General features: G+C 43.1%; 1 protein-coding gene across 1 annotated transcript; it reads right to left on the bottom strand.

Annotated features, from left to right (window-relative positions):
• Positions 1 to 35,325: 35,325 nt before the first annotated feature.
• Positions 35,326 to 35,910, bottom strand: LOC124556081 (prisilkin-39-like). Its single transcript, XM_047130108.1, has one exon. It carries the CDS (start codon positions 35,908 to 35,910, stop codon positions 35,326 to 35,328), a length of 585 nt encoding a protein of 194 aa, XP_046986064.1.
• Between the last annotated feature and the right edge of the window lie 36,179 nt (positions 35,911 to 72,089).

Raw genomic sequence — 72,089 nt, 5'->3', positions numbered from 1 at the left:
ATCAGTTCGCACGTCTACTCCATCCGAGTGTCAAATCCTAGATACCGAGGGCCCATTACAACAGCTGTTTACCATTAGAGAGTATACAATTGCTGGACAACACTTTTTCCAACCAAATCAGCGCATAAATTCAGTCCTAGGAGGGCGTAATCACTTACTGACAAGGGAAGAACAGTGTCTTCGTACTCCCAATAGTGTCGATCTTCGTTTCACTTCTCTTTGTAGGCAACGAAATAAAACCACAATCACGCAACGCATGTAGATTTGTAATTGTTCAGTTTCTCTCGGCGTATTTGTAGATCGAACAGTCCACGGGTGTACTGCCGGTACATAATATCCAACGGGCAGAATATTTCGGTGATCAGACAAGTCGCGATCGTCAGGTGCGTTGATCTGCGTTTAGGGCGTGCGGCCGACTAATATCCTCTGCCCCGCGAGCTGCTCCATCCGCGGTCAGCGACCGCGGCCGCGCGTCTGCTGTCGCAGAGACGCAAGCATCTGCGGTAGCGTTGAAATACACTTCGTGATCAAAAGAATCCGGACACTTGGCTGAAAATGACTTATAAGTTCGTGGCGCGCTCTATCGGTAATTCTGGAATTCAATATGGTGTTATTCCACCCTTAGCCTTGATGACAGCTTCCACTCTCGCAGGCATACGTTCAGTCAGCTGCTGGAAGGTTTCTTGGGGAATGAAAGCTCATTCTTCACGGAGTGCTACACTGAGTAGAGGTGTCGATGTCGGTCAGTGAGGCCTGGCACGAAGTCTGCGATCCAAAAATTCCCAAAGGTGTTCTGTAGGATTCAGGTCAGGACTGTGCAGGCCAGTCCACTACAGGGATATACTGTCGTGTAACCATTACGCAGCACGCCGCGCAGTATGAACAGGTGCTCTATCGTGTAGAAAGATGCAGTAGCCATCCCCGAGTTGCTCTAAAAAAAAAAGGTTCAAATGGCTCTGAGCACTATGCGACTTAACACCTATGGTCATCAGTCCCCTAGAACTTAGAACTACTTAAACCTAACAAACCTAAGGACATCACACAACACCCAGTCATCACGAGGCCGAGAAAATCAGTTGCTCTACAACAGTGGGAAGCAAGAAGGTGCTTAAAACATCAATGTAGGCCTGTGCTGTGATAACGCCACGTAAAACAACAAGGGTTGCAAACCTCCTCCATGAAAAACACGACCACACCGTAACATCACCGCTTCCGAATTTTACTGTTGGCACTACACATGCTGGCAGATGACGTTCACCGGGCATTCGCCATATCCACACCCTGCCATCGGATCACTGCAGAATGTACCGTGATTCGTCACTCCACACAACGTTTTTCCACTATTCAACTGTGCAATGTTCGCGCTCCTTACACTAAGTGAGGCGTCGTTTGGCATTTACCGGCGTGATGTGTGGCTTATGAGCAGCCGCTCGACTATGAAATCCAAATTTTCTCACCTCCCACCTAACTGTCATAGTACTTGCAGTGGATCCTGATGCAGTCTGGAATTACTGTGTGATGGTCTGAATATACGTCTGCCTATTACACTTTACGACCCTCTTCAACTGTCGGCGGTCTCTGTCAGTCAACAGGTGAGGTCAGCCAGTACGCTTTTGTGCTGTACGTGTCCCTACACGTTTCCACTTCACTATCACATCGGAAACAGTGGACATAGGGATGTTTAGGAGTGCGGAAATCTCGTGTACAGACGTATGACACAAGTGACACCAAATCACCTCACCACATTCGAAGTCCGTGAGTTCCGCGGAGTTCCCCCTTTCTGCTCTCTCACGATGTCTAATGACTACTGAGGTCGCTGATATGGAGTACGTGGCAGTAGGTGGCAGCACAATGCACCTAATATAAAAAAGTATGTTTCTGGGGGTGTCCGGCTACTTTTGATCACATAGTGTAAATTCTCTGCCCGCCCTGGTCGCCAGATGGCAGATGGCAGAATGGCAGATTAGTCGCGCTCTCCGCCCCACCACATCATTACAACCTGTGGAGACCTAGGAAGTCATGGAGGAAGAGGCAGCCACTGCCATTATACTGTAACTGGTGCACTACCAGGAAAAATCGGACGCATGTTGAAGAAGTACTGAGTGAGGACTGTTTTCTGTCCCCCCAATAAAACACGAGCATTATTCGGAAACGTCAAGGATGATCTCGATTTGCAGAAGGCTGGCGTATACCAGATTGCATGTCAATGTCTGAGGACAGTGCGCACCGTCTAAGATCGTTGCTGAGAACACCAGAGGCACACTCGACTGATGTATCCGAACCAGTCAGTGGTCGCAGAGCACTATTGATCCGAGATTCACGAGATGGAATGCGAACGTACGAGGATGTTGGCACAGACTTCTAAATACTGGGACCGCGTCGTTAGAGACGACATAGAAATTCGCATCAGGAACGATCTGATCAACAGAGATATCGGCTATAATACTGGCAGGTCTTCGGGAATAGCAGCGAGTTTAATTATGAAGACTCAACAAACAAAAAAATATGGCGACCAGTACGGGCGGAGAATTTACTTCCATGCAATCGCAAATGGTGATGCTAGCGTCTCCGTGCCCGTGACACGCGGCTCGCGGAGCGGGGGATATTAGTCGGCCGCGCGTCCTCGGGAGCTCAGTTCGTCAACGCACCTGTCGATGGCGACATGTCTGATCACCGAATTATTGAACCCGTCGGACACTATGAACCGACAATATCTCTTACAACATGAAGTTTTTTACTATCAGGTATTCTTCTATGCGCCTAAATTGATTTGTCTGTTAGTCCAAATTGTTTTGGAGCCATATAATATCCCATTTACGCTCAATTGTTTATCAACAATTCGCATTGATCTAATATATACCATGTTGTCACTTCTTTCAATAACTTGCTTAATTTTAATCCACAAAATAACGAAATATAGACCAGAAGTCGTTTGAATGCACCATTTTCGATCGGTAAACCGAATCAGTCATAATCGTCAAATACATATGCAAGCCTTTTTAGAGAGGTTTAAGACCAAATAGTAGCACAACTCCATCTTTGAGCAAGTTAGATGCCAATGTGAGATCTGTTTGCTGCTCATAACTGTTTCGTTTATCACTTGATACTGAACAGACTTGTTACTACAACTGGGGCTCAAATCAGGAGAACAATGCCTTACTTCCTAACTTTCACTACGACTCGAAGGCCAAATACTGAAAGAATACAGAACAGTACAGTGGCAAATAAATAATTATGAAAGATTAAATCAGAACTGAAAGTAATTTCGTAAATTGTTACGAGTCGAAAAACAGTTTCGTTTACTAGATGCCATTATCTGTTCCCACCTGAAATTGCTGATCTGGACAAAATACAACACCATGTTGTTGGAATCAACTAGACCAAAATTAGCTGCAATTTATAGTATTATACAAGGCGAAATGTTGAAGCTGGTAAATCTTGAGGATCTGTTGTGTATGACGACACAGGTTATGGATTTGGGCCTGCCCTTTATGAGTTGGTAAGCATGCTCAGTTTGTTTCCTAATAGCCTAACGAGAAATTGTTATACTGGGTGAGACACGTATGACGCAACACTTCTTTCATTTCGTGAACGGTTAAAAATATCGAAACGCTGTTTTCGGCAAATGGTAGAGCGTCGAGGGGCACATTGTTTTTGTTTGGGTAATGTTTTTAGCGCTGGTAACAACTGTTATATCGAAAAACTGCATTCGGTAACTCTTGAGAAGAGAATTATAGTGATATAGCGTTTGCTAATGTTGACTTGAAACCTTTGGTAATAAAGTTCGAGAAATGTCTAGAATGTGAGAGTACGGTAGCCAGAAACGACATTTGCGGTGCAAACACTGCCAAGGTGTCTCAGACCAGGCTGCGTAGTTGTATACCGTAAGATAGGCATGTGCTATGAAAATATAACTTTGTTTCCCCTTGAACCAACTTACGACCTAGATGCAGGTTCACCTATGAACGCTATATATGGAAATACAACATACGCTATAACGAAGGGCTTAGGAAAAGTATTTCACATTTATGTATCCCCCCCAGATTTATGTGAGCTGAAACAGAGGAATCAGCTGTTCATTCTTCCAAAATAATGAGGTCTTATACGCTGCAGAAAACTACTGCTATTTTAAATATGCATTATGTGCATATTAGGTGCATTGTGCTGCCACCTGCTGCCAGGTACTCCGTATCAGCGAATTTAGTAGTCATTAGACATCATGAAAGAGCAGAAAGGGGCGCTCCGCCGAACTCACGGACTCCAAACGTGGTCAGTGATTGGGTGCCACTTGTGTCACACGTCTGTACGCTAGATTTCCACATTCCTAAACATCCCTAGGTCCACTGTTTCCGATGTGATAGTGAAGTAGAAACGTGAAGGGACTCGTACAGCACAAAAGCGTACAGGCCGACCTTGTCTGTTGACTGACGGATACGGTAAAAGCCAAACGACGCCTCGCTTTGTCTAAGGAGCGTGAATATTGGACGATTGAGCAGTGGGAAAACGTTGTGTGGAGTGACCAATCACAATACACAATGTGGCGATCCGATGGCAGCGTGTGGGTATGGTGAATGCCCGCTGAACGTCATCTGCCAGTGTGTGTAGTGCCAACACTAAAATCGGAGGCGGTCATGTTATGGCGTGGCCATGGTTGTCATGGAGGATGCTTGTACCCCTTATTATTTTGTGTGGCACTATCACAGTACAGGCCTACATTAATGTTTTAAGGACCTTCTTGCATCCCACTGTTGAAGAGCAATTCGGGGATGACGGTTGCATCTTTTAACAACATCGATCACCTGTTCATAATTCACGGCTTGTAGCGGAGTGGTTACACGACAATAACGTCCCTGTAATGGACTGGCCTGCACAAAGTCCTGACCAGAATTCTATATAAAGCCCTTGGGAAGTTTTGGAACGCCGACTTCGTGCCAGGTGTCACCAACCGTCATCGATAGCTTTCATCAGTGCAGCACTCCGTGAATAATGGCCTGCCATTCCGCGACAAACCCTCCAGCACTTGATTGAACGTGTGCGTTCGAGAGTGCAAGCTGTCATCAAGGCTAAGGTTGGACCAACACCATAGTGATTTCTAGCATTTCCGATGGAGGTTGCCATGAACTTTTAAGTCATTTTCAGCCACGTGTCCGAATACTTTTGATCAAATAGTCTATAAATGTTAGAAGGAAGATTTGACCAATGTTTTCCTGTACGTGGCTGTGTGCTTCTTAGAGGTAAAATGTATACTGTCTGACAATTGTTTCTACCTACACTGCTCTAGATTATACCATACGGGATACATTCGTTGAACTAAACATATTAAAAATGGATCGGTGACAACCTGTTCAGCGCAAAATATATATTCTTCTTAGCGAAACGTCGTTTCATGCAGAACGTTAACGCATAATGACAGTTTTGCCAGCTACAGGGGATAGGCAAAATAATGTTAACAGTGGTACAAATGGGATGACTGTGTTTGACAGTCAACAATGCAGGTAAGGCACGTGTCGCGCAGGACTGTGCGTGTCCAGTACGGAGTACGCATCTGTGCAGGTTGTTTACGAGTAATGAACACTTTGTATTTGCATTCAGAGGCTGAGGTCGACGTGCAATGAAAGACCTAACAGAGCTGCAAAGAGGGCAGATTGTGGGGCTTGATTAGCTAGAGCATCAGCAACCAAGACAGCCAACTTATTGAATGTTTCAAGAACAACTGTTGCGACAGCCTACACAAAACGTGGGGAGACATCATCGTGTAAACGTAGTGGGCGCAATTCAAAACTAAATGAGAGAGATCGTCGTACGCTAACACGAATTGTGTCAAAACAACACAAAACTACAGCGGCTGAAGTGACCGCAGAGTTCAGTAGCCGTCTTCGAGACCCCGTATGTATCGACACTGTCCGCCGGGAACTCCATAAAGCGAACATTCATGGACGATCTCCTATACCGAAACCATTAGTGGCGGCAAACCGTCGCGCGGCGTGGCCACGCGGTTTCAGGAACCATGTCACGGATTGGGCGGCCATTCCCGCCGAAGGTTCGAGTCCTCGGAAATGGGTGTGTGTGTTCTTCTTAGCGTAAGTTAGTTTAAGTAGTGTTTAATTCTAGGGACCGATAACCTCAGCAGTTTGGTCCCTTAGGAATTCACACACATTTTAACATTTTTGACGGCAACCAACGCAAAGAAGTGTAAAATATTGTGTCAGGAGCATAAATCCGGGACGGTTGATCGGTGGAAACACGTCATATGGTCCGACGAGTCAACGTTTTCGTTATTTCCAATATCGGGCAGGGTTTACGTCTGGAGAACGCCTAAAGCTTGCTGATTGCATGATTCCAGCGGTTAAGCATGGAGTTGGAAGTGTGATGGTGTGGCAGCCATATCATGGTTCTCTGCTGGTACCATCATTACTCTCGAAAGCCCTGTTACAGCCGACGACTGTGTGAACATTTTAGGCGATCAGGTGCGCCCCATGATTAAAATGTTTTTCCCCAACAATGATGCCACATTTCAGGACGATAATGGATCCATTCACACAGCCAGAACAGCACAATCGTGGTATGAGGAGCACGCAACTGATCTACAGCATCTTCCCTGGCCAGCACAGTCTCCAGACTTGCACATTGTCGAACCCGTGTGGGCGGTATTAGAGCACAGACTCGGGAGCAGGTTTCCACCTCCATCGTCAGTTCAGGAGTTAGAAGAGGTTCTGATCGAAGAGTGGCATAGCATTCCACTGGAGACTATACAATCACTATATGCCAGTATTCCACTAATAATTGCAACTGTATTACGGGCAAATGGGGGTCTCACCCCTTATTAATAGACTATTCCCAAGTAAGTATCTGTGTTCACATTATTTTGCCTATCTCATGTACGTCCAATACATGCTGTCGACTCATTTGACATTGCAATGCAATTTCGTACACATGTAAATGAAATAAACAATTTACTTTATCCTCTATTTAAGCATGTGTTCAAACTGTTGACCATAAACTGAGAGGCACATTTGCAATCACTGTTCGAATGAGCGATGAACAGATGTAATTACAGTGGATGATATCGTAGAGATTGCACTGGCGATTTGACGACATGTGTCGTCTTTCGTAGTTGGGGCTTGATCATAGACTGTATCTGAGTGCTCCCCAAAGAAGGATCGCTAGAAGTCAAATCGTGGGATCTCGCAAGACATTTGACAACAGAATTTCATCCTATCCTGCGTCCAGGAAAGTTTTCATTCAGTATCTGCGTTGCAATACGGGACGAGTGAGCTGGACAACCGTCGTGTTGCAGCCACATACTCTGTCAAAGATAGAGTGGTACATCTTCTAGAAGCAACGGCAGGATGTTCGTCAGAAAGTATGGGTAAGACTGTCCATTTTGAACGCTTGAGATGAAGTAAGGTCCTAGAATGTAATTTCCTTTGATGGCGCACCATACGTTTGCGCTCCACGGCCGTTGATGTTGCACCTGAAGAAGCCAGTGAGGATTTTTCGGCTGCCCAGTAGTGCATGTTATGCCAATTTTCATTAGCGCGGTTCGTAAACATTGCTTCATCGGTAAAGAGCAAACGTCACGTTTGAAAAACGCAGTGCCGTCTCTCAGTTGCTGAAGGGAAAACCGGCAAAATTCTGTACGACGTTCGACATCACGATCTTCGAGTGCCTGATGTAGAGGCAGATGAAAGGGATGGAAATTCTGTGGATGTTGGATGCGAATGACACTTGTCCGGGGTCGACCGAAGTGGCCGAGCGGTTCTAGGCGCTACAGTCTGGAACTGCATGACCGCTACGGTCGCAGATTCGAATCCTGCCTCGGGCATGGATGTGTGTGATGTCCTTAGGTTAGTTAGGTTTAAATAGTTCTACGTTCTCGGGGACTGATGACCTCAGAAGGTAAGTCCCATAGTGCTCAGAGCCATTTGAACTCGTCAAGGTCATTCTTCATTCCTTGGCAAATATGTCTCGCACCATTGTGAGGGTTCATTAGCGTCGTAACCAGAAGAGTTCCTTAGTGTCTGTGTCAGTAGCAGTCTTCTTTTCTGTCCTCTTTTTGACTTTCAAGCAGCCTATGCGCACTAGCGTCGTAATAATTCGCGCAATTGCCGGGCGCGTCGGACATTGCTTGTCCCGATAGATAGCCCCCATACCGCCGAACTGTTTATACGGCACTTCTTTTACATTAATCATATGAAAGTAGTACATCCAACTTCTCCTCATTGGTGTACATGTCTGCACGCAGCAAACGTTGAGGCAGAAATGAGTGGCCTGCATTACAGGCAAGTAAACAGGCAAATGTACTGACATTTCTACACGGCGTTGCACGAGAGCTCTGCTTGGCTGTGTTAGCATCGTTAATGCCGATTACGGCCACCGTGCTTTCCAATTATACGATATTTCTTGAATTTTTTACGACAGGTTTCAGCGTCAACATCAACAAACTTTATATTACTGTAACTATCTTCTTAAGAGTTATGTAATGCAGTTATAAAAAGTACCAAAGAAATGTACGTGCCTCTCGAAGCTCAAATATTTGCCGAAAACAGCTTTTCGGTATGTGTAACCCTCCGCGTAATAAAAGGGGTGTTACTTTTAACGTGACTGACCCCGCAGGTTTTTCGAATTGTAACTAACTTGATAATGTCGTTCTTGTGAATAGCTTCATTGCTAAATTATTATTGTACCGAGCGAGGTGGCGCCGTGGTTAGCACACTGCACTCGCATTCGGGAGGACGAAGGTTCAATCCCGTCTCCAGCCATCCTGATTTAGATTTTCCGTGATTTCCCTAAATCGTTTCAGGCAAATGCCGGGATGGTTCCTTTGAAAGAGCACGGCCGATTTCCTTCCCCATCCTTCCCTAACCCGAGCTTGTGCTCCATCTCTAATGACCTGGTTGTCGACGGGACGTTAAAAAAAACACTAACACACACTAAATTATTATTGTGTTTAGTAATTTAAAATGAAACCTGTCATTGACAACTTAATGAATACTGTCTAAGAACTACATAAACGGTACTGTTTCGTAACGTGGGAGTGCTACAGACTCGTTAAACGGTCTAGTATATTATATGAAAGACGTGAAATGCTGTGCTGGTTCATAAAATTGCAAGAAAATACTTTGCTTCACTAACATAACATATACCAAAACTCGTGTCTTTCGATAGAAATCAGTCGATTTCAAGACTGGGGACAAGATATACCGGCTGGTCCCGGCGGAGGTTCGAGTCCTCCCTCGGGCATGGGTGTATGTGTTTGTCTTTAGGATAATTTAGGTTAAGTAGTGTGTAAGCTTAGGGACTGATGACCTTGGCAGTTAAGTCCCATAAGTTAAAAAAAAACAAAAAAGATAAAAAAAGAAAAAGACAAAAAACACACATCAAGAAATCATTAGAGACTAAGCATTTCCTTACTGTAATGTACCTTTTCCAAGGCGGTAGGGATGCGTTGTCGAATGAGTAATGATTCGACCCGTACTTCAGTCCGAATAAAAATTGTACGTGCATTAATTAAGTAAGTTTTGGAAAATATCATGAAACAAAGGAGACCTGGAACACAACCTTTGTTTACACCCCTAAGGGAAGGAAGCATTTTCCGCAGACCTGATAGAGCATGTCTCTTTGGAAGAATTTCAGTACATGCTGAGTACAGTTCATCGCTAGACGAGCTCTTACTTTTTCCCGAGGAGTCACGAGAACTTCGCTGGTCATTAATTGGCGAAATTAGATTATGGTAGAAACTACTAGGTGGCATCACCGAATTGATGGTTTTTGTTAGTTGTACAGATTTGTGAACCAAAGAGAATGCCTGTGGCTAAAAAACAGGCGCATCGTTCTGACTCGTTAAAGGGCACCAAACATTCAACAAGTTTCACCAAGTGCTGTGACTTCACAGAAATTACCGCGTCGACCGAGGAGTTACGACGTTCCGGCAGGAACAGCACGCGACGGTAGAAACCACGGGCATTAGAGTAGTCGTCAGACAATGTGTCGGATACAATAAAGGGAAAATGAACATTTTCTCATTTTCATGCCGTACAATGGACATCCTCAGTGGCTAGATAGTGTTACAAACCATATGATTCCACTCCAGTGATCAGTTAATTCAGTTTTTCTGGTTTCATGCGGACTGCTACATGGCGGTAATCATTGACAGTAAAGTTTCAGTTATTATTACTTGTCACGTGGAACGAAGAGAGGCTGATCAAAATCAATTTTTCTAATGTGGCACACACAGGTTCGTTCTGGCCCGCTGATTAACAGTTGCTTCACCGACTTGTTCAATATTGTGCGTGGTAACACTGCGAAGTCGCTTATCGAGTAAACCACGCCACGGATATTTCTTTGCGACATCGTGCAGTTACAAAAGAGATAGCAATGCTTGTTTCGCTTTCAGGAATGCCAGACGTTAGAGAAAATACATCGATGAGCCACAAAGCTATCACCAATTGCTTTCTAGTGTGTCGATCCACCTATCAAAGGCAATGTAGGAGCGGTTCTGCGCGGCATGGGTTCGATAAGTGCTTCGTAGTTTTCTAGAGCTATGTGATACCTGATATCTACGCACAGGTTACAGAATTCGCGTAAATTATAGGCCAGTGGGTTTTGAGCGCTGAGCTGGCACACGATAGCATCACGGATGTGTTCCATCGTGTTTACATCAGGCAACATTTAGTTGCCCAAACAAAAAAGTGAGATCTCTGTCACGCTCCGAAAACCACTGTAGTATGAATCTGGTCTTGTGACAGACAGTTACCCTGATGGGAGACGTCCATAGTCCTGGAGAAAGACAGTAAGTATAAAGGGACTCCTGTGGTGCGCAATGAAGTTCACTTGGTCAGTTGCTATCATAGTGCCTTTGATTACACGTGGGGCGGTGCACGTTTCGAGCAGCCGTTCGCTTAGACTAGAGTGAATCCGAACAAGACCGTGCGAAGCGATTTCATTCATCCACAGTTCAATCTCGATGGACCTGTGCCCGCTGCTTTCCTAATGGACGATGCCGGTAAGTAACATGGAGCACATACGAGTCGTCTCTGCAGAGCCCCATGTGCAACAAAGTTCACTGAAAAGTGAGTTCCAGAACATTTTTTTCTGCTCCAAAATTGTACTCTATCGTCAAATCTGACACAGATCTACATCTACATCTACATGACTGTTCAGCATTCAAACGTACGTGTATGGCAGAGGTTTTTTTAACCACCTTCAGACTATTTCTGTACCGTTCTGTTTTCTAACAACACGTGGGAAAAATGAACATTTAAATCTTTCTATAGGAACTCTGAATTCTCTTATTTTACTGCGATGATTATTTCTACCTGTGTTTGGGGACAGTAAAACATTTTCAAATTCAGAGAAGAAAGTAGGTGATTGAAATTTCATGAAAATATCTCGGCGCAACGAAAAATGCTTTTATTTTAAAGCTTATCATCCGCGTGACACTGTTTCCGCGATTTTGCGATAATACAAAACGAGCTGCCCCCCCTTTCGAGTTTTTCGATGTCCTCCGTCAGTCGTACCCTTAAGGATCCCACGCCACTCAGCAATTCTCTAGCAGAGGTCGAACTAGCCTAGTGTAGGCAATCTATTTAGTAAACCTGTTGCATCCTCTTAGTGTAGTCTCTGCTTTGTCTTACGTATCATATATTTGATCGGTACAATTTCAATTGTTTGTAACTGTAATGCTTAGGTATTTAGTTGAATTCGCAGTCTTTAATTTTGTGGGATTTTTCGTGTAAACGAAATTTAACAGATTCGTTTTCGTACTCATGTGAAGGACCTCACACTATTCCTTATTGAAAGACAACTGCCACTTTTCGCGCCAGACAGATTTGATGTATAAGTAAGGTTCCCGCCCATTCAGTGTTATATAGGGGGTGATACTCCTTCCTCTGCGTCCCACAATGAGGCGTGTACGTTCAAAACTTTGTCGCCTACTGGTGGCGCCATCGTCTTTCAACAACTTTTCACGGATGCTCACGGCGGTAGCAGGCGAACAGCTGACTAGCTTCGCTGCTTCCGATGAGCTCGTTTCGAGGTGCCACGCCATAACAATCTATGCGTTGATGAAGTCGTTTATGTCAATGCATCTCACCATTTTCGGCAGATATCGTCTCTAGTATGAGTCACCATTCGTCTCTGGTCCGTTCCGTACTTCCCTTATCGTATCACGTACATGAAACGCTACCGGCGACATTCTGCTCGCGGTGGACACTGGTCTGAGTGTTTTGGCTCGTCAATTTATTAGGTAACTGTAAACACTTACGTTAGTCTATATTATTGTTCATTACTGAAGATCTAACAAGCCCTTCTGATAGGATTTCAAAGTAAGCGTTATGTGTCACATGGCCGTCGCTTTATATTGTTAGACATTTATGAAGGACAGGTGCGTGCACCCTCCCTGTCATGAAACTGTTGGTATTGCGTCCGCTGAACCAGATTCGTCGTAATCTCCATCAGCAACTTAAAAGTTTATTAGTGTGTGCACAGCATTACTTGAAACAAAGAGAAGAGTAAGTTAACTACTTTGAACGAGGGAAGTTTATTAACAGTCTGCTAAGTAACCTTCTCAGTGTGAATTAAAGACAGAGGTTTTCCACTGAAGCTGCACCATTAAACTTTGTATGTTCAGAAAAAGCAAGAGTGGGTCACAAGTACTATGCAATGGTAATGAAAATACACTACGGGCACCCTTAGTTAACTTGCTACTTTCTGCACCCCTTTTTTTTGAATTTGGAGTAAGCTTATGCTACTGTCGACTATGTCCTTAGTTAATTTACTGATTTTTGTGAAAACGTTAGTGTATGACATCATTAGTCCCTGATTTTCTTCCTAGATACGTATCACCGTGATGACAATTTGTGAGGAACAGAGATAAAACCCCCAACCAGCATTCCTTATCTAAGTATTTCATCGTTTCCGTAAATTAATTTTGACGAATAACAAATGCCAGGGTGCATGACTGATCCTTACCACCACATTCCGTAACTCTGAAAATAATTAAGTAGGGCTTGACGAATTTATGAGTCCGATTCGTTCTTAATCTCAGTTAGTATCTTCTATATAACGACTCTCGCGTAAGACCTGAGATAGGAACTGGTTCGGTACTGTTTAGTGCAATCCAGTACACGGCAACTGAAAATATAAATGGATTTAACGTGTGTATAAGGTTAAGTTCATAAATGACAAAATAGGTTTCTTCCGTGAACTGATGTCAAATTCGTCCGTAAAATGTACTGTACGCGGTTTCCTCACATGCTCTGCTATCTCCCTGTTCGTATTCTATACAGATCAAGCTACCGTTAATGTGTGGTTCGCCATGTGGACTGATGGGTTAATTTATGTCATATCTCTTGCGGCATATTGCATAGACATATTATGCATGTGCTTGACAGTGACTTCAGTGTCGAAATGGGCCAATACGAGCAAATGTCTCCCTTTTCGTCCTAACAAACCTGCAATTTGTTTTGCCAGTCGGTACGTGGGCGAGATGTTAGCACTAAGTAGGCTGATGTGGCCGAGCGCCGGCACGGTAGCTCAGCGTGTTCGCTCAGAGGGTTAGCTGCCCTCTGAAAAAAAAAAAAAAAACTGAGTTAACCGATCAACGACAAACTTAAACGGGTGTCTTACGACATCCGCCCAGAGTAGATGCAACGAAAGAAAGCGAACAAAATAGGACAAAAAAAGCGGTTCTAGGCGCTTCAGTTTGGAACCACGACACCGCTCCGATCGTAGGTTCGAATCCTGCCTCGATCATGGATGTGTGTGATGTCCTTAGGTTACTTAGGTTTAAGTTGTTCTAAGTTCTAGGGGACTGATGACCTTAGATGTTAAGTCCCATAGTGCTTAGAGCTGTTTGAACCATTATGTTAGACAAATTTTTGTCAGCTTCAAAACTACTCTTTCTGCTCGTATCATGACTCTGAGAAATAACTTCCTGTCCATGATGAATGAATATGTTAATTTAACGTAACTTGATGATTAAAGAATTCAATTGACGGCACACAAGTGTAAGTACGTTGTCATTTGCGAAAAGGAAGCAATGTACGGTGGAAAACGCATGAGCACAAAAGCGCCTTTTTTGGTCGTGCAGGCTTAGAAAGTCCCTCACACATTTTATAACGCTACGTAAATTTGGAGGAGATTATCGCATTGGTAATATCCGTTTACAGTAACTAAAACAATATGAAAATACGTTATAAGCATCAAAATTCTCACATCAACATCCTTTCACGTCAGCAGAAACCGAAAACTCTTATGATGAAATGACCAACACAGTAGCAACATCATCTGTCATTCAGTGTCCTGTTTGGGCAGTGATACTGAGATTCACAGCCAAAGGTTTTCGTGCGCTGCAACAGAGGTCCTCAGTGGGCAGTGATATTGAACTATCACGGCCACAGTGTTTCCTGTGCTACGACAGAGGTACACAGACGTCCTGACTGGACGCCAGTGAATGAATTCAAGCGGATGGTGTTTTATGAGTGTGGAAATTGGACGGGAGTTTTGAAGTCCCGACGGGCAGGAAAGGGTTGACGGAGCGCAATTGGACGGGTGTGGAGGTACTGCCGCGCAGCTCTTGTCGCCACAGCCACGACCCAGCCTGTTACCTCTACTGCATTACGTTCTGCGTCCGATTGTAAATCTCTCTATTTATTAAAAGACAGTTCCATTTTCCACATTCGCTGTAATATGGTCACAGTATTTATTTGATGTAATCAGCAGATTTCGCTAATGTGCGGTTCTCAAGAGCTTAATCACATTGTCATAATTTTACACAATTGCTCTGTATGCTTTTTACGAAAGAATAAGTTGAACGTGGCATTACTCGGTGTACAATATTGCTTCCGAGTAGTGAAAGTGCGTATGGATCCCACCGCCCTCACAATTCGGCGGACCGATATCTGCTTTCTAATGACCTATCATAACTATTCCCATCCCATACACTCACCCCTTTCGCCTTTCGTGCAACAGATACTCTCCACATTCTGTTGTAGCAAACTCAGGACATTAGCAGGGATTATTCAAAACACCAAGGTCGCCACTGGATCCCAACCTAGAAATAAATAAATCACATTCAAGATTTTTATTACAGTAATTATACACGACTTATAATTGCTTTCATGAAGCACTAGATAACCCTATGCCAATAATTTACTTTAAAATAGTTGTACCACTGAAAGCTGTCATGACACGCAAGTTGCATTCTGTACCACTCATTTACATTAAAGCAAGTATGCCACGAACTGGTCCTTGATGAGGGGGGGGGGGGGAGAGGAGGGAGAGGAGAGAGAGAGAGAGAGAGAGAGAGAGAGAGAGAGAGAGAGAGAGAGAGAGAGAGAGAGCGCCAGTAGAGTCAGGTAACGGATATGGTAAATCTTACTAATGTCTCTGCATGTCCGCCACTTACGAGGACCCAGTAGCAAATGTCGCTGGTTCTTCTCTTCTCTAAAAATGCTCACACAATCTGTGTTTGTGCCAACCAATCGGGATCCGGTATAGTCCAGTAGCGGCGTCACAAAGAAGGCCCTTCGCATGCCAAAAGTGAGGTACAATTTTTTTATCTTGTGTACGTAGTTTAGAGTGTGTAGAATCCACGTTTTCGACCTCCAAAACCCTCGGGACAACTTCTTGTCGCCAAAAACCCACAATTTAGGCACTTTTTTCAGGTTTCGCCTATTATTTGGAAACTGTGCATTCTAATGAAAATTTTATTGGTGCCAAAATAAAAGAGCATTGAGTTTTACGTCGAATGATCTAGTTAGATATCAAAATCGGTGCAGACATTTGTCCACAATCAGTCGTCGAAGTTCGGTCATTATTACCAACTTGGCTGAAAAGTCGGATTCAACGCCTGTAACTCAAAAACGGCTACTCCAAATGAAAAATTTCAAGTTATCAAACCTGTAGAGTATGAAATTTCATGTCAGAAAAGCATCAAGTTTTTCAATTTTAGGCACTACTAAGCGTTCATACACTTGAAAGCCAAAGTAATTACAATTAGTTATTGATGATAATTAGGAGAAACTCAGCAGCTTATCTATGCAAACGGAAATATTGTTCCTAAAGTAATGAAACTTGAATTAAGAGAGACTGTTATTGAGGTAGCTGAAAGACGAGATGATGACTCGGTCCACGAAGTATTGAAACGTATCCCTGATGAGGATCTTTGTGTTAAAGATTCTCAGTATCATAGGTTTGGTGAGAGAAATGTTTACTGGCCAATCAGTGGTGGAGGAAAACAAGGAAGTCATGGATCTACACAAACAGATGAAGCAATGCAAATGGTTTCTTCTTACATCCAACAACCAGAGGTGTGTTAGTTTACCTTGCAGGAGGTAAAGGACCAAATCGTGAATGGCTGAGAGGCACATGTAAGTACCACAAAAACCCGAATCTTCCGGAAGTATGGCGAAGAAATAATGATTGTTGACAGACATAAAATGAGCATAGAAGTATGTTTCAACAGTAAAGGCTCTAAGATACTTTCTGACAGTTCCAGTCTCAACAAACTATCAGATCCACGAGTAGAGCGTATGACAGTTGCATGGGCTGATGTAGATATACTTAGTGAGGACAACCGTACACAGGTGTATGATACATTGCAGTACTCCCCACCCGATTCTTTCTTGTCAGATGTCTAATCAGTGGTCCCTGAATCATTGCTGCATTTCTTTGAGTCGCTGATTTTGAAAAACAAAGAAAGAAATCTAGAAAAAATGGAAAAAAGTGTGCTGCACTGCCACATGCAGTAATTTCTGCAGTAAGGCCACGCTCATTTCTATCTTCACTATTTATTGGCCTCACTACATTCATTTACAAAAGATTCAGATCAAGACTTATTATCGATGATGTTAATGCAATTGGATTCGCAGCTTCATATATGAACCTCACTTATTTGAGAAGATCTCGACTGCTCGACCTGAGCATAACACCTGAAGGATTCATTCAGTTCATCTTTTATAACGTCCATTTTAACCTGTGCACTGTTGACGGGTTGAAAACATTCCGTTCCATGGGAGGAATCATGATAGTCACTGCCCGCTCAACTATGGAGTCTGACAGGAACAACGATTGGGAAACAAGAAGTTCAGCCTCTGAATTTCAGTCTACAGTTAGTGTACCTCAGCTGATCACCTATCAAAAAGCAAATGATTTTGGCTTAAACAGTATTATTATAAGGGATGTCAATTTCGACGAGCCTGAGTGCTTAAAGGTATCGCCATCTGGATATGAGATTCTGTGGCTAGATGGAAAGTGGAAGTAATTCACTGACGCACCAGAGTGGATTGGATTCATGGAAGAAGCCACAAATCACCGACAACGGTTCGTTCGAAAATAATCTGTCTCCCGTTCTTAAATTATCCCCCAATTCTGTACGACACAATATATACATCTCTTATAACAGCCTTGAAAAAATGCGTAGAACATGGTGTTTTGTCACTTTCGATCAGTCATTTTATCTGAAGGCGATGGATATTGTAAGAAGCGAAGGCAGTGATTTAGAACATGTCTTTATACGATTAGGTGGGTTTCACACTCTAATTTCACCTTCTAATGTCTTCCTTCGGGTACATCGGTATAATAATGGCAGAAAGAGCCTTTAGAGACTTACTGTCCACAAGATTTGCTGAACACAATTTGGATAAAGCTCTGAGTGGTCACGTGCATGCTCGAGCATTAAGAGCTCATACACTGATTCACATGATATTGTCATATTGCATCTTTCTCATATTTAAGTTCTGTTTTGTAATATTGTCATGCCTGTTCATTTGTACAACTTTTTCTATTACTTGTACTTAAATACATATTGGCCATTACTATCTACTTGGTTTACATTTTAGCAACCCACTTGTAACATTTAAGACATCGATAAAAATGAGTAAAAATACAATTGAGTGAAGAAAATTAAAAGATTATACCGAAGAAACATACATTCGTTCATTAGAGAGCCGTTTTCCCACTGGAAATTTCATTTCATTGAACAACTTTGACTTAAAAAAATGGACTTACTTTGGCTTTCAAGTGTATGAGCACTTAACAGTGCCTAAAACTGAAAAACTATATGCTTTTCTAACATGAAATTTCAGGCTCCACGACTCTGATAACGTGACATTTTCATTTGGAGTAGCTGTTTTGGAGTTACGCGCACTGGAGCCAACTTTTTGGCTAAGTTGGTAAAAATAAACAAACTGTGACAACTGATGGCGGCCAAACGGCTGCACAGATTCTGACATTGAAGTAGGTCACTCGACGCAAAATTTAATGCTCTTCCATATTAGTAATAATTTAAACATACACTCAGCTAAATGCACAAGATAAAAAAAACAATCTTCTACATCGTTTTTTGCAAGCAAAAAGTAGCCCCTAACTGGACTAGTATCTTCCTCCACATGACTCTAACCTTTGACATTTTTTTGTCGTAACTGCGGAATTGAGAAGAGTAATACATCTTCCCAGATGATTTGATGTAAGGTAGACCCTCATTGCCCATATGTATTGAATATTTAATTTATTCTTTATAGCAACAGAACATATACAATTCAAATGCCGGCCTGTGATTCGACAATGTTGTATCTCAGCAGTCACCAGCGTTTCGGGCTAGAAGGAAGGACGGTCCATTTGACGGTCGATTTTCTCAGCACTGGAGGGCGTCTCTGGCCTTCCCCGGCACCAGCAAGACGCCAGCTTTTCGCCGTTTCACAAAGAACTATTGTGTTCTCTCATCCCCGCCCAGTGCCGTGGCCGTTTCTGACCGCCTACGACAGCACGCATGTTTAATGATTTCGCAGCACCTAGCCTTAAACTATGTGTCTCTTAATTCAGTTGCTTCGATACACTGGAGAGTCTGCGATGTACGTGTGTCATTTAAATACATAACTGCACTTGCAAAAGGCACATCACTGAAATCTGCTCATCGTGTGAAATAACTGATTTTGATTATAATACGGACAAGGTAGAATATGGAATTGTCTTTTGATCAATTAGTGCCGTGGTACCCGACATGAAAAGCCTAACCTCTATTTGTCATACTTTATTGTTCTTTAGATTAACTATGCAGGGACATGTTGACTGCTATTACGATGAATATGTGACAATGAGCTTGTGTGCTGCATATTAGTGTCCGCTCATAGTTTTTTCTTCCGGTTGTTTGTAGTATTTGCAAAGGTATTTCTTCCACGATTAGAGGAGTGTATATGACAGAAATAACAACTGCAGAACATCTTTAGTCTGGATATATTCTTAACTTCTGAATAGTGCAAATCAAGCATACGTTGACGGAATTAGAAGCTGTGTATTCGTTTAGGATATAATTACGGATAATGACAATGTAAGAATTCAATGAAACACAGTAGGAATAACGTAGTAGACGTTGTCTCTAGCACGAAGGGTTGCACTCAGAATTCCAAGCTAGAAGTCATATACAGTTTTATAATCATAATTATCTTTTGACCGAGATAGGTGGTTCAGTGGTTAGTACACTGGATTCCTACTCTGGAGGACAACGGTCCAAACCAGCGTCTGGCCATTCTGATTTAGGTTTTCCGTGATCTTCCTAAATCGCTTCAGGCAAACACCATGATGATTCTTTGAAAGGGCAGGGCTAATTTCCTTCCCCATTCTTCCCAATCCAACGGAAGCGTGACCTCGCTGTTTGGTCCTCTCCCCTCAAATCAACCAGCCATTAATTATTTTTGAATTCCCTTTATCATCATGCATTTCATTAATACACATCGTTCTGGTGTTGCAATTTTGGCAAACGTTGGTGTAAATACGAACAATATTAATGTCATGGTACCGAAGAATACTGTTGTGATGGTTATAGATGTGATGGATTAAAACGGAAGCAGCAACGGCATTTAGAACTACAGTTTTCTCGATAGTGTGTTGGTCAAATTACTTTCTAGCCGGCTCATTAGCATTTTGAACAAAAATAGTGTTGCTGGATAAATAAGATCCTGCATGTCTCGTCGGACACAGTTTTACGTTCACCATCCAACAATGAAGTCATCGTAAACATACACAGCCATACCGCTAACTATGAGTAGTGAGATTGAATCAGTGGTACTGATTGGTAGCTTATGTCCATTTCAGCGATTGAACCACTGTCTATAGAAAGTGGAGGTTCATCCTTGATGATGTACATCGATTCCTCTCTCTAGCTCTAATCAGTTTCAGCCGGAGGGGAGGTCGTGGTTGCGGTTGGGAAATGTTAGTAAACTATTAAAATTTGGCTCAACCACATAAAATTCGCAGTAAGATTACAAGTCACAAGTAGTGTTTCGAGAGCAGGCTACAGTCTTATGCACAATGTATATGTGAATGTTTAAAAAGAGATTAATGCATGAAAAAGGTAAAAGCAGTAAAGAAATGTGAATGTTGTTGGTTGAGAAATCATACGGGGTGGGTAAGGCCACTGTTCGGAAATAATGTTCTTCTTCCGCACACATCGGCCTCTTTATTAACGTTGTAATGTGTATCCACAAGACATGTGGCCTGTAACTGAGAAAGTGTCATTATTATCCCTCCATTGGCAAAAGGTTCCGAACTACGCCCTCATTCGAGTCTCCAGAAGGGGGCTGCCAAATGGAAGGTGACCATGAGAGAAAGACTGAATAACCAACGGAAGGATAGCGTTCTACGAGTCGGGGCGTGGAATGTCCGAAGTTCCAACGTGTCAGGGAAGCTACAATATCTGAAACGGGAAATGCTAAGGATCAATCTAGATACTGTTGGGGGCAATGAAGAAATGGAAAGAAGACACGTATTTATGGTCAGATGTGTATAGAAAAATGTCAACAGCAGCAGAAAATTGTGCAAGACGAGTAAGATTCTTTATGCGTAGGTAAATAGGCCAGTGAGTGAGTTACTGTAAACAATTCATTGATAGGGTTGTTTTCATCAGAATCGACAACAAATCAACACCGACAACAGTAATTCAGGTATACATGCCGACATCGCAAGGAGATGATGAAGATGGAGAGAAAGTGTATAAGGATATTGAACGGGTAATTCATTACGCAAAGGGAGATGAAAATCTAATAGTCATGCAGTATCGGAATGCGGTTGTAGGGGAAGGAGTATAAGAATCTGTTACGGGCGAATATGGGCTTGGTAGCAGGAATGAGAGTGGAGAAAGACTAATTGTCTTCTACTGTGAATACTCTGTTCAAAAATCACAAGAAAAAGCGGTGTACTTGGAAAAGGCCGGGAGACAGGGAAGATTTCAGTTAGATTACATCATGGTCAGGCAGAGATTTCTAAATCCGATATTTTTTTGTGCGGCTTACACAGGAGCAGATATGACCTCAGTTCACAATTAATTTAGTAATGATGAAGAGTAAATTGAAGTTTAAGAGATTGGTCAGGAAGAATCAATGCGCAAAGAAGTGGGATAAATAAATAATAGTAAATGAAGAGATGCACTTGAAATTTTCTGCGGCTGTAGATGTGCGATAATCAGTAGCTCATTAGGAATTTCAGATGAAGAGGAATGGACATCTCTAAAACAGGCATTCACAGAAAGTGGAAAGAGTAACACAGGTACAAGGAAGGTGACGGCAAAAAAAAAAAAAAAAAAAAAACAGAAGAAATACTTCAGTTAGTCGCCCAAAGAAGAAACTATAAAACTCTGTGGAGAAATTCAGGACCACACGAGTCACTTACGAATGTAATAAATGGAATTGCAGGGAAGCTAAGGCGAAACGGTTGCATGAAAAATGTGAAGAAATGGAAAACGAATTATTGTAAAGAGGACAACCTTCGGTGAAATTACAAAAAAGTGCGTTTAGAGAAAGAGTGCAATGGGAATTCCTCTGTTAAATGCAACGGAGGAAGCGGATGGGTGGAAGGAGTATATTGAAGACCTCTAGGAGGGAGAGGACTTGTCTGATAATGTGTTAGAAGAAACAGGAGGTGATGAGGAAGAGACAAGCCGTCAGGTATTAAAATGAGAATTTAGAAGAGCTTTGGGCGACATAAGACCGAAGAAGCCAGAAGGAATAGAGAACATTCCATCGGAATCTCTATTATCATTGGGTGAAGTGGCAACAAAAAGATTCACGTTGGTGCGTCGAATATATGAGACTGCCGATATGTCTCCAGACTTTCGGAAAAAACACCTTCCACAGATATGAGAAAACTGATTGAGCCGAAAAGTGCGCGAATTTTCGAAAAATCAGCTCAATATCTCATGCAACCATGTTGCAGACAATCGTAATATACAGCAGAAATAAAAAGAGAACTGAGAATTTGTTGGATGACGATCAGTTTGACTTTAGAAAAGGTAAAGGCACCAGAGAGACAGCTCTGACGTTGCGGCTGATTATGGAAGCAATACTGAAGAAAAATCAATACGCGTTCATAAGATTTGTCGACCTTGAAAAAGCGTTCGATAGCGTAAAACCCAGCAAGATGTTCCAAATGCTGAGAAAAATAGGGGTTAAGCTATATGGGAAAACGGATAATGTACAATCTGTATACGAACCCAGAGGGAACATTAAGACTGGAACACCAAGAACGAAATGGTCGGATTAAAAAGGGTAGTAGCAGAAGTAGACTTCCGCTCCTACTTTTCAGTTTATACATCGAAGATGCAATGACGGAAATAAAAGAAAGGTACAAGAGTGGAATTAAAATTCAAGGTGAAAGGATACCTACGATAATATTCGCGCATAACATTGCTATTCTCAGTGAAAGTAAAGAAGATATATAGGATCTGCTGAATGGAATGAACAGTATAATTAGTACAGAATATGGACTGAGTGTAAATGGACGCAAGACAAAGTAACGAAGAGTAGCAGAAATGAGAACATCGACAAACTTAGCATCAGGATTGGTGATCATGAAGTAGATCAAGTTAAGGAATTCTGCTTCATAGGCCGCAAAATAACCCACGACGGATGGAGCAAGGTAGACATAAAAAGCAGACTAGCACAGCAGAAAGGGCGTTCCTGCCTAAGAGAAGGCGACTTCTATAAAACATAGGGCTCAATTTGAGAAAGAAATTTCTGAAAATTTCATTTGGAGCCCTCCGTTGGGTGGTAGTGAAATATAGTCTGTGGGAAAATGGGAGCAGAATAGAACCGAAACATTTGAGATGTGGTGCTGCGGAGGGGTGTTGAAAATGAGGTCGACTGATAAGGCAAGGAATGAGGAAGCCCTTCGCAGAATTGAAGAGTAAAGGAAGATGTGGTAAAGAGTGAGAAGAAAAGATAGAATACAGGACATCTGTTAAATCATCTTAGAATAACTTCCACTGTACTAGAGGGAGCTGTAGAGGGTAAAAACAGTAGAGAAAGACAAAGACTGCAATTCATTCAGGAAATAACTGTGGACGGAAGTTGTCTTTGCTATTCTGAGATGAAAAGGTTGGGACGGGAGAGGAATTCGTGGCGGGCCGTGTCAAACAATGAAGGAGACTGATGACTTAAAAAGAAATAATCATGATCACGATGATGACTACGACAGAAGGGAGAGGATGAAATACTGGGACTGCAAATATCCTCCGCTAGCAGAACTCTAAGCGGCGTATCGGCTTACCCGATGCGTTATCGACCTCAGATAGGGAGACAGGTACATGAAAAACGAATAAAACAATCCGACTGAACATGCTCCGTCTTACTATATACTACTAAATTATTAACGTTACATTCAAGGATTCTTGCATATTTTATTTGAAGGTAGAGCCTGCTTTCGAAACACGTCTTGTGACTTCTGACCTTGTCACGAATTTCATGTAGGTGAATCAAATTTTAATATTTTTTCAGTTTCTAGTCAACAGAAGTCCAACGTTTACAAATATTTGTTTTGATATAGTACGTCACAGTCTTCGAGTAACAGCCAGGACAAATGGTCAGATTTACGATCTGTTAAGGAGCTGGGGAGTCTACCGCAGTCAACGGATACCCCAAGGACGAGCATTTTGCTGCCAAGAGCTGTGTTCCAGCCATTGTCCTGTTCGCGGCGCCGTGAGGCGCTACGATACAGTCGGTGGCTCTAACACTACACAATTTCCTTGTTGTTCGTTACGTGTTCTAATCTGGTACAAAGAAGGCAGGTCACAGCCATGAACCACGTAGCATGTGGAAACCAAAATCGATGCTAACGATGTAGCCGAAACGACAGTATAAAGCGAACGGTACGACTGCAAATACGATGATCCCAAATTAGCAACACCCAAAAAAAGCCAGAATCGTCAAACAGTAACACACAGTCACACACAGTCACACAGAGTACCAGCTGAAAGTCCAGGTCTTGAAAGCGAGGTAACAGTTGTATTCGAGAATCGGAGTACAAGGCCTTACTTAATAGCGAGATACGAACTGCCGAACAGCCCACTGGGCAGGATTCATTTCCTGTTGACGGTTAACGTCCATGCCAATTTGAGAGAAGGTCTGTATAGGGGAAGTATGCCCTTGCATTTCGCCTGTGCTTGTGTCACTTGCACTTGGGGTCATATTGGGTCCTCCTGTTGCATGTGTAGCAGTATAGGACGTGTTACATATTTACAGAAGTTTGTAGTGGAATAATGCCACAGTGCTGTGCTTTAAGCTGTATTTTGGAGGCCATTTAATCGTATAGCTATTAATAACGTTTTGATGGACGGAAAAGGAGCAGCAGCAAAATTTTGTATGGATTAATACATATCATTTTAAATCTTAAGATTAGGCCCCCAGTGTATCATTTAACAGCTGTAGTATTTTAATTTTCACAGATTTGTAATCAAAGGCTGTGCTTAGTAACGACGTGAGATACATTTTTGAGTTGGAATGCTTGTTTTTGTCTGCATATGGTTGAAAAATAAGATTTCATAACTGAGCCGTCACATTACTGCTGCTTCATTTCGTTTCTAAATTTACTCTTTCCTCATTCGTTTACTTTCATTTAACATATTGTTAGAGAAAAAATATATAAAACAAAAAATAAAAGATGAGAAAAACGTTATAGACACGCTGATTTAATCGCAACGTACAAAAGATTTATTTAATCCTCGGCAATTTTTAGCCGTTCCTATAAAAAATTAAGCACTTTCGAACGGAAATACGAGGTACAACATGTATATCAGGCAATGTTTGTTGTATATTTTTCAAAATTTGACAAAGTAAATACATACATCTGCCCAAGCTTACCTAACAATTAAACTGTACTGCAGATACACCGATCAGCCAAAACATTATGGCCACTTGTTTAACAGCGTGTTAATCCAATTTCCAAATACAGTATAACTGAGAACTTGCCTGGCATGGATTCTACAAATCCTTGACAGTATTCCAGCAATCCCCGCCAATTGCGGGATGGTGGTAAACGGGCACGCAGCTGGCGCCCGATATATCTTCCAGTGGGTACAGGTCAGACACATTTGTTGGCCAAAACATCGATAGAAGTTCACTATAATGCCCCTCAAACCACTGTAGCACGATTCTGACCTTGTAACACGGACAGTTATCCTTCATGAATATGTCATCATCCCAAGGGGAAACTTCAAGCATGAGGCGATGGAGGTGGTCTGTAATAACGTTCATGTAGTTCACTGCTGTCATGAGGCCTTCGATTAACATCACAGATCGACGAAAGCCAAACTCAATGTACCTCACTGCATGATTCTGCCTTGACCGGAATGCATATGTGGCGTAGTTCGTGTTTCGTTCAGTCATTCGTCTGGATGACAGTGTGTAAGGACCCAACCAACGACTTTGTGTAACAGGAACTGCGATTCATTCGACAGGCAACACGTTTATATTGATCCACGGTGAAAACTCAGTGATGCTATGTCCACTAGAATCGTAACTGATGATGTCATTGGGTCAACACAGGAACTCTTAGGGGTCGTGTGATGTGGAGCGCCACGTTCAACAGTGGCCTTTCAAGGGTGTGCTCTTAAATACCTGTCTGCACAAGCCTTGTATTTTGTCGTCAGATCTACCACAGGTCGCTGCCTATCCTGGATTACTCAGTGGGGAGCCTACATTTTGTGATGAGAAATGGTCATCTAATATCGTACTGCCTGCTTATTATGTCACCATTCATCAACCACTTTCCATCAGTACTCACGACAGTAGTACTCGAACAGGCGACCAGCTTCGCTGTTTCAGATATTCCCGTTTCCAGCCTCTACGTCACAACAATGTGCCCTCTGTCGAAACGACTTATGTCAGTGGATTTCCGCGTTGCGGCCTGTATCTTCGCTATAAAGGCAGCCCATTCGTCTCTCTTCCGCTTACATTCTTTCCTATTGCGTCACGTGCCCGCAACACTACCAGCATGCGTTCAGCCTCGCGATGTGCAGTGGTCTTAATGTTTTGGCTCATCAGTGCGTGAGTTGGCTGTTGGCCATCAAACGAAGATACTGTGAATGACTCACACTTGTGCAATACTTCTGAACATGGGACACTTTCAATTGCATGCCCATTATCCCCAAGGCATTTATATTTGGTACAATTCCTTGCTTTAGTAAACATTCCTTGAGTAAAATACAACATAACTACACAGAATCCATCTATCTATCTATACGTGTATGAATTGAAGTCCCTTGCTATGGTTCTGTCTGTATGTCCGCGCTTATCTCAAAGACTACTATAGGGATATTGATTCAGATTTTACTAATACGTAGACTGATTTACGATGAAGCTTTGTGTGTGTAATTTATAAGAATTTCGTGCAAATTTGCTGATCTGCAGGGTCTAGCTGAAAGACCTCCCACATTTCGCAAGGTAATACCAAATGAAGAATACTTTTATAAATGAACAACTACTATGCCATTTTACATTAGCTAGTTTTAAAAATTACGTCCAGTAGACGGTGTCCTCCATTGTTGACACATTCACGAAATGTTTCCCGTAAATGGGCCATAGCTCTGCATGTCATTTCCGATGGGATGGCAGTCACTTCCTGGGTGATTGCCTCCTTAACTGCTTGATAGGATGTGGGGTGATGTTTCTACACTTTAAGTGTTGCCAAAGACAAAAGGCACAAGACGATAAATCGGGTGACGTTGGAGGCCAGGTGATTTCTCCGTGTGAAGAGAGAAGCCCCCGAATAAACAACTTTCTCAAAATTTCTAGAGAACGCTGAGAAGTGCGAGATGTTGGAACCAAACGTCTCCCTCTTGAACCGCAACAAACTGGCTCTTATTGTGTCGGAGGCATCTCTCTACCCTGTTAAAGGAATGTTTAACTGTTACCGTTACGCCATCTTCTTCGAAAAATACGGACTCCACACACTAAATTCGGCAACGGCACACCAAACTGTCACACAACGTCTGTGTAGCTGTTGTGATGATCTCTGTGCAGGATTCTTCTTACACTCCTATCAGATAGTCACAGGGAAGCGGCATGTTTAGATGCTAATCACTTTGGAAAGTACTGGACGCACGCTATCATGCATGTCACGATTTCTGGCGTTGTTACAGTCCGAGATCGACCAGTAGATTTTCTTTTCAGTGCAGAACTTGGTATTCAAATTTAAATAGTTTTTGTATCAGGAACAGAACCATGTCAGCCAACTTCAAACCGAAAGCGACATCGGCACTGGGTGGTAATCACAGAACCATCATCACGAATATACTCCTCCAGAACAAACTCCCGACGCTCACCTAGCCAAGAGATTCCCCTACTGAAAATGACATGTGCGATACCCTCTTCACATCAGTATCACCACCACTGCCCACCCAGTGACCCCTCCAAATACGGGAGGTCTTTTTACCGGACCCTGTATAATGAATTACAGTCTCGTGCTACTGTGAAAATGATGCCAATTTCATTTGGCGGTAAAGGGAAGAACTTCCTGAGAACAGAGGCTTGTGAGGCCTGGTGCTCCATTCGCGCGGACTTTGACAAATCTCCTGTGCTAACAGAGTTCCCCTGTGTTGTGTGGCAGTGCGTGCTCCATACAAATTTTGTGTACTAGAGGGTACTTTCTATGGGGGTGCTTCATGCTAACGATACTTGTAGAAGGTGCTTCATGCCAATGTTGTGTAACAGCAGTACTTCGTAGCGATGTGGCAAGGCTGCTATGTACCAATGTTGTATGGTACAGGGCGTCTTTTACCAGTAGCTCACAGCTCGTATTTCCCAGCTCACATTATTGCCATGGGAAGTCACTCCGAACGTCAATTAAATAAATGAAGAGATTGCGTTTGCATCTGTGGAGAAAATTTGTGGGGTGCGCTGTTTAAATTATTTAAGTTACATGAATGTAAAAAAATCGAGTTGCATTTTCTATTGACTTTAACAATTCAGTACAGTGGCCCCATCTCGAAGACAGTAACTGTGACAGGTACGTCGTCTGGTCATTTATATTTAGTGCTTCTCATGTGAACCCATGAAGGGAGTGTCCACCATACTATATTCAGTGCTTCTCATGTGAAGCCATGAAGGGAGAGTCCACCATACTATATGTGCGTGACAGTGTGCACTTCTACCAGTGATGCATGGCAGATGGTGCTTTGCACCGATGTCGCGTCGTAGATGGTGCTTCATACTGACCTTACATCACAGATTATACTTCATACTGATGCACAGTGGAGTATCCTGGCCAACATTCTTTCAGTACTTTTTAAAGTTTAAATCACTGCTGTTGACTTTTATCGTAATTGTAGTAGTACATCGGCCTGTTTTACTTTAAATATACGTAAATATATGTAAATACTTATTTACATTTATTTACTTTTATTTAAATACTAAATGTAACAAATAAATTTGCGTTAACACTTTTTTAATGAAGAAATGATGATGGATTTATGTATACTTTCGAATAAAATGCAGTTAAGATAGAAATATGTACAACTCTATTCGTATAAAGGTCTCGCTGTAATAAGGCTTGCTTCTTTTTACTGACCGTTTTCTAGAGCAGCTGATGTAAGGATCGCTGCTAGGAAGTAGCCTGTTTAAAACATCTCTATTGCAGTGTTCTCTACTGCACTTTATAGAGTAATTTTTGCGACAGAGTCGAAAGTGTTTATTTCTAGCTTCAGCAGCTTCTTCTGAGAGCTGAACAATTGATATTATCGCCTCTTTTATTACGGTGGCCCCATGAATCAAAAGTTTATGCATTGTTGGCGTCGAGGGGTGCTAACTGTAAAGTTCGACATACAGTTTTGCTGTTTCGTATGCATATGCTTGGAATTTGCTCTCATCAATGTAAAACCCTCTAGTCACTGCTTCCAATATTACTTTCAGCTTTTTAACTAGTTGTAAATCTACTCCAGTAATGTTTGAGGCAGTTCCTGGATCTGAAAAGAAGCGTCTATCGCTGTTTCCGCCATTCGTATTCCGAAAGCCAGGCTTTGGAAACTCAACATGCAGTCTTAAGTCTTCTTTGAATTTCCTTTGAATGTCTTTCTTTGTGGTTAATACAATTCATTCGTCTTCTTCACTTCTTGCTTGCCACTTTCGGATTGGAAGTCTGTTTGATAAGTGAAGTATTGTCTCAAATAACCGTATGCCTGTGTGTGTAAATTCGACAAACCAAAATTCAAAGTATCACGTTTTTCCGGTAAGCTCTTATCTAGGTTATTGAAATCTTTTGAAGTGTGCCCACAGATGTAGCACCTCATTGTTGATATAGTGCCTGTTGCAGCATTGCAGATTTTTCCATCAACCACTGTCAGTAACAACGTGTGTTTAATCTTTAGCAGTCCTCCATTAATTGCTACTTCTTTTTTGTTCAACATGTTTATTTGTCCCTCTTTGCATTCTATTTCTTCGTTTTGTAACGTCTGATGTTTCATGCGCAAAACGGATGCGGATTGGTCTATAGAATCTTGTCGAGGAAGGGTTTAGATTTTGTCACGATATTCTCTTCGTTTTTCATTAACACTGGTAAATAATTTAATGGGTACAAAGGAACCCTGAAATATATTAGCATCACTCTCACTTAAATTTTGAAATTTTTGTATTAATTGTGATTGCTGAGTGCCATGACGACCCCATTTTGATATTAACTCTAAGCTGTGCTTTTCTTCTCAATCTACGACCTGCAACATTACTTCTAAATACTTGCACAATCTTAATGTGGTGTGATCTAACAATCCTTGCAGCTTTACTTCTGATGATGTTTCAGTTACAGTAATTGAGTCTTCTTTAGGATAGCATTGCGTTTTCGTTTCTCTTAGTAATGAACAGCATGCGCATAAACCTTGTTTGCACTATGGATGTCTTCATACTGCTTCCTTGTCAGCTCTGCAATAATAAAAATTGCCAATGCTTCCTCAGAAGTATGTTTTATTATCTTCCTCTCTTCAGACGTTGAAAGCTTTTGCTGTATTTTTGTCGCCCATGTTGGAGTTTGTTATTCTTTTAATCACATCAGCCACGTGAGGGTTTCCAGCAGATCTGTGACTCATAGTTGCAGCAAACGTCCGCTCTTCAAGAGTTTAATATTGTCGTAGGACTTCAGTTCTCCTGCGTTTGGTCCTTTCATTTGACTCACTGAAATCTTTTTGAGGGTGGCCTGGGCCTACAGCAGTGAAAGAAAACACGGGTACTCTTTCATTTATTGCCGACCAATCACGATTCTTCTGCAGGAACCTCTCCTCTTTTCTGTTTGCAGACATCTACTTCTTTTTAAAATTCGTTTTGAGACAACGGAGTGAACGACTGAGTGAAGTTCTCTCAGCTTCAGGGCACTTCGTTGTATCAGCGACTCTGTTTTCCATAAACTGAAGTTTCTCAATTGATCTACCTGGAGATTCCTTAACGAGGTGGAATAAAGCGAGTCTCGAAAATTCTTTTTCCATTTTCAAAGAGTGAAAAACGAAACAATGCTGACCTACAAAACGTAAGTAAAATTATAACTTACATTTTGCACAAAGGGTGACTAGAAAATAAAACGTTTGGATATTGCTAAGGCCACCTCAAATATAAGATTATCCGGCTGGACCCGGCGGAGGTTCGAGTCCTCCCTCGGGCATGGGGGTGTGTGTTTGTCCTTAGGATAATTTAATTTAAGTAGTGTGTAAGCTTAGGGCCTGATGACCTTAGCAGTTAAGTCCCATAAGATTTCACACACATTTGAACATTTCTGAGATTATCAAAATAAAATACCGATTGATTATTGATAAAAATTAACTTTAAGAGGGTTCTTTTATAATATGCACACAACACAAAGATCATTAGGAAAATATTAAGAATGTGTTAACTTACCAAAGCTTACACTCTAAAACAAACACAGAAACGCTCGTATTAAATCCGTTTGTCAATGGCAGCCGTCACAGCGCATACAACAGTAACATAATGGCCGTAAGCTTAAAGAAGAATCTCTTCTACAGCTCTAAAGGCAGTAACATTTCATGCTTTCTATGTTGTCATCAGTTATGCAGATCAGATGTTTAATAGTAAGCTCATTTTTAACATAAACACACGTATAAGTGCTAGGAAGTTTCGTGACATTTAAAAAATTATGAATAAAAATTACGCAAGTTTGCGCAATTTATTATTTCTGAATTGGGCTCGCAATGCTACAGCAATTGCGACTGTAATCTAGAAACGGCGCGACAAGACGCGACACACCTTTAAAGACGCTTATCAGAATGGCAGGCAACCCATAATCTTGTTTAACTGAACGTTAAAATTTTGTTGTAAGGTTATGATAAATGTATTGAAATTAATACAAAAGTTTAAAAAGAAGCTGTTACCTTCCTCTAACACGCAAACGTGTTTCAAATTCGAACCCTCATTTAGTAAAGTCGCAAAAAATTGAGATTCAAACTGACAGCTCAATCAAGAAACACGTCGTCTGGCAGAAAAAACCGGTCTTCATACGAGGCTTGGAGCTAATAGATACGTGTCAGGCTCCTGAAAATATATCCATCGACCCACCAGTCAGTCAATTATTACAAAATGCATTTTCTAACATTTTTGGGCAAACTTAAATTTTTGCCTTTTTGGCTAGGATTTCGGGGCAAATACTCCACTGTGCGATGTCGAGTTGCGGAGGGAGCTTCATACTGCTATTGTGCCCAGAGTGTCATTCGTATCAACTCTGATGGAGTCCGCTTTGTAGCATCGTTGCGTAGCAGAGGATGCTTCTTACCAGTGTTGCATGATGGAGGGTGTATCGTACTGGTATTTTGTGATGGAAGATTATTCCTACCAGTTTTGCATGGCACAGGGGGCTTATCTTCATTGTTGCATGACAGATGGTCCTTCCTACCGATTAAACATGGCAGCGAGCATTTCGTACCATTACTGTGTGGCGGTGGCCGCTTCATGTATATGTTGCGTGGTGGAGGGTACTTCCTGCCGGAGGGCGTTTGGTACCGATGTTGTATACCACAGGGTGCTTCACACCGATGTTGCGTGCCAGAGGGTGCTTGACACCGATAGTGCATCCTTCAAGGCGCCTCACGCTGATGTTGGTTGGTGGAGGGCGCTTTGTACCTTAATTGGGTGGCCGAGAGTGCTTCGTATGAATGTTGTGTGGCAGAGAGTGCAACATACCACAGTTGCATTGCAGTTGGCACTTATTACAAATGAACTTCATAGCTATGTTACGTGGAAGATGGAGCTTCGTACTGATTTGGCGTGCCGGAGGGAGCTTCGTATCAATCTTGCAGGGTGGAGGAGACTTTTTAGTGACTATGTATGGTGGAGAGAAACTCTTATGTATGTTGCGTGGTGGTGCGGACTTCTTACACATTTAGTGTGGCAGAGAGAGCTTCATACCGATGTAGCATCGTCGAGAGTACTGTGTGTCAATGTTGCATGGCAAATACTGCTGTGTGTCGATGTTCTGTGGCAGATATTTCTGTGTATCAGGATCGCGTGACAGGTGGTGCTGTGTATCAGAGATGCATATTAGGGTGTACGTCCTACAAATGCTGCATGGCAGAGGAAGCTTCTTAACATATTCCGAGGCGATTTGTTCCACACTAAATGCGCTTAGCAGAGGATGCTTTCTACCAATGTTGTGTGGCTGTAGGTTCTTTTTACCAATGTTGCATGCCTGTGGAATTTTCGCACAAAAGCTTCATGGCAGAGGCAGCGTCCTGCAATAGTTTCATCACAGAGGGAATGTCGTAATGATGTTACCTCCGCAAATGTAGGCAAGGAAAATGAAGACTGCGCCTAACGAGCACTGGTGTCCTGTGACTGGCAGTTGTCTGTAACTTGTGCTGGTCATTGTAGCAGTGAGCACCCCATTCTAGCACTACAGTTGAGTAGTTGGCAAGCAACTGTAGCTCAAGGTAAAGCGGTGCTGCAGTCTGGTGGAAAAGGTGGTTCAGTAGCTCACAGCTCACACGTCATTATTTCAATGAAAAGCCACTTCGAAAGTCAATAAAATAAATGAAGCAAAAACATTTATATCTGCTTAGAAAACTAGTGGGATGCAAATATTAAATATTTTAAATTATACAAATGTGAGTTCATTGAGTTTAATCTTCCTTTGAATTTTAACAGGTCTCGCGGTTCTAGGCGCGCAGTCCGGAACCGCGCGACTGCTACGGTCGCTGGTTCGAATCCTGCCTCGGGCATGGATGTGTGTAATGTCCTTAAGTTAGTTAGGTTTAAGTAGTTCTAAGTTCTAGGGGACTGGTGACCACAGCTGTTAAGTCCCATAGTGCTCAGAGCCATTAAAAAAAAAAATTAACAAAAATGCAACACATTGGCTCATCTAGAAAACTGCTGCTATGACACACAGGTCGCCTGGCCATTTATACTTACTGCAACTCACGTGTAGCTATGGTGGGAGGATCCATCATCTCGACTGTGTATGTCAGGGTGTGTCTGTACTAGTGTTGCATGACAGAATGTACTTCGTATGATGTTGCGTAACTCAGGACGCTTCGACCGATTTTGTGTGGTGGAAGGTATTTTGTCTCATTACTGTTTGGTAGAGTGCGTACATTACCACTGTCTGGTGGTTCAAAAATGGCTCTGAGCACAATGGGACTTAACTTCTGAGGTCATCTGTCCCCTAGAATTTAGAACTACTTAAACCTAACTAATCTAAGGACATCTCACACATCCATGCCCGAGGCAGGATTCGAACCTGCGACCGTAGTGGTCGCGCGGTTCCAGACTGTAGCTCCTAGAACCGCTCGGCCACTCCGGCCGGCAATGTCTGGTAGCAGAGGGCACTTAGTCCCGATGTATAACAAGGCGGATGGCGCTTCATATCTACGTTGTGTGTCGAGGGGCGCTTCATAACAGTGTTGCATTGATTAAGGTGCATCGTTCTAGTGTTGTGTGGCAGAGGGAGATTCATAAGGGTGTGTTGCGTGGTGAAGGGAGCTTTTGTACCAGTATTACTTGGTGGAGGAAGCTTTGTGCCAGTTTTACATGGTGGACAGTCTTTTGTACCACTGTTGCGTTGCATATGGTGCTTCGTACCAGTGTTGCTTTCGTACTGGTGATGCATAGAGGAGGGAATTTTGTAGTGGTGTTCCATGGCGGAGGGAGATTTGTACCAGTATTGCATTGAGGAGAGAGGTTCGTACTGATGTTGCATGGTGGAGGGAGCATCGTAGCGATGCTTTGTACCGATGCTGTGTGGCGGAGGGCGTTATGCACCGACGCTGTATGTCGAGCGTGCTTTGTGCCGATGGTAGGTGGCACACAGTGTTTCACACCAATGTTCGGTGGCAGAGGGTGGCCCATACTGCCATTGCGTGGCGGAGGATGTTTCGCACTGACGTTGCGTGGCAGTGGGTGTTTCGTACCGATGTAGCATGGCGGAGGGTGTTTCATAATGATGTTGTGTGGCAGACGGTAATTCTTACCTACGTTGTGTGGCCAAGAGTGCTTCTTACCAATGTTGTGTTCTTCGTACCAAAGTCGCGTGAAAGAGGGTGCTTCATATCGGCTTTGCGTGGTAGAGGATGCTTCATACAGCATGCAGTTAGTGCTTTGTATCGTATTAGCGTAGCAGAGGTTACTTTGTATAGACGTTGCGTGACAGAGGGTGCTTTGTATCGATATTGTGTGCTGATGGTTCTGCGTATCTATGTGGCAGGGCATAGCATGCTTTGTTTCGACCTTGTGTGGAACAGGGTGTTTTGTATCGTTAGTGGTTGACAGAGGGAGTTTTGTATCGAAATTGCTTAGCAGAGAATGCTTCATACCGATGTTGCATGGCAGAGAGTGCTTTGCATCATCATTGCATGGCAAAGGGCCCCTTGTATCAACATTGTGTGCAAGAGAGTGCCTTTCATCCATGTTTATTGGCAGAGGGTGTTTGTATCGAGGCTGCATGCCAGAGGTGGTGTGTATCGGTGTTTCGTGGCAGTGGGAACTGTGTATCGAATTTACATAGCACAGGGTTCTATGTATCGACATTGCGTAACATAGGGTGCTGTTTATCGACGTTACGTGACAGGGGGTACTGTTATCTATGTTGCATGCCCGAAGGTGCCGTGTATCCGTGTTGCATGCCCGAAGGAGCCCTGTATCCGTGTTGCATGCCCGAAGGCGCCGTGTATCCATGTTGAATGCCCAAAGGTGCCGTGTAACCATGTTGCATGCCCGAAGGTGCCGTGTAACCATGTTGCATGCCTGAAGGTGCCGTGTATCCATGTTGCATGCCCGAAGGTGCCGTGTATCCGTCTTGCATGCCCGAAGGTGCTGTGTATCCGTCTTGCATGCCTGAAGGTGCCGTGTATCCATGTTGCATGCCCGAATGTGCGGAGTATCCATGTTGCATGCCCGAAGGTGCCGTGTATCCATGTTGCATGCCCGAAGGTGCCGTGTATCCGTGTTGCATGCCCGAAGGTGCCGTGTATCCATGTTGCATGTCCGAAGGTGCCGTGTAACCATGTTGCATGCCTGAAGGTGCCGTGTATCCATGTTGCATGCCCGAAGGTGCCGTGTATCCGTCTTGCATGCCCGAAGGTGCCGTGTATCCGTCTTGCATGCCCGAAGGTGCCGTGTATCCGTGTTGCATGCCTGAATGTGCGGGGTATCCATGTTGCATGCCCGAAGGTGCCGTGTATCCATGTTGCATAATAGAGAGTACTTAGCAACAATGTAGTGATGCAGAGTGTACTTTGTAACACTGTGTGAGGTGGAGAGCGCTCCTTATTAATTGTGCAAGACAGGTGATGCTTCATATCAACGTTGCGTCGCCGTAGGTGCTTTGCAGCAATGTTGTGTGGTCGAAGAATTATCATACCAGCACTGTGTGTCAGAGGGTGCATCCTGCCACTGTTTCGTCTCCGAGGGTGTTTCGTACCGACACTACTTCCGCAAATGCAGGCAAAGAAAATGTTGATCGCACTTCATTGACGCAGGAGTCTGTAACCTGTACTACTCATTTTTACAGTCGGAAGACCACGCCCTTTTGGGGCTGCAGTTGGGAATTTGGCAAGATTTTGTAGCTCCGGCCAAACTGACGCCGTATTTGGATGGATTGAGCAGTGCATTAGCTCACGGCTGTGAACTCGCTGCTCCTTCATTACCGTGAAGTGTCAGTCCAAACGCTAATTTAATACGGATCAGGTGCCATTCGTATCTGCTGAGAAATTGTCTGGGATACACTGATTAAGTGATAAGTTACATGAATTTGACGATATTCAGTTGCATGTCGTTTACAGTAATAACTCTACACATTGGCCCATCTACAAAACCTCCACTACGTCAAATAAATCGTCCGGATATAGATACTTCGTCCAGTTACGTGAAGCCGGGGTGGGTTGCCAATACAGCAATATTCACACTGATTCTGTATCCGTATTAAAGAAAAGCTCTTTATTGCAATGAGATTGCTGCAGCATTTATATTTACTTTTAAAAGCAAAGTTTTCAGGCCTAACATTGGTTGCCTCTCCCTGCTGCTGTACATACAGACATACATTTATACATACATTATACGTGTTCCATAGACCATGAATACGACATTTCACACTGATGTGGAACGTGTCACTTAAACATGAGTTTTGTTTACAAAAAATAATTTTTCTTACAGTTACTGTTTCATATCTAAAAACTGATCTATTCGATAAAAGGAGTTGTCATCCAGAAATTCATTAAATCATGGCTATCTATCAGACTTTTAATTCTATTAGACAAATGACCAAAGATTTTTGTGGCAGCATAATTCACCCCTTTCTGTGCCAAAGTCAGATTCAAGATGGTCATTTAAAACTACTTGCGACAACACTAGGTTATACGTCCTCTGGCTCTGAAGTGCGTCCATAACTCCTGTAAGGACTATCGCTGCAACAACGGCTGGTGCCCAGTCTTCTGGTTTCCTTTGGTCGCTTAACAGCAATATGTTGCGGACGACTGTCCTGATATCCACAAAAGTAGCTCCTAGCATTCCCAAACGATTATTATCCAACCACATGCAGCTCAACAAATGTCTGCGTCACCATTTCAGGGACGTAATCCAGTGGGAGAAATCTGAAATAGTGGATGAAACAACACACATCATCATACAGAATGAATACATGTGCCGTTAGTTCAACACAATAGCCGAGAAAGTATTCAGATGAGAGGAGGTGACTTATATTAAAAGAAAAGAAGAAAAATTCGCCATTCTGTATGAGGTGATTTATATTCAAAGAAAAGAAGAAAAATTCGCCATACAGAATGGCGAATTTTTCTTCTTTTCTTTGAATATAATTCAACTCCTCTCATCTGAATACTTTCTCGGCTATTGTGTTGAACTAACGGCACATGTATTCATTCTGTATGATGTTGTGTGTTGTTTCATCCACTATTTAAGATCTCTCCCACTGGATTACGTCCCTGAAATGCAGAAAAATATGCTCTCCGCCGTCACACTAACAGTTAAGTCGATTTCCTGTTCTGTTTAGAAACGTGGGATAAAATTCACCCGTGCATGGGGAGAGATCTCTTAGATGTGTCATCCTGTTGTTCCTGCCATTCTTGCATTATGAAAGAGCTGATTTCCTGCTTGATATTCCCCTTTCTGTTCTAGTGTCTCTGACTTTTCATGCGTCACCGCTTCTTAATCGCTCTGCACTCCTTCCCTATTCAGAGTCTTACATGCTAGCGTTGGTCCCGCGACCCTTTCAGTCGCGGCTGCAGAAGGCGGAACCATGCGCTTTGCAAATAATGTATTCGCCACTCTCCATGTCTGCTTTCATAACGGGACATTTGAATTCGTCCGTAGCGTTTCAGTTGCCAAATTCTGAGTCTAGCTCCCGCTGTTCATCAAGCAGGTGGAAGGAATGAGACCATTTCTTGCTGAGATCACACACTACGCCACGTTTTATAAGATTCCAGCGATTTTATTTTCAATAAATTCTTCATGACCTAGTCCTCGGTCGGAATATACAGACTTTCTGGCCGCCAAGCTTTGTTCCCGCTGGCGTCGAGTACAGTGTTATTACACGTTTCACACCCCTTAGTAATTTTACAGAAGAAATAAATGGCAAAGGACGTGTCCTGAAGTTTATGGTTTTCTCCTGAATAATAAGTAGAAAAAGAGGCAGTTTGCCATCCGTTACCAGTTTCATTGTGAGTACTACGCTGTATAAATTTTTTAAATATATCTTTCCTATGCCAAAAAATTTCAAATTTGTCGTTTACGTACCAGAGAAAGAAAGCTGCAATGCAATTAGTTGATCTCAGTGTCTCCTCATCCCAGTCGGATTGTTCAAGGGAATCCTCAACTTCTTCGACCAATTTAAAATAAAAAAATTACGAAAAGCAATGTCAAATTTGGGGGGGGGGGGGCGGGGGCGGAATGCCACCCTGTGACGGGTTGACGCTTCTTAAAATGTGTTTGCCGAGAAGAATGTGCCATTTCCCCATGTTTCTCTCTCACTTTCAGTACAAAGGTGACATAGCTCGCTTTCCAGAGTGACGTGGTGAAGTCACTGCTAGTAGACACGTGGTGGCATTCACTTCTCACGCAGGCTATGAGGGCTGAAGAAGGTGGTGTGGTGTGCCATCTTCGCAACTGGCGATGGTATTGGAATTGTTTTTCTGCCCGAAAACCTTAGACATAGCTATATTTCTGGAACGATTGTGAGACATTTGTGCACAGACCTACTTTAAGATGTGTGTTTTTGACCAACAACGTACTAGATGTGCTAATGCTTTTCTAAAAATGTTTGTTAAGTGTGCGTAGTAAACCTTAATTGGCGTGGTCCCATGTTTTATTGGAAAGTTCACAATCCTGATGACCCGTATAGGAATATGAGTGATTTTGATATATTCCACCCGTTTACATTTGTTGCACGAAGGCTGTTGCGTGTAGAGCCCTAACCATATATGAACATTTGTGCTAAGATTGCCGGCTTTTCTCGCCCATGCCACATACGTTCGTCGTGTTTACCTGTAATTGCTACATTTGTTCGATGATGTAAAGTAGGAACTGAGTTGTGATCTTCTTCGATGAAGCATTTTCGGCTGGGACGCTTCTGTTCGGTCTAACTAAGCAGTTTAGATGCCACAAGTACAGTCCCGGTGACGCAGCAGACGTTGGCAGCGCTCGTGCGGTGTAAGGTGGTTGGGTTGGGAGGGGGCAGGAGGGTTGAGACGCCGTAGCTGCGCTGTGTTTTATCTCCACCGGTCCTTGAGTGTGCCGGCGCCGCCTGTGTTGTCGCTGGCACGGCCCACGGCCCCCTGCTACGCACGCTCTTTTTCGTTGGCCGCTTACCACGGCCCACTACCGTCATCCTCTTCACAAGGCGACTTCTATGTTGCTCCGCTGTGTGTCACTATCGCTTGAGGTGATTATATTGAGTACCCATTGCACATAATATGGGGACATCGAGATAAAGAATGTAGCGACTAAAGTGTGCTAGGACGGTTGTTCTTCATTGTACACAGCTTGAGTCATAGCACCACTAATATTTCATAATTAGCATAGCACTGCACATTTCCTTTCATAAGTTATCATAATTTGGTACATTTTTCTAGCGTCGGCAGTGATTACTTGGAACATAATAATTTCCATCTCCTCCATCATCTCTTTCACTTCTCTGGTCCAGTGTTCTCCTCTCTCTCCAATGCTTTCTTCCACCCATTTTAGCTACTTGTGAGTGGACATCAATTACGTAATGATGCAGGTGTCTTGCGTCACTCAGGGCGCTTGCTTTAAAGTAGCGTTTCAGCACTCTCCAACAAAATTTTGTTACATTTGATGGCTGTCGCACTCCCGAGTAACTTAGTTATAAATCTCTGGTCTACGTAACATTTGCAGCGTGATTACGTTTGGAGGGAGTAAACCATTCCAGTTTGAATCTAATAACTTGCATGGTTATCTTTGTATGAAAAATAAGAAGGAAATATATCCGTAAAATTCTCAGACTGGCACAGCATTACCTGTAATAACAGGCATGAGATGAAAATCTTCGACAAAACCTATGTGATCGAGAAGCTAATAAATAGAAAAATTTAAGACGGTATGTTGGGAGCGCCAGAGTAAGAGAAATAAGTGTGTTTAATTAATACGGAACCATATGCTAGTGGATACTGTGTGTTAAACCTAGACACATTAGATGATTAGAGAATGTAACAGGAATGACACCACATTCGTAATTAAAATAATTCAGATAACAATAAACTATCAAAACTAATAGTTTCCTTACCGTTCATGAGTAACATCTGATGAGAGTGTTAAGCAAATTCTGTCAATAAATTGCTTAACTTGTCAAGTTCTAACGTAGTTTCAAATACTGTACAAGCAAGATATCCAGCGCAGAGTGGCGGGAACTATTATTTTGTGGGATAATCACAGGAAGGGGAAACAGGAAATTCCAGCTCAGAGAGGGTCAAGGATGTGAGACGTTCAATAAAGGGAACACCTAAGAGCTGACATTGTGCTCTGGATCTGAATTCGAAGGCTTTCGCTATATGAAGTAGCTCAATTGAAACGTATTTAACGAGGAACGTGGGCTGTCGGAAGGTGTTGATAAATTCACTGTATTTGCCACTTTTTAAGGGAATAGGGCATGCCACAAACTCCGTTACCAAACTGTATCCCCCTCGATCCTAGACATTTGATGATCTCTTCATTGGAACCTGCTATCGTGTCCTGAATTTGAATAACGAACTCATTCCAGCGTTCCTGTTTATATTTCAGTAATGATTAAAACGAACTGCTCTCGTGTAGGAGTAACACAACAGTCGAACAACATTCTTTCAGGTCACGGACGAAATGAGAACCGCACATTTTCCCTCAATTTTTAGAAATCTCTCAAGACGACTTGGAATTTCCTTACGGAGCCTTGTTTGCGCTGGAAACAAAGTTTCCGTAGAACTGTTCGCCACTGAGAACAAAGCGCTCCTGTCGTAAATATTACATTCTTGTTTGTTACGCCAGGAGCAAGGCGTGCTTTTCTTCTGTTGCGCAGATGAAATATTAGGATGTCTTGTGTGCTGTCTCCCCGAAAGCCGCCTTAACGCTATCGTCTTCTCCCTTAGGCCGGCTGCCAGATTACACTAACCACAAGGTTCTCGCCGCTTTCAGTAGATGAGTAGAGGCACGCAGAGGGCGCTAGTTTTTGTCGTGGATGCCTCCCTAACAGCTGTGTGTGGGTGATCTTAGCATATTCATGCAGTTCCTTTTCTATCACTACTTGATTCGCTCAATAAGCATTTCAGCTTGTCTCGCTGGAACTGAAATGCCTTACACTTTAAAGAAGGAAACTTCACATTATATGCTAAAAGTCGTGCTCCTCTGACTCATATTTTTCCTATGTTAGAATTGTTACCAGAAAAAAATAATAATATATAAAGGGTCTAGTAAGTCAAAACCAATCTCAAACGCATCCTAAAAAAAGGAGACAAATTTTATGTTAAGCATACTATAGTAGAACAGTTATTAATATTACAAATTAGACTCGTTGCAAACACCGACAATCTCAATACAGTTTTGAGAACGTGTAGATATATAAACTGTTTAGATTCTCTCGAAGTCGTGGACAAATAGTGAAAGCGTTACAGATTGAATCCTCAAGATCACAAAGAGCTTATTACCAAGACTTATGAACGTTTTCTTTTGTCCTACCTCTGAAATAAAATTACAAGCAATAAGAATTGGCAAATTCTGACACAGATATAGAAAATTATATAGTCATCCAGGAAATCGCTTATGTCTTCACTCCATTCACAGACCAAAATCTTATACGACAGGCAATCAGTTTCGGTCCGTGACAACCATCTTCAAGACTTGAGTACAGACTCTTTTAAGACATTCCCAGACAAAATTTGTTCGCTTTATTTTTAGGAAAGCGTTTGTACTCAGGTCACCAGACTGAAACTAATTACCTCTTGTATAAGATTGTGGTCTGCAGTTAAAATAAAAACGTAAGAGAGATCTGACTTTTAGGTGAACATAATGCAGGTTTACGAGACTCTAGCGAGTTGGCGGTATCAATAGCGATGAGTGATGATTCACTGTCTAGCACAACCACCAAGTCTGCATCATTATTCCAGAAACGACAGGTGATACGAGGGTCGGAATCACATTCATATAGGGCTCATCATTCTTTTGGTTCTCAGAAGGCTAAATCCTCTCACACAACATTCGTCGATGAAGTACCAAACAGATATTAACGTTTGGATACGACTCAATCGAATCAACAGTGACCCCCGGATCTAATTTAGCTTTGTAATGGCAGTTATGGTTCCCAGAAAATCTTTCCTCACGTAAAACACTGCGTCATTAGACAGTGAGATGTTATCAGACAGATTGTACATAATTTCATTTCGCCCTATCGTTAACTCTGAGAAGTTTATAGAGTGGTCACAATCACCGAGAGAAAGTTCCTGGTCGGACCTGAGTTTTAGAGAAGTAAGTACAACTATCGGAACTAGTAGTGCGTTAGGCTCCTATCCTTTGGATACCTAATGGATGGGCGTTGTAGCACTTGTTTCAAACCTTTTCGGGACATCAGCGATGGCTTTTGATGATGGTGACGTCTAAAGTGGAAGAGAGCGTGGTGAGTCCAAAGAGAACCATTTTTCATTAGTTTAAGGAGACAGACGCTGATGGTATTATACACTGGCGTTGTGTTCCTACCTTTCTTCGGTCCTCCACCCACTCCGAACGTTAACTATGGTCAGCCACAATCCGTGTCTTGTAGCACTCTTTGTTCGATCTTCTACACTCACCACTGGAGTCATTTTTGATTACCTGTAACAATAAAGGTAAAGAATGAGCTTTTTCTAAGTTATACGTAATTCTGATACGCACTTCCTTCAAAATGTAACGTTATAAGTAGGTACTGATTAAGCATGGATGAATTAAGTTTTCCTTTCAAGCTTCCTCATGTGAAATTTCCGATATCTTGAATACTTCTTTGATTTTTCTCTATTACAGGAGAATACTTATATGAAACACTGAACGTTGAGTATGAAAGTTATAAAAATAAAATTATTTTAATGAACATAAAAAATGGCTCTGAGCACTATGGGACTTAACATCTGAGGTTATCAGTCCCCTAGAACTTAGAACTACTTAAACCTAACTAACCTAAGGACATCACACACATCCGTGCCCGAGGCAGGATTCGAACCTGCGACCGTAGCGGTCGCGCAGTTCCAGACTGAACCGCCTAGAACCGCTCGGCTCAATGAACACATTCATTAATTACATGATACCAGTCATAGCTAGTTTTGAGAAAGTATTTTCTCATAGAATGTAGGCTTTCGCTGCGACATTGCTGATATCTGTGTTATGGGCATTAGGTCGAGAGGTCCAAAGCACGAATCTCTGCTTAACGTTTCGTGTTACAATGCTGAAGATGTCATCACAGCCTTCAACGAGTCAGAAAGCTGTTACAGACTCAAACAAGCTCAGCACTGGAAGACAAAACGTTAAGCACCGAATTATCCGTGGGACCATAACACAAATATCAGAAATATCATAGAGTATTTTCTGTTACCAATAAGCTAATGACTTTGCAGAATTCTTTCAGGAAGAATATTTGAAACATTAGTTTAAGAACTAATACTTCTCTAGAAATAAAAATCTATAGTCCCACAGCTGATTACATTTAGGATACGAAGTAGATGCTTTTAGTGGAAAGCATTGTTGTTGTCTAGCATTTCGCTCCGTTTTGTCAAGGTTTAATAGTTTCGTGGAGAGGTACAAGTGCTAGCACTTTACTACAGGCTGTTACGAAAAGGTACGGCCAAACTTTCAGGAAACATTCCTCAGACACAAAGAAAGAAAATATGTTATGTGGACATGTGTCCGGAAACGCTTACTTTCCATGTTAGAGCTCATTTTATTATATCTCTTCAAATCACATTAATCATGGAATGGAAACACACAGCAACAGAACGTACCAGCATGACTTCAAACACTTTGTTACAGGAAAGGTTCAAAATGTTCTCCGTTAGCGAGGATACATGCATCCACCCTCTGTCGCATGGAATCCCTGATGCGCTGATGCAGCTCTGGAGAATGGCGTATTGTATCACAGCCGTCCACAAGACGAGCACGATGAGTCTTGGACTGAAATGTGCAGGAGCTCCGTCGTGCATCAGCCACTTGTAAAGGCACATGTTCTAGCAGCACAGATAGAGTATCCCGTATGAAATCATGATAACGTGCTCCATTGAGCGTAGGTGGAAGAACATGGGGCCCAATCGAGACATCACCAACAATGCCTGCCCAAACGTTCACAGAAAATCTGTGTTGATGACGTGATTGCACAATTGCGTGCAGATTCTCGTCAGCCCACACATGTTGATTGTGAAAATTTACAATTTGATCACGTTGGAATGAAGCCTCATCCGTAGAGAGAACATTTGCACTGAAATGAGGATTGACACATTGTTGGATGAATCATTCGCAGAAGTGTACCCTTGGAGGCCAATCGGCTGCTGATAGTGCTTGCACACGCTGTACATGGTACGGAAACAACTGGTTCTCCATACAGTGACGTGGTCAACGTTACCTTGTACAGCAGCAACTTCACTGACGCTGGCATTAGGGTTATCGTCAACTGCACGAAGAATTGCCTCGTCCATTGCAGGTGTCCTCGTCGTTCTATGTCTTTCCCAGTCGCGAGTCATAGGCTGATGTTCCGTGCTCCCTAAGACGCAGATCAATTGCTTCGAACGTCTTCCCGGCGGGACACCTTCGTTCTGGAAATCTGTCTCGATACAAACGTACCGCGCCACGGCTACTGCCCCGTGCTAATCCATACATCAAATGGGCATCTGCCAACTCCGCATTTGTAAACATTGCACTGACTGCAAAACCACGTTCGTGATGAACACTAACCTGTTGATGCAACGTACTGATATGCTTGATGCTAGTACTGTAGAGCAATGAGTCACATGTCAACACAAGCACCGAAGTCAACATTACCTTCCTTCAATTGGGCCAACTGGAGGTGAATCGAGAAAGTACAGTACATACTGACGCAACTAAAATGAGCTCTAACATGGAAATTAAGCGTTTACGGACACATGTCCGCATAACATCTTTTGTTTATTTGTTTGTGAGGAATGTTTCCTGAAAGTTTGGCCGTACCTTTTTGTAACACCCTGTATAATGAGTGGCTAATATTACGGACCGACCAACTTTCCGCGGTGAAGGGGTACATACTATCGGCACCATATCAACCAAATGAAAAGTGGCGAAGCAACTATTCCTATCGTGGTTGTACATGCTAAACCTTGGATTAGATCTTACGTTCCAGTGACTGACGTGACGCGGTAGTTGAGACACTGGATTCTGATTTAGGATATTGGTCGTCTCCTTAAATGACGTATGCCAAGTGAGATGACGGCCGATTTCTTCCAAATCCTTGTCCAGTGCTTGCTTATCCTCTATGTGTAATATAGCGTCTTCCTCGCAGTATTGGCACACAGAAGCAGACGTATATAGTAAGTAGGAATTTTACAAACACTGGAAGCATGAAATGACATTTTCAGCAATATTCTAAAATTAAATGGTTGTAGGTTTCTATTCACCTCATGCAGCGTTTCTGTTTACAAAGAAAACACAGGTTAAATATCTACGACGTTGTTGTCATAGTGTTCTAGACTATTACGAAAATACATATTTTCGAAAACGTTGAAATGAATGAAGCATTAATCATGATGGAAGGGATCGTGGTACTGCGCATACTAACACAAAAACCTGTAAAATAAGAGCCGGCCTTTGTGGCCGAGCGATTCTAGGCGCTTCAGTCCGCAACAGCACTGCTGCTACGGTCGCAGGTTCGAATCCTGCCTCGGGCATGGATGTTTGTGATGTCCTTAGGTTAGTTATGTTTAAGTAGTTCTAATACTAGGGGACTGATGATCTCAGATGCCAAGTCCCATAGTGCTTAGAGCCATTTGAACCATTTGTAAAATGAGACTGTCACTAAATTTTGCAAGAAATCAAAGTAAATTGTTAGTTTCGTTTAAACAACATTTTTCGGTAAAACTTTACAAGTGACCGTCCTCGCACTTACCTCTAAGTGAGTGTCTCGAACTGTCAAAATAAGTTTTGATGGGGAACTCCCTATGTTTTATAATCAATGAGGTAACTATATGTTTTCGATAAGGCAACATAGACAGCAACTTATTAGGTGCTGGAGTGCGATGAAACTGAATTTTAGGAGAAAAATCTTCATCTGAATGGGAAAACTCATACAAATACGAAACAAATAATTTTACAGTGAGTTTCCATTTTTTGCTTTTGCTGCATGTTGAAGTTTCTGTTATTGATGCATACACTGAATGGAAGTAAACAGAAAAGAGTGGATAATGAAACTATCACTTAGCAACCTAGCACAGACCTACGGCTTCGGTACAGGTCAGTCGCATCACAACACATTCGTTGGTTTCGCCAAATTAACAACCGAACTGTCACCGTCCAACTTGACCTCGTCTAGGGATACGCTAAAAATTAGTTTGTCACCACATCCTCGATTCCCGTACTCCACCGATGTACTGGCCCTGTTTTATGTCTTTGTCTGTACGTAATGGTTCTTGCTTTGTTATTCAAAAAATGGTTCAAATGGCTCTGAGCACTATGGGACTTAACATCTTAGGTCATCAGTCCCCTAGAACTTAGAATTACTTAAACCTAACTAACCTAAGGACATCACACACATCCATGCCCGAGGCAGGATTGGAACCTGAGACCGTAGCAGTCGCGCGGTTCCGGACTGAGCGCCTAGAACCACGAGACCACCGCGGCCGGCGCTTTGTTATTTCAACGTTTCTTCTACTCTACAGTAATATGCCACTTTTTTGCGTGTAATAACCATTAGCTATATTTTAAATACTGTCGTCATTTTCAGTTAATATATTAGCGTCTGTAAGTAAATATGATTATGGAATCTTGCGACTTGTAGAAACTTTAGAGGTTACACTGCAGAGTATTCTAATTTTTCAAAGGTAGAAAGGCAGACTTTATTGCCTATACTTATACGTCTTAGTGTGATTGCATATTTCTGACGTATCCCATTTAATAAACTTTCAGAATTAATTAACTGCTATTCACAGTTTCTTTTTTTTTTTTTTTTTTTAGAATTTAATTAGAAGAGACGTCGAGATTTTTGATAAACCAAACTTCTACAATCTGATGTGTTGTGAAGGAAAAACCGTCCACAAAACATACCTGGTTATCGGCTGCTCCTTGGTTTGGTTTTGGCTGCCTTTAATTTGACACCAAGACAGATGGCCACCATCAACTCAATATCGCGAACTAGCCATGCGTGTGGGAGTCTGTTTTTAATGTTTTGTCCATTTTCCCCTCAATGTTGCACACATGTCTTCTTAAGCAGGCGCAGATAAAATGTTTTCGTAGTCAACATACATATTTTGTTTTATCTACCTACGTTCCCGCCGAAAAACTGTAATTGCTAGACGTTTGCTGTTAGTAGGAATTTCTGAAGTGAGCATCTGCTGTCTGCGGTCAGTGGTATAAGTGCAATTTCATTTCGTGGCATCCGTTCTTGGTTGAAAATTAAATTCGCCGGGCCGGGTACGCCACAGTGTCGGGTGTTTGAGTCAGCTTTCCCTGGCTGAGGCAATTGTTATGCGCGGAGCGGCATGGACGCGGCTGGCTACAGGCTACTGGCTATCCGCTGTTGTGTTTGCCAGCGGCGCTTAGCCGCACGCGGCACACCCCGGCTGGCGGATGCCTCTACTGGTCACGTATTTACGCTCGCACTGCGCCTGCCTTTTTGCCATTTCGAGAGTCCGAGACGTGCCATTTAGGGCACTGGTTCTATAAAAACTTGCTGGCGTCTCAAGAGTTTTCGACCAGAACTTGATGGCTTATTTTTCCATACAAAAAATACTGGCGGTTGCAAACTCTCGATTCCAAGCTACAGGATAAACATTTTTGTGAGACAGTAATTCTTTTGAAATAAGAGTCTAGTTTTTTAATCATGAGTTCGCTGCCAGTTTAGCACTTATTATCATTAAATGTGAACAGTGTATATCATATTTCGCCGTCACTGTTTTTCACTGATGTCAGTTGATACTACAGCTGTACTTTCACCAGTCAAAATCTATTTTGTTTTTACTGCGCATTTCAAAGGTTTAAACTTCTATCGACATGGGGGTTTATGTCAACCAATGAAACATACAGGGTGTTTCAAAAATGACCGGTATATTTGAAACGGCAATACAAACTAAACGAGCAGCGATAGAAATACACCGTTTGTTGCAATATGCTTGGGACAACAGTACATTTTCAGGCAGACAAACTTTCGAAATTACAGTAGTTACAATTGTCAACAACAGATGGCGCTGCGGTCTGGGAAACTCTATAGTACGATATTTTCCACATATCCACCATGCGTAGCAATAATATGGCGTAGTCTCTGAATGAAATTACCCGAAACCTTTGACAACGTGTCTGGCGGAATGGCTTCACATGCAGATGAGTTGTACTGCTTCAGCTGTTCAGTTGTTTCTGGATTCTGGCGGTACACCTGGTCTTTCACATGTCCCCGCAGAAAGAAGTCACAGGGGTTCATGTCTGGCGAATAGGGAGGCCAATCCACACCGCCTCCTGTATGTTTCGGATAGCACAAAACAAACACACGATCATCGAAATATTCATTCAGGAAATTAAAGACGTCGGCCGTGCGATGTGGCCGGGCACCATCTTGCATAAACCACGAGGTGTTCGCAGTGTCGTCTAAGGCAGTTTGTACCGCCACAAATTCACGAAGAATGTCCAGATAGCGAGATGCAGTAATCGTTTCGGATCTGAAAAATGGGCCAATGATTCCTTTGGAAGAAATGGCGGCCCAGACCAGTACTTTTTGAGGATGCATGGACGATGGGACTGCAACATGGGGCTTTTCGGTTCCCCATATGCGCCAGTTCTGTTTATTGACGAAGCCGTCCAGGTAAAAATAAGCTTCGTCAGTAAACCAAATGCTGCCCACATGCATATCGCCGTCATCAATCCTGTGCACTATATTGTTAGCGAATGTCTCTCGTGCAGCAATGGTAGCGGCGCTGAGGGGTTGCCGCGTTTGAATTTTGTATGGATAGAGGTGTAAACTCTGGCGCATGAGACGATACGTGGACGTTGGCGTCATTTGGACCGCAGCCGAAAACTTGGTCTTGTTGCAACAACACTGTGTTCTAGGCGGTGGAATTCCAACACCAGAAAAATCCTCTGTTCTAAGGAATAAACCATGTTGTCCACAGCACACTTGCACGTTGTGAACAGCACACGATTACAGCAGAACGACGACGTACAGAATGGCGCACCCACAGACTGCGTTGCCTTCTATATCTTTCACATCGCTTGCAGCGCCATCTGTTGTTGAAAATTGTAACTACTGTAATTTCGAAAGTTTGTCCGCCTGAAAATGTACTGTTGTCCCAAGCATATTGCAACAAACGGTGTATTTCTATCGCTGCTCGTTTAGTTTTTATTGCCGTTTCAAATATACCGGTCATTTTTGAAACACCCTGTATATGTGTTACGCGTACGACTTTCAGGTTAACTTCTGGCACTACCTACAGTGTTCGAAGGCTCCGTTACCTGCTATGTTTACACAACATACGTCAAATACACTTTGTATACACTGAAGTAAGCACAAATGGCGTCTGGTAGGTTCAAATGGTTCAAATGGCTCTAAGTACTATGGGACGTCATCAGTCCCCTAGACTTAGAACTACTTACACCTAACTAACCTAAGGACATCACACACATCCATACCCGAGGCAGGATTCAAACCTGCGACCGCAGCAGCATCGCGGTTCCGGACTGAAGCGTCTAGGACCACTCAGCCATAGCGGCCGGCGTCTGGTAGGTGATAAGTAAAATAAATTATGAGTGATAGCAGTGAACTAGCAATTTCAATTGCTACTTCTTACATTTCAACTGTGTTGGTAAAACATGGCAGTTATTACACGAGGAAAAAAAGTCAACTATGTCTGAACGACAGTTAGTTTTTCAGGACATAGGTTTCTGTTCACAAGTCCGTTTTCTAGAGTCACTGTTTCAAAGTCGGTGTAATTTTTGTTGGTATAGCAGAATATATGAGTAACACTTGCAGACACATCGAGTTAATAACTGAAGTAATGACAAACGTTGTCGATGGTATAATACCTAACTTAGATTACAGGTTTAATGTACGGCGAACCACAGCTCAGTCACAAAAGATTGGAGGTTTTTCAGTGTTACTTTCTGAGCTGTTATCTTTGATGGATCCTTACAAAGCAATTTCCTTTCGTTTGATTTCTCAACTACCTTTATCTCTGCATCTGTATTGCCATGAAAATACCTGAACAGTAGTGCACATGGTGACAGTATGTACCATTCGACAAAATTTGAAGGTAGCAAAGAGTGTTTATGCTTTTTCAGCCATCTTGTTTGGCGCCCTCCTGTGGCGTGACCACAGAGAGATGCGACACTGACACATACGTGAATAAAAAGGCAAAGGGTATCTCTAAGACCCCCAGTTCGGCTACACCCTCTGTGATACATACCAATCTTTGATGAGCACTTTAAAAATGTACCTGAACAGCGACAACCTGTGGCGTAGTCCTAGTCGCTTGCAGGGAGGTCGAAAGAAGTGGAGAAATGTGGGTAAGAGGCGGTGTGACGACCTTCCCATCGTGCGAAACGTTCACGGTTGCTTTGGGCAGAATTGTGGTGAAATTTGGTGCCAATATGACATCAGTAACCCACTTGCGTGTCACGTAAACTTCTAGCCTCTGGTCATGTTTTCGCATGTGTCGACACCTAGCTGTCTGAAGCGTCGGCCAGCTCGAGGGTGACGTGGCAGGGCGCCACGCTTTTTCATCATTAGAGAGAAAGTTTGTAAGCACCTTCAAGGGAACATTGTATGTCCTATGCCGCCAACGTTAAATCATCGAATTTTGTGACCCATTATCTTGGAACCTTTTTAAGACACCAACTTACAATTTTCCATAATTGCCGGCCGGAGTGGCCTTGTGGTTCGAGGCGCTCCAGTCTGGAACCGCGTGACCGCTACGGTCGCAGGTTCGAAACCTGCCTCGGGCATGGATGTGTGTGATGTCCTTAGGTTCGTTAGGTTTAAGTAGTTCTAAGTTCTAGGGGACTGATGACCACAGATGTTAAGTCCCATAGTGCTCAGAGCTATTTGAACCATTTCTTCCATAATTATTGAATGCACCTTTCTAGATACATTGAAATAGAAAAATGTTTCAAATGGCTCTGAGCACTATTGGACTTAACATCTGAGGTCATCAGTCCCCTAGAACTTAGAACTATTGAAACCTGACTAGCCTAAGGACATCACACACATCCATGCCCTAGGCAGGATTCGAACCTTCGGCCGTAGCGGTCGCTTGGTTCCAGACTGAAGCGCCTATCTGTTACCCGCAAATTTGCGTTTCTTGAAGTTACTTTTACGCTTAGTCATTTTATTTACGTATAAAAAGCAATAGAAATTAGCTTACTACCAAAATACTCGAATATCACACTACTTTCAACGAAAATTAGTATCAGAAACGAAGGACTGATTTGTTTATTCGTAATACCAACTTCTAAGACGTAGCAGTACGCACAAAACCCCAGTTCACAGCCTTCTAGACTGTATAGTTCTCAAGATACGAATGCTCAACTGTGGCAGTATATGCGTAGCCACGAAATTTGACAGATCACACGTCAATATTCAAAATATTATTTGGATGTCTCTCAATTGTCTGATTTTAAATGTTCAGGAAAGTCTAAAGTACATTATGAAGTAGAAAACAGAAAATGTCGAATTTCAACGCATTTTACATACATTGTCCCCTTAAGCCAGGTTTCAAAGTTGCGCGTCGCAATGGGAGACGATTACGACGTTTCGAAAAATTGACCCTTTAATTGTGTTGTGCAATGTATATAGATTCTACACCCTTACGTCATGCGAGAGAATTTTGGCTGCAGAAGAAATGTTTGCTGTGTGTTACTTGTCATTCAGTCATCTTCTACACGTGAAAGATGGTATACGTAGCAAATCTGATGTTACTGAATCTTCCTCTACCTAGAGGCACTCATTATTATGGTTTTCTTGTTGAAAATCATTGTGAATTTACTGAAGTAGATAGCAGGCTGCACACACAGTGCGTCGACTCTCCAGTTCCCGTCGTCACAGGGCTGGTGAGTACTAAAAGATGCCTAGCGATGCTGGTAAGTGTCAGCGAAAAGCCGGCCGAAGTGGCCGTGCGGTTAAAGGCGCTGCAGTCTGGAACCGCAAGACCGCTACGGTCGCAGGTTCGAATCCTGCCTCGGGAATGGATGTTTGTGATGTCCTTAGGTTAGTTAGGTTTAACTAGTTCTAAGTTCTAGGGGACTAATGACCTCAGCAGTTGAGTCCCAAAGTGCTCAGAGCCATTTGAACCATTTTTTTTGTCAGCGAACATTTTATCTCTGACAGAAGTTGTTTCCCATGACGTGATCTATCATCCCTAGACTTGTTTCACAAAGACTTTGTAACTCCACGTATGTTTTAAGGGGCGTATTAGAGGCCTTGTTTGTTTTATTATTTACCTCAGTGTTATTCTGCGAATTGAGGTGGGCTCGTAACGAACTGTTCAATGTTACTGATTGCACAGTATACAGCTCATAAACAAATTCAATTGTAGACATACGAATGGATAGCGTAGTGTTTAACAGAATGAATCTGTGAAACTCTTTTCCCCTCATACTCAGGATATTTCAGCTGCAGTCCGGGACGTTGATGCAGATATCACTCATTTAATTGCTGAACTGTATGGTTTTATGCTGCTCAGTCACTATTTATGAAGACGTATGGAGTTTCTTTCCAGTTCCTCCCCACATACAAAACACATCGTATAGTATCTATACCAGCATACCATATTGGTCACAAGGTTGTAAAAACGCTCTGCGTCAGAGGTTTCCTTATATATTTCTGATAAAAGTGGAGATAAAGGGGCGTCCCTTAACAGTCCATCAACTTACTGATAGTATCTATTTTGCAACCATAAATAACTGATGTATAAAACATGTCCGTTATTCTATACGCCTCAAATTAGAATGCAAACCGCGTCGAAATTCTTCAGCAAATTCTCGCTCATATTAATAGCAAGCAAGCTGTCTAAAATCCAGTTCACTGTTCACAGGGAGACAGGAAAAGCATATTTAGATATTTCAGTAAAACGTAAACGTGTTGGATGGGCACGATGGTGCCGTGGAGACGCAACCCGACGAAATCAAATAATTTCGCTTATACCATACATTAGTTACATATACCTACTTTACCAAAGTGAAAATGAACTCCCCCGTATTATGCGCATGCACAGTTACAAGGACAACAGAGTATCGTGTAATGGACAGTCTGATCTAGTGCTGTCACGAAGTTTTCGAAACAAGAACAACGGAGTTGAATAAAATGTGGGTGGGCGGGAGGCAGTAAGACAGTATCATCAAGATCTTCAGAAGGCTTGCGGGGAATCTGCACTGCCATGCAGAACAGTGGCGAGCTGAGTTAAAGCTTTCAACGAGGGAGGCTAAAAATGGCAGACGTTTGTCAGGTATGTCGTTCCCATGTCACAGAAGAGGAAGTGTCTTTTCTTCCGTAGTTACTAGGCAGTGATCGTCGCCTAACGATTCGTGAGCTGGCCCGAGAGACAGGCTTAGCACCTACGACTGTGTTCCATGTTCTGAAGGAACGCATGGGCCTGAGGAGAATTGCATCACGAGAGATCTCGCATCATTTTACGGAAGTGCAGAAATGGCTACGATATGACGCTGCTCGTGCCCTCTGTGGACGCTACAAACGGGAAGGAGAGGCTATCTTACACCGTATGCATACGCTAGTTAGAAAATGAGCTGAAACATAAAAAGCAACCTTATAAAGTTCTCATTTCCACCTGCGCTCTAATATAGAAATACTTCAATTATAAAGTCGAAGACGTTATTAAATAATGTAACATTATTCAAACATGGAGCAAAGTTCTTTTTATAGTGGCCTCAGTTAATGAGTGAATTCAGTGCCCTTTTAGTACCTACAAACCTTACTAATCTGGCTCTCATCAAAATTTTGGAAAAGGAATTTTATACGAAATCATTACTTAACTTTTACGTCGATCCAAATAATTTATTTCTGACGTCTTTGCAAGACGTGGTTATCAAACAGAAGAGAAAAATATTGATTTCAGGAATCATTCTTGCTTATTTACTTTGTTTGTTCTGCTTTCAACTTTCACATTATTTACAAATAATCACAAATATTCACACACAAGTGCATTGTGTAAGAGTTTAGACAGGGCAGGAGAAAAGACATACAGTACACACATTTGGCAAACTGCGACAACAACTGACGATCAACTGGCGCATCTGACATAAGTAACAATTGAAATGCAGTTAGCATGTCACTCGGGCTTAGATATGTTGGGTTCTGGCGGAGGGAACATTCCAAAACAACAGTCTTCTTGATTGTTTTACAAATTTCAGAAAAAAACGCATTGTATCGAATACATGTGGTTTCTGACAATTTAAATGCTACAAAACAATGGAATTTTAATTTAATCACAATTTTCGATTTAAAATTTCAAGAGTAGAGACCTGAGTATTTTGTATTTTTGCATTACAATTTCAACATACATTTTTTCAACATAGTGTGTTTCAAGAGGTATGTAATTATGTAGTGAAACATAAGATTTTAATAGGAACCTTCTAAATGAAGGTTGCATTGTTATTTAGCCTATATGTCACTCAGTAAGTGCACAATGCGAAAGTAAAGTATGAATTGCATCAACTTTTCCTGATTTTACCTTTTAGTATTCATTAATGTTCAAAAAGAAATGATGGGCTGAGAAACTTTACTTACTAAATATTATAGTTACATATTGTGCTAACTCGTGACTGATAGGAATGCTCACTTTAATTATTGATAGGTTAAAGTAATATTAACATTGTGTAAGTCTGAATGAATCGCGTAATTGAACTGTAAAAAGCGTCTCATGAACTATTTTACTGAAAATGTATCAAGTAGTTCCAAATAATTTGGCGTAAGTCTGTCCATGATGTAAATATGGCATATCTCCTCGACTTAACAACCTGACATGAAAGTGAAACTCATGATGTCATTACAGATCACCAGGATGTTCGAAAGTTCCTCAGAACCATATAACTCTGAAAGTTATTGTGATTATCGTGTACGACTGTGATAGTGTTATGCTAACGCATATATTCCTGGAGCTAGTTGCTACTTATAATGATCAGAAGTAAGAAAGCTGAGATTCTTTGCCACAGTTTATTTGGTAATGCTAGTAAACGAAGTGAACTCAGCTTATGTACTGTTTCGTTTGAAATTGTGGATACATCAGAAGAAATAGGAAACAGCTGAGACGATTCCATGAATTGTGGTTCGGAAGACGTCAGTTGTGCCAGTAACAGTTATGAAGAAGAATACCTTCCAAGGCTAAAAAAATACACGTACTGCAACAGCTTTCAGTGACAAAGACAAGGCAGTGAAATATTGGTTAAACAAATGAGGGAAAAAACGCTTGATGTTACGCAGTGTGCAAAGGCGTTTTCGTTTCGTAAAATCGGAGCGTCAACTGTACAAACGGAAGATTGAATTACATGAAGTAAGAAATATGCACCAAACGGGAACCCGAAACCATCAGAATTAAAAACTGTTCGAAAGATTTAGAACTGCTCGTGAGAGGCTATGCACCGTTACCGCTGGAGATGTACGATACTGGTTCAAATGGCTCTAAGCACTATGGGACTTAACATCTGAGGTCATCGGTCCCCTAGACTTAGAAGTACTTAAACCCAACTAACCTAAGGACATCACACACATCCATACCAGAGGCCGAATTCGAACCTGCGATCGTAGCAGCAGCGTGGTTCCTGACTGAAGCGCCTAGAACCGCTCGGTCACAGCGGCCGGCTACGATACTGGGCCTTCCGAATTGCATCTGACATGAACACTGCTAATCATCAGGCCTCGCCGACCTGGCTACGTAGGTTCAAGAAATCGTACAGAATAGCAGGTCGCCAAATTACCAAGTTTACGTCATGTAAACGTGCAGGGCAGCTGCCACTGATAGATAATGCATAGAGAAATTCATAGCTGACGTAAAGACGAAATTTGCTGATATTTCCGATACTGCTGTTTGTAGCGCTGATCAGCCAAGTTTCATGAAAGAACTGCGTGCACACCGCACTATATCATTTCAGAGTGAAAAAATAGACGGATTCGGTTCCCCAATCAATTAATGCAATGACACATTAAAAAAAAATGGTTCAAATGGCTCTGATCACTATGGGACTCAACTTCTGAGGTCATTAGTCCCCTAGAACTTAGAACTAGTTAAACCTAACTAACCTAAGCACATCACACGCATCCATGCCCGAGACGGGATTCGAACCTGCGACCGTAGCGGTCCCGCGGTTCTAGACTGCAGCGCCTACAACAGCACGGCCACTTCGGCCGGCTGATACATTCATATACGATAATACCAGTGATGGGTATGAGTGGTTTGCTGTTCCCGTAGCTGTGGATCTGTCTTCGAGAACCGCAAGGCAAATTAGAACCAAAAATAAAAAAATGGACTGTTTAGTTGCAAAAATCTTGTAATCGACGAATAAAATCTGGAAAAATGGGAAAGACTAATTTTCAACATTTGGTTCGAAACGCATTCCTATCATCTGCATAAGCTAATTCATTGCTTTTGTTGGATTCGGGTCTGGACATAATGACGCCTCTGTTTTTGTGGAGGACGACGAAAAATCTGTAGATGCTATTCAACCTCTCGATAAAGAATTTTTTCGGCAGTGGAAAGCATTCTTCAAGAAATTATCGGGAAATATAATTCCCGATGCCTCTCTCTCATTTCAGGTTTATCAGCGGAGCAGTAACCTTAAGATCCAGTCATTTGTGCATTACCAGTTATCTTCGCCACACTTCACGAATCTTAAGAAGTATTCCTGGTGTGCAGCGCAGTATGCAGAATAACAGCCAGGAATATTTCTGACTCCATCCCAGTTCTGTCTAAATAAAACTAGTGGTTACAGCTAAGTGCCTGACTGCATCAGTTTTTCCTTTGTCCGGTGTGCCTGCTGCAAGAAAAATGTTTGTCTTTGTCATTCAGCAGTTTGCATTTTTGTGATGACTGCAGGGAATAAACAAAGAACTGTTTCACTGATAGTCAAATGTACAACATTCAAACATTAGTATAAGGAATGGCCTACAGGAATTGTAATAAAATGTAGTACTGGACGACACATTTCATTTCAACAAACTACAAGTCCTCACTGATGGAAGTAGTCTGTGACTTCAAACACTACCATGATTTTATTTTATCTGCTAGCACTTTTATCAGAATTACACGTGCAAGAATTGAATTGTCGATATGAAGTTATTCAAAAAAAATATTTGTTTGCTTTAAGCCAGGTTTGCACCGGAGCAAACAAGCTAACAAGCTCGAGCAAAGGAGAATTCTGTCTGGTGTACCCGGTGGGCCTGTTGCAGGTATTTCACCCGCACGCCACTGCACTTCCCCAGTTACCTAATCGTAAAATAGAGACCTGCAGTTTAACGTGGAATCCGTAACACATGTCTTTCGTGGCCACAACATCTGTGAGAACTGAATGCTCGGTTGAAAATCATAGTGGAAAAGTTATGGTCTGAACGGGATTTGATCCCGCGCTCTCTGGATCACAAGACGCACGCTTTGCTACTATACCATTTTTGTTTTAGAAAAGAAGAGCAAACAGGTATATGACCTTTAGACTTTCCACAAGTAGTGGAAACCCTAGTTGTGTCACCTCTTGAGATGATGCTCGACGTCGGTAATTAGTGTTCTGTTTATAAATTTCCCCTGAATGGTAATGAGAAGCCAGGGAAAAATAGCAGCAGGCATACAAGGAAAATTTTGAACCAGTGCTAAGGAGGAATGGAGATGCAATTCCGTGTAAAATGCACTATCTCCACGCACGTCACGCATCCAAACAGAGTCACTTAACTCTACCTTCCCTGCGCCATTTTGCATACTCCGTCAAGAAGAGTGCGCTCGCCATGCAAAATAATCCTTACTGAATTGCAAAGTTTTGCATTGTGGCTCTAACAAGATAGAGTTGTATCCAGTATGCCGAATATTAGCTCCAAAAACTAGCAACTAGTAACACAGCGTTCATAAGCAATTTTCGCTACCTCGTGTTTTCTTCCGTTCCTTCTAGTATAAAAGATATACAAGCGAATGGTAGTGCATTTTCTGCAACTGCTCAATCGCACGTGTTCGCTTCCATTCGCTCCACTGTAAACCAGACTTCAGGTGCTAAAAATTGGTGTCTGAATTCCGGATAATTCCGCTACGCGGCGCTGCGTGAGTGATTCGCCGAGTCGGCCGGTAGGCGAGCAGGGCTGTACAAACCGCTGTTATAAGCTGCTCTTAGCGCGGCAAAAATGTATAACTTCAACATTTTTCACAAAACACTTGCAGTGCCTCATAGCAGCTAAAATTTTGGCAGTGCATTTCTTTCATTGTCTTCTTCATGTGTAGAACATTTCAGGGTAGGTTTCGACGTGTCTTATTGGACCATTCCCTTGTGGGTAAAAGGATATGAAGAAATCTGATATATGGTTAAGCGAGAGATAACTTTAACAACTTAAAGAAAAAAAATATTTCGCTGAGCTTTTCGCTGTGGAAAAGTGTTCAGCTAACGATTGAAACACACGACGCATCACTCTGCTCGCGGAATCGCGTTATTCTTCTCTGCTTCGTCGAAGCACTAAGTCTTTTTCGTATAACTGTTATAGATAACTACTATTTTACGAAATTTCAGTTTTCTAGGTTTCCGATATATATTAATTTTGATTAATAAGGTAAGGGCGTCTATAGGTGCGGACGCGTTGCATCCATGTCACTGCATCAGCTGTTTCTCTCTCACGCTAAATTCATTATTGATTATATTAAAATATGTAACTACATTTAATACATTTATTACAAAAACAATTTATTTACAAATCCAAATGAAGAATTAAAAGCAGTTTAATATTTCTCATCATCGCACCCAAACTCGTGGTCCCTTTCGTGATCGCTGCCATCTATGTCGACCGTCTGTTCCTCATTACCTGCAACCAAATATAATAACAATATATTATTACATAAAAAATACTTGCATAACAGTTTTGAAACTTTTAGCACATAATACTGAGTGGACATAATTATTAAATAAGACAGAACATTATTAATAAAAGGCGTGTACTTTATAATGCAACATTTTTAAAATGTTCTTAAATTTTGTTTTTAAATCAAACAAAATAATGAAAAAATTACACTTCAACGAGAAAATATTGGTAGAGAGAAGAAGAATGCTAACCTGTAGTACTCTGTTGCTCTTCCTCGATAGTAATATCTCCGAGGGAAGGGAGTAGCTGTTCACCGTTGAACCATTTAAAAAAAACATTGGTTGTCTTCTTATTTCCAGTCATAATCAGTTAGGTGCAATTGAACTGGAACAGCAAACTGCACATGGGCCCAAATATTAGCGTTGTACGTCGTTCGAAGTAAATTTTGCTCCAGGTCCGATTTTTCAACGCGACAGAGCTGACCCTTCAATAAGTTTTGTTGGCAGACGACATATCTCGTCATTTTGCAAGATAACATACGTTTTCAAAAGCATAGCGACTCTTGTGTCTTTAGCAGTAAAATTTTTTCTAACCGTAAACTGACGAACATATTCTTTAATTGTTTGAAGCGTACTCTCGAAGTCCCAGTCAGGAACGTTACTTAGTTTAATGAAATTATCAACGTAGACGTGGAGTTTCGGAGTAATTGGTATGGACGTCTCTTCCCTTTGTTTTATAGTCGCATCCAGTAAACGCATGGAAAGCCGGCAGTGCTGCGGGTATTAGCGATGCGCCGTATCTTTCAGTCGTCAGCTGAGGACTTGAGCACTACTCCAACGCGAAAAACTCAGCGAACTGTTTTTCTCATTAAACTGTTACAGTTAACCATAACTTAGCCAAAGTTCAACCTCCTTAGTGTCATTGTACTTGTGCACACTTTTACGCGTGGAGCTGGAGTAAAAAACCCTACAACAGATCAGCTGACTACTTTTTTCCGCTTTTACAACATAATAAACGTATAAGGAAAGTCAGCTTGCTTTACATTGGTTTTTGTTATTATTACTACGCATGTGCGGGAGGCTGCCCCAGCTACATTCACCGCTCCTATGCAAGCTTCGTTTATTAGCTACACGAAATGAACTATAGCAAATATTCTCAGCTTTCTTCAAATAATGAACTAACAAGGACAGCTGGATGCCGGACTAATACCGTTATTCACTGACAGACTGTCTATTACCGTTCGTTTGTGGAACAACCTGCGATCAGCTTTGAGAAACTACCTTGAACACTGTCTGCAGCTCTGCAGATCCCACCCACCATTCTGGAGGACAATGCTCTGGCGCATACGGCGCAAGCTGTGTCTAATTAGTTCGATCGATGTAGCTGGTAAATGATGTACCATCCAGAGAGTGTCTATGAGGATCAGTTAGCACTGTCAAGGTATTGGGAAAATCAAAGTATTCAACTAACGCAAGACGATTAACATACTTGGCTTCATTGTTTCTTTTGTGCTACATCTAACAAAAGACGTAGAGATTTTGAGAGATAATGCATAAGAAATATTTCACAATCGCTCTAAAACAAAGAATCTGCACCTGGTCAAGGGCATTCTTGGTCACAGGCCGACTGGAATTTACAACATCCATTTCTGTTCGCAAACAACTACACTCCTGGAAATGGAAATAAGAACACATTGACACCGGTGTGTCAGACCCACCATACTTGCTCCGGACACTGCGAGAGGGCTGTACAAGCAATGATCACATGCACGGCACAGCGGACACACCAGGAACCGCGGTGTTGGCCGTCGAATGGCGCTAGCTGCGCAGCATTTGTGCACCGCCGCCGTCAGTGTCAGCCAGTTTGCCGTGGCATACGGAGCTCCATCGCAGTCTTTAACACTGGTAGCATGCCGCGACAGCGTGGACGTGAACCGTATGTGCAGTTGACGGACTTTGAGCGAGGGCGTATAGTGGGCATGCGGGAGGCCGGGTGGACGTACCGCCGAATTGCTCAACACGTGGGGCGTGAGGTCTCCACAGTACATCGATGTTGTCGCCAGTGGTCGGCGGAAGGTGCACGTGCCCGTCGACCTGGGACCGGAACGCAGCGACGCACCAATGCACGCCAAGACCGTAGGATCCTACGCAGTGCCGTAGGGGACCACACCGCCACTTCCCAGCAAATTAGGGACACTGTTGCTCCTGGGGTATCGGCGAGGACCATTCGCAACCGTCTCCATGAAGCTGGGCTACGGTCCCGCACACCGTTAGGCCGTCTTCCGCTCACGCCCAAACATCGTGCAGCCCGCCTCCAGTGGTGTCGCGACAGGCGTGAATGGAGGGACGAGTGGAGACGTGTCGTCTTCAGCGATGAGAGTCGCTTCTACCTTGGTGCCAATGATGGTCGTATGCGTGTTTGGCGCCGTGCAGGTGAGCGCCACAATCAGGACTGCATACGACCGAGGCACACAGGGCCAACACCCGGCATCATGGTGTGGGGAGCGATCTCCTACACTGGCCGTACACCACTGGTGATCGTCGAGGGGACACTGAATAGTGCACGGTACATCCAAACCGTCATCGAACCCATCGTTCTACCATTCCTAGACCGGCAAGGGAACTTGCTGTTCCAACAGGACAATGCACGTCCGCATGTATCCCGTGCCACCCAACATGCTCTAGAAGGTGTAAGTCAACAACCCTGGCCAGCAAGATCTCCGGATCTGTCCCCCATTGAGCATGTTTGGGACTGGATGAAGCGTCGTCTCACGCGGTCTGCACGTCCAGCACGAACGCTGGTCCAACTGAGGCGCCAGGTGGAAATGGCATGGCAAGCCGTTCCACAGGACTACATCCAGCATCTCTACGATCGTCTCCATGGGAGAATAGCAGCCTGCATTGCTGCGAAAGGTGGATATACACTGTACTAGTGCCGACATTGTGCATGCTCTGTTGCCTGTGTCTATGTGCCTGTGGTTCTGTCAGTGTGATCATGTGATGTATCTGACCCCAGGAATGTGTCAATAAAGTTTCCCCTTCCTGGGACAATGAATTCACGGTGTTCTTATTTCAATTTCCAGGAGTGTATTTTGATCAATCAGTCAGTACATTTGCCGATAGTTCTTTATTAAAAGCATAGCTTCGCGAATAAACATAATATTATAATTGATGAAACAACATTCTTAAGCTACATATGGAACTGGTGAAAACTAGGGAGGCCATAGTGGTCAGAATTGGCAACAATAATTTTATCCCAGATAGGAGCTATAATCTTAGTGGTGTATGACTTCTCCGCATTGAGGTACTATGGACAAATTTTCCGATTTATTAATATTCCAACGGACGACTCTCGCATCACCGGCGCAGAGACAGTCTCTGGCGGCATGACGACAGGCAGGTGTGAATAACGCAACCAATGGAGATGATCGTAGAAATCTCAAATTTTTTGTTTTAATTTTTCGCAGAAAAAAATATCAAGAGTATTTAACGGAAGAATTCAATCCCTAGAAAATTCATTCCCACAGATTAAATTCAGCTTTAACCACAGCTCTACAATACCGGTAATGTTCATTTGCGCATTTTTATAGAGGCAGTGGTAGCGTATCAGTGTACTTTGGGATACAGGCGTAGAGTTTTTGTACATCAAATAAAACTAACGTAGCATTATCACAGATGATGTGCGTTTCTGATTTTTACCATGATTCGATACTGATGTCAGCACTACACTTGGCTTTGGAATTTAATAATTTCCTTGTTACTCTCTTAGTTTTCCATACTGTATGGTGCATTCACACACTGTAAGGTGACCATATCCTTAGAGACCTCAGCTGTCACCTTACGTTTTTAGGTCACCAATATGGGATTGTCATGTCATCAACAACTGTATGTCCTCTCCGATAGCTGAGTGGTCAGCGTGACGGATTGCCGTCCTACGGGCGCGGGTTCGATTCCCGGCTGGGTCGGAGATTTTCTCTGCTCAGGGACTGGGTGTTGTGTTGTCTTCATCATCATTTCATCCCCATCCTGAGCGCAGGTCACCCAATGTGGCGTAGAATGTAATAAGACCTGCACCACGGCGGCTGGACCTGCCCCGCAAGAGGCCTCCCGGCCAATGACGCTAAACGCTCATTTCCATTCACTTCCAACAACTATGTATCCCTTCCCTTCCTTCCACTCATAGCTCAAAGTCTGCTCACTTCAACTGCATCACCAATACCAATGGAAGGCTAGCTCTGTTATTTGCAGGATGACCTGAAGATGTATGACGAAGCGTTGCCAGCTGGTGCCAGTTTGGAGTGTACTTATATGAGTCTGCAGCCACCCAGCTGTGGCGGGGAACTGCAACTGCAAGCTGTCATTCCTGCTGGCCACAACGGTGACTGACTGAATGCGAAGACCATGCAGTTCTTCCGCAGAAGAGGAATTCATCTGTCCAATTGCAAGCTGTTCAACTTGAAAGCAGAGTGCCTGGTGCTACCACTCCTTGGCAATGCTTGTGGTGGTGGTAGTTAGTGTTTAACGTCCCTTCGACAACGAGGTCATTAGAGACGGAGCGCAAGCTCGGGTTAGGGAAGGATTGGGAAGGAAATCGGCCGTGCCCTTTCAAAGGAACCATCCCGGCATTTGCCTGAAACGATTTAGGGAAATCACGGAAAACATAAATCAGGATGGCCGGAGGCGGGATTGAACCGTCGTCCTCCCGAATGCGAGTCCAGTGTGCTAACCACTGCGCCACCTCGCTCGGTCGGCAATGCTTGTAATGCCTTATCACATGTACGATGGGATTGCCCCTCAGGCTGCCGTCCGTGTTGCTGTTGCGACTGTTGCCTTCTCACCATCACGACAACCGTCGTCGCGGTATGCAGATTTCTGGGGGCCAGACAGAGCGCAGATACTACACTCAACTAGAGTGCCGAATCTTCGGTAGATGTCCACAGTCATGCTACCTGCAGGGAAACGCCGGCCGCAACTCCGACCTGCACTAAGTTGCTGAACTGGCTGCAGGCAGCTCCAGAGGCTGTGTCCGCAGATTTCATGATGGGCGCTGATGGGCCACTCTGCGACTGGACACAGAATGGGTGTTACCAATCCACGCCAAGGAGGAGACTTCAGCACTGTAAAACTTTCCGCTATAAATAAATGTTAATTTAATGATATCTCGTTGACGCCCTTGGGTGTGACAAGTCCACTGCCTCTCCACTCGACGGTCCTGAAGCCTCATGGGGAGTCACATCCAATGAACCCATACGGCCTATTTTGTTGTGTCCTCGCCAATGGACGCAACAAGAGCTGGTATGGTGAGACAGTTTCAGAAAGACGCCACAGGCGGCACTTTGAAGTTCACCGCCAACCGCAAGCGGGGCCCCAATAGCAGCCTCCGCGCCACCGCCAGTGAGCTGGACTTCCGCATTTTGATGACCGGCGACGACAGGAGGCAACGAACGGTTCATGCTCGGCGTTGACGTAAGACAGATCTAGTATGGAGTTCCAGTGTTGCAGTTCGTAGCTACAGTTTGTAGTCGAGAGTAGCCTGCGAGACTTAATCTACAAGTGGAGTCGCCTGTAGCATCCGCATAGGGGCAAGTGTTTACTAACAAGGGGAGGCCACCACGTTGGGATTAGAGATTTACTCCAAACTATGTACACCTATATTAGACCATTAATACAGCATAATATGCAAGTAGTAAGGTGCACTACTCTGGTATTTCCGAGAAAATCGAGAGAGAAATTTTACACGTCTATTATGCAACTAATGTACCAGTGCGTAGGGAACGGACGGTAAGAGTCCCTGGTGGTCAAGTGATTAGTGTTCGAACTACGTAAGACGAACACTTATGAGGCGGTTGTTCAACTCCCGCTCAAACATTCATGTTCAAGTGTAAATTCTGTGATATTCAAAAAATTTACATCTACACTATTCGTTCTTGCTACATTAGCAACGTCTCAACGCTACGTATGTTGACTGCCAAATAGGGCCTGCCTTTTTGTATGCAGCTTGAAGCATCTAGGTGGAAAGTAGTTCCCTGTACCTTACCAGACTGCATGTGTAAGGGATTTCGCAAATCACGACAGACATACATCTTCAGGAAAACTATATGCGTTTCTTCATTTACTTGTCGATAGTTATATATATATATATATATATATATATGTTTGTACTAATAATTAAATTGAAATAAAAATAGTAAGTAGCCAAATAACATGAAATTAACTAACACTTCACAAGAATACAAGTGTGTTTTTTAATTATATTACCTCTCAAATGTCATATAAATTAAATAACATGACCAGTGACGAAAAAAAATAGATTATAACTTTGGTTTGACCAGGAGTCGAATCGTCGCCTCATACGCGTTTGTCTGACGTAGCTCGAGCGCTAACCACTTCTCCACGAAGAATTATAACGTCCGGTACCTACATACAGATACATCAGCTACATTACGCAAGTGTAAAATTTCTCTTGCGATTTTGTCGGATTTTCCAGAGTAGTGCACCTAAATACTTGCACATTATGTTGTTTTAATGGCCTACTAAAGGCGTACAAAGTTTGAAGTAAATCCGTGATCCCAAAATCGTGACCACCTCTCGTAGGCGCCCAGGTTGGACGTAGTCCTGTTGACACTGTATTCAGTAATTTACGCCTCTGAATTGCATTTCAGGAACTGAAAGACGCTTTACTCAGCGATCGTTGTCTGGTCCATTTCGACCCTGGTAAACCAGTTGTTCTGGACATGGTCGCATCCTCGTGTGGCAGAGACGCAGTACGTTCGCATAGAATTGGTTCTGGAGACGCACCAATAACTTTCGCCTCCAAACTTCTCAACAAACAGATAGGCTCTTGCAGTCATTTATGGAGTGACTTGTTGTTGTGGTCTTCAGTACAGAGACTGCTTTTATGCAGCTCTCCTGCGCAAGCTTCTTCATCTCCCAGTACCTACTGCATCCTGCATCCTACATCCTGAATCTGTTTAGTGTATTCATCTCTTGGACTCCCACCACAATTTTTACCCTCCACGCTGCCCTCCAATACTAAATTGGTGTTCCCTTGATGCCTCAGAACATGTCCTATCAAGCAATCCCTTCTTCTAGTTAAGTTGTGCCACAAGCCCAATTCTATTCAATACCTCCTTATTAGTTATGTGATCTACCCATCTAATCTTCAGCATTCTTCTGTAGCACCACATTTCGAAAGATTCTATTCTCTTCTTGTCCAAACTATTTATTGTCCATGTTTCACTTCTATACATGGCTATACTCCATACAAATACTTTCAGAAACGACTTCCTGACCCTTAAATCTATACTCGATGTTAACAAATTTCTCTTCTTCAGAAATGCTTTCCTTGCCATTCCCAGTCTACATGGAGTGACTAAATCCCACCAATACCTGTATGAAAGCAAATTCCACGTAGTCACTGGCCACGAACTGCTACAGTCACTTTTCAACCCAGCCAAGACTAGTACCAACAGCACCGCACATAAATTGCAACGATGGGCTCTTATTCTCTGTCAATATCAGTTCTAAGTAATTTACAGGCTACATCCAATCGTGGCAATGAACACTTACTCTCTCGTCTGCTAATGGGACCGAATGCAGACCTTGTCACATCAGGTCGCCCAAGCAATGGGAGCGAACCCAGACTTGCATGTTTTGTTGCACTACGTCCGCACGGGTTGGACTCGCTCACTGAAACAGACCATCACCCTGGTGATCCGCTGATACTTTACACGTCGGCATGACTTGTCAATGCTTCGAGGTGTTATTTTGTCTCGCAACAATCACATGTAGTGTCCCAGAGGCTCTCCAGAGATGTACTCAACTTGCTCCACCATGGTCACTGGGGCGTGGTCCGCACAAAACAATTAGCTCGCAGGCACTGCACTTGGTTCGGCATGGATGCTCAAACAGATGAGATCACGGCACATTGCCACGCTTGTGTGGAATACGAAGACCCCGTCCCTCTTGGTTCGGCATGGGTGCTCAAACAGAAAAGATGACGGCACAGTGCCAAGCTTGTGTGGAATACCAACAGCCCCTCCTCAACGTTTCTTTGATTGGCCGAAACCAGAAGCGGCTTGGCAACGCGTTCATTTGGACTTTACTGGACCCTATCGGAACAGTCGTTGGCTGATTATCATCGACGCAGATAGCAAGTTTACTTTTGTCATGCCCATAAATTCCACACCGACTCGTTGCACACTGCAGTCTTTGCAGTCCATATCTTGCACTGACAGTCTTCCAAAGGTGCTAGTGAGTGACAATGGACCTCAATTTGTGTCTGCAGAATTTGAGTACTTTTGTCGAACCTACGGCATTCGTCACGTCACCAGTGCGCCTTTTCATCCTCAATGAAACCGAGAAGCGGAGCGCTTTGTGCGCACTTTCAAACAGCAGATGGACAGGCTACGCACCTACCATACGCGGGAACACGGTTTGCTGTTCTTCCTTTCGTCTGAACCGCTCCCAGCCCCGCAACGGCCCTTCACCGTTGGTGTTGCTCCATGAACGGCGCCACCGCACACTGCTTCATCTGTTGCACCAACCACGGTGGCCGGAGCCTACTCCCCCGACTAAGGCAAAGTATAAGACTAATTACAATTTTTTTTTCAGATTATGTGGCATAGGGAAGACCAGGGAGCGCGGCAGTATTGTAAAATTATCAGGTGGATCCATGTTTCTTGTTCAGGATCCAGTAGGTTTTGCGGCAGTGGCACCAGAACCAACTTCGTCCATGTAATTTGCGTGATCCTCCCGCCGACTCCTTGTTTACAGATTAGTCGCCTGTCTGAATGATGCATCCTTGCACTTCATACGGCGATCTGGGGTGCTGTGGTCACTATCAAGCCCCAAACCCATGGACCGGGACCCGACACCTCAGCTACCATCGAGCGGACAACAGACGTCTCCCGTGGATGGTCCACACCACGCCGCGGCCTACCAATGGGGCGCCATCCCACATGACGACGCCGTTGCGGGTTAATATCATTAAGAATGCACTCCATTGTCGAATGCTGGGATGTTCCTCCTGCCTCGTTTATCAGCTGGCGCTCCGGGGCTCGGCACCACATACAGACTCTGCTCCTGTTCCCCTGTTGCTTCCTGCATCCACACCTAAGCCCCCCTCCGCTGTCGTAGCAACGACCGACATTACACGTCGACGGCTCTACACGACGGTGGCGAGGAGGTTCGCGGAGAGGAATGTTGTGTCCTCGCCAATAGACACAACCAGAGCTGGCGTGCTGAGAAAGATTCCGCCAAGGGCGTCGCTTTGAAGCTCACCGCCAACCACAAGCACGGCCCAGTCAGCAACCTCCGAGCCGCCGAAAGTGAGATGGATTTCTACGTTGTGATACTGTAGTGTCCACATGCAGCAACAGACGGTTCATGTTGTGCGATGGTGTACGACAGTTGCAGTACGGAGTTCCAGGGTTGCAGTACTGGAGATCACCTTACGAGACTTAGACTACTAGTGGAGTCGCCTGTAGCCTTCACATAGGGACAAGTATTTACTAAGTGATTCATATACATTTACCTTTTCATAGAGCGAATGAAATTTGTAAAATTGAGGTAAGGACTATGGGACCAAACTGCTGAGGTCATCAGTCGTTAGGGTTACGCACTACTTAATATAACTTAAACTAATTTACGCTAAGGACAACACACACACCCGTGCCCGAAGGAGGACTCGAACCTCCGACGGGGAGAGCCACGCGAACCGTGACAATACGCCCGAGGCCGCACGGCTACCCCGCGCGGCGAGTGCAATAAAACGACTGTCTGTATGCCCCCGTGTGGGCCCTAATTTCTCGTATCTTATATTCGTGGTACTTGCGCACAATGTGTGTTGGCGGCAGTAGATTCTTTCGGCACTCAGCTTGAAATACTGGTTCTCTAAATTTACCCAACAGTGTTTCTTTGAAAGAACGTCGCCTTCCCTCCAAGGATTCCCATTTGAGTTCCCGAAGTTTGTCCATAATACTCACGTTTTGTTCGAACCTACCGGTAATAAACCTAGCAGCCCGCCTCTGAACTGCTTCGATGTCTACCTTCAATCCGATATTGTACGGATCCCAGGCACTTGAGCAGTACTCAAGAATAGGCCACACCAGCATCCTACATGCAGTCTCCTCTACAGGTGAACCACTCTTTCCTAAAATTCGCCCAGTAAACCGAAGTCGACCATTCACCTTCCCTACCACAGTTCTCACATGCTCGTTCAATTGCATATCGCTTTGCAACGCTACGCCCAGATATTTAAACGACTTTACTGTGTCAAGCTTGATACCAGTAAAACTGTATCCGAACATTACAGGTTTGTTCTCCGTACTCATCCTCATTAACCTACATTTTTCCATATTTAGATCTAGCTGCCATTCATCACACCAACTAGAAACTTTGTCTAAGTCGTCATGTATCTTCCTAGAGTCACTCAACTTCGACACCTTACTGTACACAATAGCATCATCAGTAAGGAGCCACAGACTGTTAGCCACCCAGTCCTCCAAACCAGTTACGTATATAGAGAACAGCAGCGGTACTATCACACTTCCCTGGGACACGCCTGACGATACCCTTGTCTGTGATAAACTCTCGCCGTCGAGGACAACATACTGGGTCCTACTGCTTCGAGCGACTCACATATCTGTGAACTTATTCCATTTGGTCGTATCTTCGTTAACAGTCTGCAATGGCGCAGCGTGTCAAATGCCTTCCGGTAATCTAAAAATATGGCATCTACCTGTTGCCCTTCATCTATAGTTCTCAGTATAACATATGAGAAAAGGACAAGCTGATTTTCGCAAGAGCGATGCTTTCTCAAATCATGTTGATTCGTGGACATAAGCTTCTCAGTCTCAAGAAAGCTTATAATTTTCCAACTGAGAATATGTTGAAGGATTCTGCAGCAAACTAAAGTTAGGGATATTGGACTGTAATTTTATGGGTCTGTTCTTCTACCCTTCTTCTATACTTGAGTCACATGCGCTTATAATCAGTCGCTTGGGACTTCGTGCTGGGCGAGAAAGTCACGATAATATGGGTTAGGTAAGGGGTTAATGCCGTTGAATGCTCTTTGTAAAACCTAATGGGATTCTATCCTCATCTGGTGATTTATTTGCTTTCAAATCTTTTAGTTTTTTTCTCTACACCAGGGATGTTTATTACTATGTCGTCCATACGGGAATCTGTCCGATGTTCAAATGACTGTATGTCTGCACGAGTCTCCTGTATGAACGATTTCTTGAACGTGAAATTTAAAACTTTAGCTTTTGTTCTGCTATTTTCAATTGCCATACCAGACAGGTCAACAAGAGACTGAATTGAAGCTTTAGACCGGCTCAGCGATTTTACATAGGACCAGAATTTTTTCGGGTTCTTTGGCAGATCTTTTGCTAAGGTGTGAGGGTGGTAGCTGTTGTTGGCTTTGCACATAGGTCTTTCCACTGACACACGAATATCTACTAATCTTTGCTTGTCGTCATTTGCGCGTTCTCATTTGGGGGTGGTAATATCCAATGGGAAAAAACTGCTGAGGTCGTCGGTCCCTAGGCTTACACACTACTTAATCTAACTTACACTGAGGACAACACACCACAGACTCATGTCAAGCCCGAGGGAGAACTCGAATCTCCGACGGGGTAAGAGGGGGGGGGGGGGGGGCGAGCCGCGTTCTCATTTGAAACGAGAGTCCAGCAGCCTCTGCTTCTGCTTCTGTTTCTGTTTCTTCAGAATTTCGTTATTAACCCATGGTGGTCTTTTCTATTCTTTATTCACTTACAAGGCACATAACACTCAAGACCACGACTCACAACCTGTATAAACTTAGCCCATAATTCCTCTTCATCCATGTTTCTGAAACTAAGTGATGCCAGTTTATTTTCAGTGTGAGATGCTAACAACTGCATATCTGCTGTGTCAAGCTGAGACACTTTCCTAGCCTTCTTGACTGATTTATTAACTTTCTTAACCATATTTCCTACAATGACATCATGATCACTAATCCTCGTTTCTGTATTGACATTGTCGAATAGGTCCGGTCTATTTGTAACTAAGAGATCTAAGATATTTCCATTGCGTCTAGACTGCCAGCTAGCTGCTTAAGAGAGTTTTCATAAAACGTGTTCAAAAATACATCCCATGACTGTCTGTCTGTACCCCCCGCACTGAATCCGTAGACATAACAGTCTATACGCGGTAGGTTCAATTCGCCTCCAACTAGTATTACATGACTAACAGTGTGGCGCCCAGGAAGGACATAGTCTTGCTAACACTGTATTCAGTAACGCACTGCTTAGTTGTATCAGTCCACAAACACATCCAACGAGTTGCTGTACAACTTCAATTAATTGTCGCAGCACAGTGAAGTACATATTTGTGTGCCACTAATTTGTTTGCGGTGTGACAGTTCCTCCGCCCACTTCGCGAAACCTAAACCTAGTACGACGTGTGTGAGCCGTTCTACCACACCGCCCGTACACATCACATTTGATGGATTTATTTCGTTACAAAATTGCCGTAAAGAAAATGAATTGTCCAGGAGAGTATTATGCTCTTCTGAAGATAACGTGAAAAGCGCAACTTTTGTTACTTTGTTACTGTCAACTTCTGCGGGGTGTTCACGTGATTACGGGGTGCGACGATAGAGAACGCCCCCGAGGGAGCGACGTCAAC

This window comes from Schistocerca americana, chromosome X (assembly GCF_021461395.2).
Source record: "Schistocerca americana isolate TAMUIC-IGC-003095 chromosome X, iqSchAmer2.1, whole genome shotgun sequence".
NCBI lineage: Eukaryota > Metazoa > Arthropoda > Insecta > Orthoptera > Acrididae > Schistocerca > Schistocerca americana.
This window is presented reverse-complemented; position numbering and strand designations above follow the sequence as displayed.

What these genes read in the sequence shown, in the direction of transcription:
- LOC124556081 (XM_047130108.1), bottom strand. Translation starts at nt 35,910, where the DNA reads ATGCAACATGGATACCCCGCACATTCAGGCATGCAACACGGATACACG.